The sequence below is a fragment of the Adiantum capillus-veneris genome, chromosome 13 (genome assembly GCF_014529385.1).
Source record: "Adiantum capillus-veneris isolate H3 chromosome 13, ASM1452938v2, whole genome shotgun sequence".
NCBI lineage: Eukaryota > Viridiplantae > Streptophyta > Polypodiopsida > Polypodiales > Pteridaceae > Adiantum > Adiantum capillus-veneris.
In genome coordinates this window covers 136,026,537-136,098,625 of record NC_140943.1, presented here as the reverse complement: position 1 = coordinate 136,098,625, position 72,089 = coordinate 136,026,537, and positions in this window count along the sequence as shown.

Genomic DNA, 72,089 nt, shown 5'->3' with positions numbered 1-72,089 from the left:
CAAGTAAAACAAGCTGCATATTTTTCAAAAAAAATTCGGTTAATTTTTGGTAATTATTTCGTTATTTTTTTGGTATTTTTAGTATTTTTGTGTTAATTTAGTGCTTAAAATTGATCAATTTTTATCAAAAAATTGATAAAATTGTAAAAATCTAATGTGAAAAATCAATCCAAAATATATTTTTTGAAATGATGAACTCTCGCTAAGTTTCTGGTTCTTTTTAGCATTTTTCGGGTATTTTTAGGTAGTTTTACCTTCTCGGGCAAATTTTTTTAACTTTGTTGCGTTTGTGTATATTTTCAGCTGCCCCGCTTCCGTGACCACCGGGCTCCGCTCAACCTCGTATGCATCCACATTTGCACTTATCTTTTTCCACACTCGTTGCCCCGTGCACACACTCTCTAACCAGTCTCCACTCCTTAACCTCGTGTGACCCAACCCCTGCACACACACAAAACAAAAGCAAAACAAACAAAAGAAGAAAAGACAAGAAGGTCAACACACAAAGAAACAAAAACACAAACTTACACACACACACACACACACACACACTTTTTCTCTCTCGCGCGCACACACAAGAGACAAAAAAAAAACTTTTAAAAAAATCAAAATCTAAAAAACTTCTTTTTTTTTTTGCTTTTCTCTGTTTTGTTTCTCTTTATTGCACATGCATCAAACATCCGCACATGCCCCATTCACACGCATTTAAGCACGGATAGACGCATTTAGAGCCTCGAGAGTCAGATTTCATCTGAAATTGTCCGATTTTGTCGATTTGAGCCGTTTTTAGCATATTCGAGTCAGATCACACACGTAGACCTTGTTTGAAACGGATTTTGATTTTTTTTTTCCGAGAAAAAGATCCTTCTATTAGTTAATGAAAACTGCCCATAGGGCTACATCCACCTCTGCGAGAGAGGGCTACAACAAGCATAATGGGGAGACTCTCCCAATGAAAAAACAGCATATATACAATGAGGCTAAATCAAGAGATGGGAGGAGGGAAGAGCCACACAGGTGGACAGTAGTGCCATCTGAGCACCCCCCGGACTATGGTGTAGAAAGGCCCAGGGCGCCAGAGTCGAAAAAAAGCCTCGCGGCGCTCCCGCATGCGGTCGGAGCTGCCCTGTAGTCCCTCAAGCTGTCCTCTGAGAGTATGGATCAGCTCTAGCCAAAAGTCACGAACAGTCTCTGCTGGTGGCACAGGACGAGCCTCAAAGATGCAGAAACAGCGGGCCCGCCAGATGAACCAGAGAGCTAGGCCGCTGATGAGCTCCCAACACTCCTCTCTCTCACTGCACCACTCCTGTGGAGTAATCTCTGTAGCAGCCTGGAGTGTAGGTCGCCCCCCCTGTATCACTATCATCTTGTTGGTGGAAGATAGCTCAAACTGAAGTGCTGGGCCCGTGAGGGTGGACCAAGCCGCTGCCCCCCAAGTGTACTGTCGAGCCATGGAGAGGGCAGGCATCAGCCAAAGAACACGTAGCCACACCTACTCGGCCGAGGGACAGTCCCAAAGACAGTGATGCTTACTCTCCACCAACTGGTCACAGGCTGCACATGCGGCCGAGAGACCACTATGCACAAGCCAACTCCCTACTGTTGTGGCTCTGTGTGCAACCAGCCACTGGAACAGGGTGACTCGCCTCGGCTGTCTGGAGTCCCACAGCCTCTGCCAAAAAGTTTCCAAGAACTCGACTGTGAGGCCCTCCTCCTGCCAATGACGTGCTGCAGCGGGGCGGGACTCTCTCTGTGCTGCCAATATATGACGTCCAAGCCGAACAGTGTACTGAAAGAAGGGGCTCCTGGGTGGTCGGCAGAAGAGAAGGGGTCCCTCCATAGCCACTCACCAGGATCCCACTGTACTCGTGCCAGTGGACAACACTCCCAAGTCCATAGCCTCCAGTGTCCAGTCTCAAGAGCTGCTGGGTCAGGGTCTATGACGCAAGTCCTCCCACAGATGCCCACAACTCGGATCCTCTGGAAATAGCACTCTGCTACCTGTGGGGCCTCTACTGCAACTCGTTGTAATCGTCCCCCACCCTGAAGCTCGAAGAATAGGGTTGGGACAGTCTCTGAGCAGGCCTTGACTGAAATGAGAACCTCCAGTCGTGTGAAGGCTCCCATCCACCGGGGTGCTACAGGCTCGAGAGGCGTGAGCCACTCAGCTGGAACTGACTCTGAGATGTCCTGACACATGCTCTGCACCCCTCTCATGCCCTATAGCTGGACAGCCTGCACCTCCTCTGACAAACCTGTGAACTCTAGCCAGTCACCTAGAGAACGCGCTGGACCTGCCGCCATGGGACCCCAAGAAACATGAGGCCGACTCCCAACCAAGTGGCCTCTCTGAGTGCTAACCATGGGGTTCCAGACGAGGGACTGCCGTAGGCGCTCCTCCATGCACATCGGCTGTCTCTGCTCTAGGCCACGCCGTAAGAGCTCCCAAGATCGAAGCAAACTCACAGCGAATCTGTCCTCCAGTCTCCTGCTCAAACCAACTCGGCGCAGCTCTGAAAAGATGCATCTGGTCGAAGGTTTCCAAGGGCCTCCTAACTGAGGCACCCTGGCAGGAAGCCTCTGCAACAAGAATTCCTTCCAAGGCTCCTTGCTTGGAAGAAGTCCTCTGACGACAAACTTCCCAAGAAGGGCTCTGCTCTGCTGTGCAGGATCAATGATCCCAAGCCCTCCCTGAGAACAAGGAAGTGTGATGACCGACCAAGCCACCTTGGCTCGGGCAATCACGACCTGACCAAAGGAAGTTCCTGATCAGCCTCTCTACCTGGCTGATACAAGAACTCGAGAAGATCGAGCAAGAAGTGATGTACCACATAGTCGCCAACAACACCTGGTTGGCAACTACTACTCTACCAGCCAACGAAAGTCGTGCTGAGCTCCAATGTAACAGCTTTCTCCTGATGGAAAGGAGAAGAGGAGCAATCTGTTGCTCGGGGGACAAGTCCAGAACAACCTGACAACCCAAGTACCGAACTGCAGTCCCTGGAGGAATCCACCTGAAACCCTCTCCTGGCATCCAATCTGGCACAGGAGCACTGCCAACCGAGAAATCCACTGTCTTTCTCCAGTTGATCAATGCGCCCGATGCACAACAGAAGGTCTCCAAAGTCTGCTCACATCTGTGTAGATTGGCCTCCTAGCCCTCTAAATACAAGGCTGAGTCGTCGGCAAACTCAGCGTCCAGAAGCTCATCTCCCCGTATAGGGAGTGCTAAGCCTGTCAAACCAACCTGCTGTGACACCAAAAATCTGCTCATTGCCTCCGCATAGAACAGAAAGAGAAAAGGGGCAAGAGGACAACCCTGTCTGACCGAACGTTTGAGCATGAAGCGCTCACCTCTACCTCCTGCCAACAGCACCTGACTGTGAGCCTGACTGTACAAAGCTGACACCCCTCTGATCCAAGCATCTGAGAAGCCCATCCTGCGTAGCGTTCCCTCTAGAAAGTCCCAGTCAACTCTGTCGTATGCCTTCTCAAAATCAAGAAGAAGAATCACAAGGTCCTCCCCACGGAGCCGTGCAAGGGCAGAAGCCTCCCAAAAAGTGAAGATGTTGTCAAGGATACTGCGTTCCTTGACAAAACCTGTCTGAGTCCCATGTATAAGGCTCTCCAAAAGTGGCTGAATCCTCAAACTCAGAGCCTTGGCAAGAATTTTGTAGGCTGAGTTGAGAATGGTGATGGGGCGCCACTGTCGAATCTCATCCAAGGAGCCACCCTCCTTTGGAATGAGGTAAATCAGGCCCTCACTCATGCTATCCGGCATCACTCTTGTGTGCAAAATGTACTGAAAGGCACTACAAAGATCTGGTCGAAGCAAGTCCCAGTACTCCAAGAAGAAGCTGGGAGTCAGCCCATCCTCACCTGGACAGCTACCACGAGGGAGGGCCCTAAGAGTCGTGTGCAGCTCCTCAAGTTGAAGAGGTATCTCTAGCCTCCGGCGCATCCCCTCAGTCACAAGACAAGGCATCTGTGCCCAAACCTGCTCCCTGCATGCATCCTGTCTCTCTGACTCGGGCTCAGCCGACAGTAACTCACGATAAAAGTCAGTAGAAACTGCACGCATATCCTCTGGCTCACAAACAACTGACCCATCGGGTCTCCTCAACTGATTGACCTTGGCACGCGAGTGTCGAGGTCCCACTGTCTCAAAAAAAGCACCTGTCACTCTGTCACCCACCTGAGTCCACTGAAATGCCTGTCGGTGAAAGGCAAACTCATGGAGCCTCTCCTCTGTGCAAGCAAGCTCCTGTCGAGCGTGCTGTAACTGCTCCTCCAACCATGGACTGTCTGGATGTTGCTCCTGCATCCTCTATAGTGAAGCAATGCCTCGTCTGAGACGCTGATCCTCCTCTCTCGTTGCAGCCCGTCGAGCCAGAGACTCCTGGAGAAACAAGTGGCTAAGCTGAGCTAGGCCTAAGTCCACTCTGTTTGCACGTGGAGCCTGGCTATCCATGCCCTCTCTGTAAGTGCTGAGTCCAACAAGACCCGCTCTTGGATGCGAAGCATCGTGCTCCCACTCCTCTGCCTGTCTGCCACTGTGAGGATCACTGGTGCATGGTCCGAGAAGGATGTCCCTGCCAGGATGCCCACTGATCCCCCCAAGTCACTGAAGTGGTCACTAGTGTAGAAGCGATCTATGCGCGATAGATTCACTCCTCCCACTCTACGGTCCGATCTACAGAAGGCAAGACTCTCTGGAGGCCTCACAAAGCCAGAATGCTGCCATGTGTCCGAGACCCTCAAAGTCATACACAACCTCTCCCAAGCTACTAACTCGACTCCATGCACAGTAGCATGGCTGCCTCCGATCCTGTCAGAAGGGTCCTCCAACATGTTGAAGTCCCCTCCTACACACCACTGGTCAACCTGTGGCAAAGACTCAACAATCTATGACCAAAACTCTGCACGAGCACTCGCCACATTGGGCGCATAGATGTTCAGGAAACCCACAAGGCCACCCTGAACCTGCATAGTAATCCACTGAGCCGTGCCTGGCGGTTGAGTGATGTCGGAAGGAGTACTTTGTAGCTTACAAGCAAGAATGCTCATACTTTACAGAAAAAAAGAGTATAATGCTTTGATCATTTTGTAATGTTACTTGGGTGGCTAGCCAAGACATTGAACTCAGTGGAGGGTGATGACGGCTCGGTGCAAGGGGGGTCGACGTTGGTGGCAACCTTTTGGTTCATGCTTGACAATATGGTCATGGGAGGTTCTTTTGGTTTGTGGATTGTTGCAGGAAGGTGGGCCTTGGGCACTGTGGTCGGCAGTGGAAGGGCTTTTGCTATGGTGGTGGCAACCAAGGTCAGCTCTGGTTTTTCTATATTCGACATTATGTAGGTATTTGATGAATATTATGCTATGTATCCCACGTTTGAGGGCTCCCTGTAAAAGCCCTTGGGATGGTGCTCTTGGCTTTTTATGCTATGCTATGTATCTTGGATTTGAGGGCTCCCTATAAAAGCCCTTGGGATGGTGCTCTATGACTTGTTGTGTCTTACATGGTTGGTGGTTGTCCTCCATGGCTCGATTTGACCATGGAGTTGTATTTTTTTGGGTTGAATTATATAATCACACCCCCTGTTGGGGTGTGTTTTGCCCAAGACAAAAAAATCTTATTTGGATTTCCACAAAAAGAGATTTACAAGTTCTTTAACGATAAGGGTATGGAAAAGGAGGTACTCCTCAACCCTAGAACCAAACCAAAGCACCCGATTCTACTCTATTGAGAAAAACTAGTCTTGCTTGGTTGGCCTTGTTGTGTTATAGTAAAATACTATTCGAGAAATTTTTCCAGCAAATAGTATATAAAAAGTTTTTTTTTTTTCAAAGTAAGATTGTAATTGTTACTTTACAATCAAATACTCTATCTTTTTTTGGTGTGTAAAGCAATAGTGCAATTTATATATGGAGATAGAGCTTTCACCTTATTTGTAGTGGTTTGACTTGAACAATTAAGCACTTCAAAAAAATTTCCTTTCTGAAAAAAAGTAGAACAATAGTTAAACTTTTCATACCATGAAAATTTTAAAATTACCAAACAAGTAATTAGTGCACGGTCTATGTGAGTGCCATACAAAAGTACGGTGGATGGTCGGCACTATGTCTCTCCAAAATTTATAAGAAACGAAAGCCAAGCGTTTCTCTATAGTCCATTTCTTGTTACATAGTCATGGTATTCAAGAACAAGATAACGAACCTAGATTTCTCTTTGGTAATTTGATATGCAAGTCTGTGTCACAGCCATGTGATTTTGTCTATTTTATATTGTATTCAAGTCCTTGTCACAACAATATTAGGCAATTCGTGTATTCAACATGTTCTAAGTGCCTACATTTCGAATAGAAAGCTCGTTAAGAACTTTAGTAAAACATTAAACCAACTTTCGTCTCTCTAGTTAATGTTGTTTCAAAGAGCTAAGATTTATATAATCTCAAGCCCTCCTGCTTCATCATCATTGTTACTACCATCATATCCATTTATATCTATGCTTGCAATTATTGTGCTCTCTGCGAATCATTTGTCCACTGCCCTGTGGCAATAATCCCTTCTATATCATTTTATCTTGATTTTCATAGTCTCTTTGTCTTTCATACTTCCCTCATGTTGATCATATCTATCTTGACCTTCATCATCAAGTAGATCATGTTGAGGCTTTTGATAAACGTTTCCTACTTCTTGCTCTTCTAGGTGAGGTACATGATGACCTCTACTAATGCTTTCTCAAAAGAGTCGATGTTGGCTTCCAGGCTCTATGCAGGATGAGCTTTTCAATGTAAGTTGCTTATGGTTATCGTTGTTGCTTTATTCTTGTAGGTTGTGTGATAAAATAAAATTGTGCATGTGAGGCTATTAGCATAATTGGGAGAACGATAATCTAGAAGAGATTATGGATGTAGGTAGTGCCCAATTTAATCACGTGGTCCACGATTGGAATTAGGTGGCCTTCACATGGCCATCTTTGTATCAAACATTGATGCCCTATTCTAGGCTACCTTCTTTCACAAATCATGGTCCCTTGCCCATGGAAGTACTGCCACCATTAACACAAATATACTTGTGCTTCCCCAATGTCATCGATAGACTACAACAACAAGGAACAATTGTCCTATCTATGCATAAGAGTGCGAGGGAGAGGACTCTCTAAGAGTATAGAGAAACAAAAGTGGCATACTTTGTTGTGAAAGATACTCCTCTCTCCATTTTTGTTTTCTCCACAAGCTATCCAAAGAGACGTCCTCACTTTGAATCTGCTAAAAACAGCCTAGAGCTTCCAAGACCTACTCGTGTTCCGGATATCTTGCAATCAGTGTGTTCCAAGAGTCGACATTTTGTACAAGAAGCTCCTCAAGCACTCTTTCTGATTTTTGAAGTAAACCCACAATTGGCATACATATTGACCAAGGCAATGCCAAGCAAAAATTCTGTTTTTGGTAGCCCTTGACTAACAATATTATCATGAAATTTTTGCCCATATTAGCATCTTGCATAATGCCACATGCCTTCAAGACAAAATCATAAGTGATTGCTCCTGAGAGATGCCCTCGCTTTGCATCTACTAAAAATAGCCCAGGGCTTCCTATGCCTACCACATTTGGCATACATGTCGACCTAGGTAGTCCCAAGTTTCTTTTTTTTTACAGTCCTTGACTAGCAATATCATTGTGAGTTCTTTTACCCATCTTAGGATCTTCCAAATCGCCACATGCCTTCAAGATGCAAGCATAATGATTGCATCTGGAGAGATACGCTCACTTTGAATTAGCTGAAAACAATCAGGACCTTCCTGACCTCGCATTCTTTGTGCTTTTTTATGTACACCATATTTGGCATACATGTCAACCAAGGCAATGCCAAGCACAACTTCTTTTTTAAGCAACCCCTGAGCAACAATATCATTACAAACTGTGTTGCCCATATGAGCATCTTGTGTAATGTTACATGCCTTAAAGACAAAAGCATCGGTGATTGCATCTGGAGAGGTTCCCTTGCTTTGCATCTACTAAAAACATGCAAGGGCTTCTTGGCCCTACCACATTTGGCATACATGTCGACCAAGGTAGTGCCAAGCATACCGTTTTTTTGTGACAGCCCTTGAGTAACAATATCATCATGCCTTCATTTTCCCATCTCAACATTTTCCAAATTTCCACATGTCTTCAAGATGCAAGCATAGGTGATTGCATTTGGAGAGATGTGGTTGCTTCACATCAGCTAAAAATAGTATAGAGCTTCCTGGCCCATCCCCTAATCAACATACCTTGCAATCTATGCATTCAGACTTAACATTCTAGACAAGTAGCTCCTTATGCTTTCTAAAGTACACCACATCTTCCTGGCCCTACCCATGTTCCACATATCCTGCAATCAATTTGCTCCAAGAGTCAACATTTTGTGGAAGAAGCTCCTCAAGCACTTTTTGTGCTTTTTGAAGTAAATCAAATTTGGCACGTATGTCGACCAAGGAAATGTCAAGCACAATTTTTTTTTTCAAGAGCCCCTAAATGACATTATCATCGTGAATTTGTTGCCCATATCAGTGTCTTGCATAGTGCCACATGCCTTCAAGACGAATGCTAGGAGATTGCATCTAGAGCAATGCCGTCACTTTGCATCTACTGGAAATAGCATAGGGTGTCCTAGCCCTACCACCTTTGGCATACATGTTGACCAAGTTATTGCCAAGCATTAGGTTTTTTTTTATAGCCCTTGACTAACAATATCATTGCAAGTTTTTTTTGCCTATCTCGACATCTTCCAGATTGCCACATGCCTTGCGATACAAGCATAGATGATTGCATCTAGAGAGAAGCACTCGCTTTGCATCAGCTTAAAACAATTCAAAGCTTCTTGGATTCGCTCTTGTTCATCATATCTTGCAATTAGTACATTCTAAGACTTAACATTCCAAATAGGCGGCCCCTCAAGAACTTATTGTGCTTTTCTAAGTACACCACATCTTCCTAATCTTGACGCTATTCTGCATATCCTGCAATCAATGTGTTCCAAGAGTCAACATTTCATACAAGAAGCCCCTCAAGCACTTTTTGTGCTTTTTGAAGTACACCATATTCGACATACATTTTGACCTAGGTAACGCCAAGCAGAAATTCTTTTTCCACTAGGCCTTGACTAACAATATCATCATGAATTTTTTTGCCCATATCAACGTCTTGCATATTAGGGTTTAGGTCAACTAGCTGGAAACCCATCTCACAGATTGTACTAACAATATCCATTCTTTAATCATATACAACAATAAGGGGTAGTGAGGGATTTGAATCCTCACACTGAGCTCCATCATCGATTTATGTTTTCTCTTCTTCTTCTTTGCACTTTGCATGCAATGTGCACTCTACAAGTGGTGTTATTCCTCTCCCAATGTTCCTCTCTTCCTAAAAGAGTTTCACATTGGCAATGGGTCAAAGCTTAGAGCTTCCATGTCTATGGAGGCATTGTGAGCTCAACACATAGAGCTCATGTATCAAGGTGGCAAGAGGACGAACTCCACAAGCCACAAGAGGAGACAGATTGAGCTTTCTATGTACTCAAAGAGAGAGAGATAAGCAGGTTGCTCAGTTTAGGGTAAATTGATAGTAGTGTTACCATATACATGTGGTAGTGATGTGTGTGAACACACTTAGGATCGCCGGGGAATTTTTTTCCCTCTTTAGAAGGTTTTTCCTCCCGTGCATTGTATATACGCCCATCATTCTAGGGCTATCTATCTTTCTGTTGCACACTAAGTAATATACTCTCTATTGTGTGCCTTGAGCTTCCTTCATCTTCTCCAAGTTGTGTGTGTTTTCTTGCAACCCTAATTCCAACAATTGGTATCAGAGCAGGTTGCATCTTCCCAGGCTTAGCCGCCAGCTCTTTCTCCAATTTCTATGAGCTTTGGTGAGCGTTCGTAGGTCGACATTTTTTGGGGAAGATCAAAGAGCTTCGTCTGCTCAATTTTTTTATGCGGACTCATTTTGGCCTCCGAGCTATTTTGTCATTTTATGTAGAATTTCTATCAGTGCTGTTTTCTGCATAACATGTCCTTACAATCTTCTATGGTTTATGCTATATAGCATGTGTTATTCCCACTTTGTTTCTCCTTTTTTTGGACAGTTTCCACATCAAGTGCATCATTTACCATGGCTGACAACAACACACATGTGTTCAAGATGTTTGTTGCTCAGGACAGATTGGATGGGAACAGTTACCCTATGTGGGCTTATATGATGCAACATGTTCTTGTGTCAAAGGGTATCTAGAATATTGTGCAGGGCATTGATGTATGTCCTGGTTCTAAGGATGTAGGCGATGTTGAGGATGTACATCCTGGTTTCGGAGGATGTAGGCAATGTTGAGAATGTTGCGGGTCTTACTGCAAGGATTGCTGCTGTTAGAGTTGTTTTACCTATACCTGAGCAAGCTTGTTGGGATGTAAAAGATGTGCAGGCTCATGCATTGATTGCATTGTCTAGTGAAGCCCACTATTACTCCCCACATTTGTTCAGTGGAATGTGCCAAACAGGCTTGGGATATTTTGGCTGGTCTTTATGCGACTCACAATGAGGCTAAAATTGCATTGTTGCGCAAAGAGCTGGAATCAAAGATTATGCATGAGGAAGATGATATAAACACTTTCCTTGCTGGTGTCAAGGATATCAATGAGCAACTTATTTGTGCAAGTGAAGTCATTTCAGATAGTTCCCTTGTGCAGACTGTTCTTGATGTCTTGCCAGATTCTTACCAAACTTTTGCTAGTACTTTGAGACTTATGACCCAAGGAAATCCTGAAGTTGTCAAGTTTGATGCATTATGCACATTGTTGTTGCAAGAGTTACTTTCCAAAAAAACGAGGACTAAACAGCGTGCAATTGAACAGGCTTTTATTGCTACTCAAAGAAAAGGTAGTAACATCAATACAACCACTTCTTATGGTTCTTCTGCGAGTGGAAAATCACCTGTTCCTAATGCTTCTACTGGCAGCAAATCATTTGGAAATTCTAGTGAAGGGAAAAAAGAATATGCATTGCCATTATTGTAAAGCTAATGATCACTTGATCAAGCAGTGTCCTAAGTTGAATGCCAAAGAGGCGAAGAAGAAAGAGGGTGGTTCAATGCAAATGTTGGTTCCACTACAAATGCAGCTATTGTTGAGTCTTCTTTGAAAGGAGACTGTGATGCTGATGTTGATACAGAATGGGCTTTTAGTGCAGAGTGTACCTATAATCCATCTATCCATGATGCATGCATGTCAGTTGCTGCAGATTCACATGTATGGTATTTTGACAGTGGTGCTACAAAGCACATTACCTCACATCATGATTTGTTCACCTCTCTAGAGTCTATCCCTCATGAGAATTCAGTTACTTGTGCCAACAATGCCTCTTATCTGGTTCAAAAAGTTGGAAATATTGTTCTTACTGCTGCAAATGGTAGTTCTTTCACACTTGTTGATGCACTTTATGTACCTAAGATCAAGAAGAATCTTTTGTTTGCCTCTGCACTTGCTAGACTTGTTCTTGTAGTCAAATTTGTGAATGAAAAATGTATTGTACATGATCTCAGTTTTGGTGATGAAATTGTTGCATCTGGCATTTTATGTCGTGGGCTGTATAAGCTCACTTTGTATGACAAGTGTGGGCAGAATTTTGCAAATGCAGTTGTGGATTCAAAGGCTATTTCAGATGCAAAATTTTGGCATGCATGTTTTGGGCGTCTGAATTTTACCATTTGCAAAAATTTGATATGGTTGCTTCTTTGCCGCCTCTTGAAGCACAAACATGTTTGTGAAGGTTGTCTCTTGGGTAAGATGCAGCATTCAAAGTTTCCAAAGGATGGTTCAGTTAGAGCCACATGCAGGTCGTAGCTTGTGCATAATGATGTTTATGGGCCCATGCAAACTCCGTCCTTGAGCAATTACCTTTACTTTGTGACTTTCATTGATGATTACTCCAAGCATGCATGGGTATTTTCTCTTAAAGCAAAGTCCGAAGTTTTTATGTGGTTCAAATAATTTCTGGCTATGGTTGAAAATGTCTCAAAATGTACTACGGGCACCCTCCGTTCCGATCGAGGGGGGGAGTATATGTCTCATGAATTTAATGCATTTTGGCTAGTCATGGGATAAAACACCAATGTACAGTGCTTTATACACCTCAGCAAAATGGTGTTGCTGAGAGGAAAAACAAGTCACTTATGGAAAAGGCACGATGTATGGTCCCCTCTACTTGGTGTCAACTTCCCCTTCCCTTCTCTCTCACATCTCTCTCTCTCTCTCTCTCTCTCTCTCTCTCTCTCTCTCTCTCTCTCTCTCTCTCTCTCTCTCTCCCCTTTACCTCCATCTCTCTGTATAGTCGTCCGCGCTTTGCCACATTTGTTTTGGCTTAAGGCAATCATGTGTGCCACTTATATACTAAACAGATGTTCTACAAAAGCTTTGCAATCTTACTCCCTATGAAGCATGGCATTATAGAAAGCCTTCTATTGAGCACATCCATGTTTTTGGTTGTTTGGCATATGCTTTGGTGCCACAAACAGAGCGCAAAAAATTGGATGATAAGGCTATCAAATGTATTTTTGTTGGTTATAGTGCTAAAAGCAAAGGTTGCGGAAATACCCATGCAAAAAATGCATGTTGGTTATAGTCCTAGCAAAAAGGCCATTGGTACAGAGTCGGTTTACAAGTTGAAATGCAAGCCGGATGGTGAGATTGATCGCTATAAGGCTTGACTTGTTGTAAAGGGTTATGCACAACAAAAAGGCATAGATTATTAAGATACTTTTTCTCTCACTTGTTGTATGACTACTATGCATGTTCTATGTGCATTGGCAACTCATTTTGGTTGAGATGTACATCAATCAAACATTGTTACTGCTTTCTTTAATGGTGACATATTTGAGGAAGTTTATGTAATGCAGCCTCACGGTTTTGTCAAGAAAGGATAAGGTGTGCAAATGTAACAAATCTTTGTATGGGTTGAAGCAATCTCCTTGTGCTGGTATGAGAAGGCTGACACTCATTTGGTCAAACGAGACTTTCGTAACAGTCCAACTAGAAATCACATTGTATGTAAAGCATGAGGGTGATGTACTTCTCATTGTGGTTCTTTATGTAGATGATTTGATGATCATTGGACCAAATGAGAGACATATTTCTGAATTTAAGGCTGATTTGAATGCTACTTTCAAGATGAAATATTTGGGGATGTTGCATCATTACTTGGGTATACACTTTTAGCAGTGTTTTAGTGGTATTGCCTTGTGTCAAAAAAGCTACATAGAGACATTTCTATGTAATTTTGGACTTGAGGAGTGCAAACCTATTGCCATTCCCATGGAAACAGGTTTGAAATTGAGTATTCATGATGGTGGTGATCCTGCAAATGTCACTCTTTACCAAACTTCTATTTCGGATGCCTCACTCTTTACCAAACTGCTATTGGATGCCTCATTTATGTATGCAACTCGAGGCACTCTCACAGGTTAGCAAATTTATGCATAGCCTAGGGTCTAAGCATTGGTAGGCTGTCAAGAGGATTTTTCGCTACTTATGTGGCACTTTACATCTTGGCTTGTTTTATCCCAATAGGGGATCATTTTTGCCGGACTTACATGTTTTTTCGGACTCAAATTGGGTTGGTTGTTTTGACACATGAGTGTCCACAAGTGGTTTTTATTTCATGCTTGGCAGCTCATGCATATCATGGCTGAGCAAGAAGCAACCTATTTTGGCCACTTCCAATTGTGAGGCTAAGTACAGGGCAGTCTTCACAGCTACGGTTGAGTGTGTATGGCTCATACGTCTTTGGCTGATTTGGGTGTTGGACAGGATACTACAAACACTATCTACACTGACAGTCAAAGCGCATTCGCACCTGCAAGGAACCAATTTTTCATGCTCGCACAAAGCACATTGAGGTGCATTACCACTATGTCACGGAGCGGCTCTCAGCACGAGAGATCTGCTTGGCTTATGTGCCTACACAAGACAACCTTGCAGATCTTTTCACAAAGGCTGTCTCATGAGAAGTTCGAAGCTTTCTACAAAGCTTTGGGCTTACTCCCCTTTGTGGGCTGATCATGTCCTCGGGGCATGGCACTTCCCTTTACTCTATGTGCCAACTCTTGTTCACCGCATCACTCTAGGGGGGCTTTGTTACAATATACATGTGGTAGTGACGTGTGTGACCACACTTAGGACTGGCGGGGCATTTTTTCCCTCTTTAGCAATTTTTTTCCCCGTGCATTGTATATACGTCCATAATTCTAGGGCTATCTATCTTTCCATTGCACACTAAGTAATACACTCTCTATTGTGTGCCTTGAGCTTCCTTCGTCATAAAGGAATCGACATTTTGGAGCCAAGCTCTTTTAGAAAAAAGGGAGAAAATATTATTTTTGTTCATCATATTATTTCGCGCTTTCAAGGCATAAATACCATAAGTCGTACTAACTCTGTACCGACAAATTTAAGAACTTTCATTGAAGACTCTATCTAGTATCTATGTTCCCGCCCAAATATGACTTTGAGTAGCTCTACTTCCCTCTCAAAAATTCTTCCCTTTTTCATATTTGTGCTAACCTTTCTGTGTATTCTAGTGCATACCATGACTACTTCTTGAAGGCCTAGCACTACCATTGACTCTGTTAGCAATTTTCAACAGTTATACTACAGGATATCAAGCATGGATACCATCTCGAATAGCTATCAGAAGTTGGGTTCTACTGCAAACTAGGAGGAGGAAGAGGAGGCAACGCAATGATTTTGTGGAGGCTTTCAAGGGACAAGTTAAAGAGTTTAAAGTGTGTGCACAAAGCAAGCGGGTGAAAGAGGTCCTCATACAACATGCTTTCCAGCATGCAGACTTAAGGTTGCAAACATCTCCTCCAAGTTTTCCACGGCATCGACCCAACTGTAAGTTATTTTGAGCATCTCACTAAGTGCATGATTATATTTGAAGGTTAAGTGGTGGAGATCATCTTTGGTATGTTTCAGATATTTATCCATCGAAAAGGACAGATTGGCAACCAGTTGAGAGCATAGTTGGGATTTTTTATGCTTTCCATGCATTTATTGGTGAGCAAATGTACCGAGGAAGACAACACAAGGAATTTGTAGATAATGGAATATTCTTTTATGATATGTCATATTTGGAACCGAGAACTTCCTTTGGTTGGGGTCGTGTAGCTCCTTTGTCACTTCCATCCTTTGACAGCAAGGATTGGTCTTTGCCAGTGATCCGAGCCGATGACAAATTTTTGTTTACTATATTTTGTTGGTTTTCCTTGCTTCTAGAGGTTTACAATAAAAGAAAGAGTGAGAACAACCTCTTGGAAAAATTCAAAAAATGATTTGATGGGAATTTTTCCTTAACTAGTTCACCGGAGGTGAAAGGGAGAACCTAGTGGTAAAGGGAAGGGAAAATATGTAAATGTGAAAAGAAAAGATATGATGTGGTTGTGGAGCCATGCACCCATGATTCAAGGGTCATGAGTGGCTCATATCATCATGGCTTTGGAGCCATATGATGATTCAAACAAATGGGACCCAGGTGGAAGACTTGGTAAAGGAAGGAAACAGACACATGATTTTGCTGGATTTTTAAAAAATACTTCCACTCCGATCCAAGAAAAGTTGTCTTCATTAAAGTTGTAGCTGATGAGCTGGAGATTTTGACCATATTTTTTTTTATAATTTTTGCATCTACGGTCTAGGAGATATGGCCAAAATGGCGGACGCCAGTTTTTTCAACTATGGTGGAGACCACCCCCTCTACCTTTACACACACACCCTTCCTTTTCCACATTGAGTCCTTCTCTAAAAATAAGCCATTAGTCTTCTCACCCTCCCCTCCTTCCTCCTCTCTCTCAAGATCAAAAAACCATCACAAATTCCTCTTCTAATCACCTCTCAATTCATGCTTAATCTTGTTGTAATTCATAAGTTCTCATTCAACCCCTTTCTATTATTACTAGATATGCATTGATTTTATGTAGATTCTTTACATTTTAAAATAAGGAAGCTCTTGGACTCAAGCTATGGAGGAAGGAGTGAAGACAACACAAGTGATGATGGAGCCAATTAGTTGCAAATTGGTCAACAAATCACTTGGAAGGAGCTTCTTCATTGGTGGAATGTCCCTAATCAAGCTTCATTTGTACAAATTGCACTTGGATCTTAACCTCACTCCTAATCACTCTCTTTCCTATATAAAGAGGCCCCCCTCTTTGTAATTTCAAGTCTCCCTCAGCCCCGTTGAGTCTTTGTATCACTCATCATGAGCCCATAAAGCTCATTCATTCACTCTATTCTTGCACATTCTAGAGTGCAAATTATTTTATGCTAGTAACCTCCCCTCCTCTTACTTATGTTAATTAAGAGAGATCTTTTATGTGTGTGTGAGAGTGCTTGATGTGATTTTGGCTAATTCTTGAGTTGTTGTTCAGTAATCTACATGCTATTTGTGTTGGGAGTGCTTGAAGTTATCCATTCCTTGTACACACACTAAGGTTAATGCTTCATTCCTAGTGATAGCTCTCTCTCTTTCTCTCTCTCTCTCTCTCTCTCTCTCTCTCTCTCTCTCTCTCTTTGTGTAGCGGTCCTAGTCCACGCTTCCAAGACTAGGTGGTGCCCTCATCTCATTTCCCTTGTGGCGCAATGGAGTTTGTTTTGGTGTAGAAGCCGCCATTCCAAATTTCCTTCGTCATAAATTGGTGCCCCCACGGAGGAGTTCTCAAGCAGCGCTCTGCCAATCTTATGAAGGAAGGTCCATCAAATTCTCCAAGACTTCCACTATGGTCTTCCCAAGAAGCTCGAGAAAAGAAGCGTCTTTATCAACAAACGGCACGTATGCGGGTAAAGAGAGTTAACTACATACACCCTTCTTTGCTTCAAGGAAAATCTTGTAGTCATCAAGTCCCTAGGTCAAAGCATTGTGTTGAGTGCTTCGTGGCTAGTGTGAAGACACTCCCTTTGAAGCCTCGACTTCAGGTGGTGAAAGCACTCTCAAACTCGGGTATTAACAAGTTTTTGGAGGGGGAGCTACACATCAATGGTGTGCGGTATTGGCAAGAGGCTACATATGGTGATGCACTCCAACTACTACTAGCAAGAAGGCTCAAGGTGGTTGAGAGGGTAGCCATTGAACCCTATGAACTCTACAAAGCTGAAGATGGTCACACCAAAGCTAGGCTAATCACTGGTGAGCAAATTCTTCGCATCTCTCAAATGGTGGGATCCAAGAGAGCTGAACTTCAATGAAGTGCTTCATGGAAGTTTGTATTTAATGCACCAATGAATAATCCCATTTTCTACAACTTTCAATCAATTCAGAATATTAGGGTGAATGTGCGCATTGATAGAAAGATTTTTTTTTCCAACAAAGATTGGTCTTCTATTTTGGAGCTGAGAGGTTGAGAGAGATATTGTTGTCCCCTGGCCCTATAATATTTCCTATTTTGGAGTATAATGTATCTTTTGATGTTCACATCTTCATCTTTCTTTAAGCATACTCCATGAATCATAGGGATTTATATGGACCTTTCCAACCTCTTGCTAGACAAACTGTGCATATAATAGCTAGCACAAAGCTTAGGTTCCAAAACATCATAAGCAACTTACTAGGCCCTCGTCGTCTAGCTGAGATTAATGCATCTATCAATCCATTTATTCTACCCTTAATAAGATATGATTTGGGCCTAGACGTTTTCATCTTTGTGCTGTATTGAGAGGAAGGCAACCCATTTTATGATGGCTTTCCCTAATTTTTTTGGGCGTAGTGGGGAAAATACTGGGGATTTTTTGGATAACTTGGAGATGGCTTTCCTTGTCTCTGGGAGGGATGACGAAGCATTGAAATTAAGAGCTTTTCCTTTGGTGCTCAAAGAAGAAGCTAGGGTATGGTTTCAGGCTCTAGATCCAACCCAAAGAGCTGATTGGGAGGGATTGAAGGCAGCTTTCCTACGAAGATTTCAACGAGCCAATTCGGCAAAAGAACTATGGAAACGGCTTCTGGCCCTTTATCAAGTTGACCCTCATGGTTATGCAACCTATGAGGAAGGTTTTCTGAAACTTTGGGGGCAATGGTCAGACTCACTAAACCCTGGTGAGCGAGCTCCCAATTGCCTCCAAAAGGATTGATTTATCTCAGGTTTGTACCCCTTGCTAAGGGAGAAGATGGTGGGAATCGGCCACCAATGCGACGTCAAGCAAGGGAAATGTTGTGTTACAATTGTGGGGAAAATGGCCACGGCATGTATAATTGCCCTCATCCCAGAAGATATGACTACCCTGTCAGAGGTCCTCGACAACAAGTAAGTCCTCCCCGTGCTAGAGCTCAAGCACAAGAGCAACCGTAACCTCAAATTTTGCAGCCACCTCGTGCTCAAGCTCAAGCCCCTGCTACTCAACCAAATGTGAGCATCATAAGGATGGAGGAGGTCGTCAATGGCAGAAGCAACCAGGAAGAAATAGCTAAAGGGAAGATGAAGATAGATGAAGAGGCTACAATGCCTATCAAGCGTGTGCGTGTCCAAGATGAAGTAAGTAAAGAAAAAAGCAAGGATGAAAGCAATGAAGAAAGTACATCTCGGGCAACTAAAGATGAAGCCAAGAAGAGAAAGACCCGTACTAGGTCTCAAATTGACATCTCTGATTTCCCTAAAGGATCTCGGACACAACCTTATGACTTGACAGCTGATGTGAGTTCTCAAGGACCAAAGATTACTTGGCCACAACTACTTCATATCTCCCCAAAGCTACGACGACAATGGTTAAAAATGGTGAGCACGAGGGCAAAGCGAAGTAAGCTTGTAAGTGTAATCAAAGCATATGGTCTCGAGGATATAGTGCCTTTGGTGGAAGCTCAAATCAAGGGACAACGGATTCCAAAAACTTACATTGACAGTGGAGCAGAGGTTTGTGTCATGACAAAAAAGCTAATGCATCAATTGGCTTTAGAGGTAATGGAATCATCAAACTTTATGGCAAAAATGACCAATAATGTCTCTGTCACTTGTGTGGGTGTAGTGAAATCTTTGAGAGTTTCTGTTTTTGGAATCACTACAGAGGTTGATGCTTATGTGATGCCAGTAAAGGGAGAAGGATAGCCCCTTATTTTAGGACGACCTTGGCTCATGGGTATAGGAGCTAGGCAAGATTGGGCAACAGGAGACTTGGAGTTGAGGCCTCGCGTGGGTGGCCATAGTCGGAAGGTGGTTTATAACTTGAAGAATGGGCGACAAGAGAACCTTGAACTAGAGACGTCAACTGATGAGTGGAGCTCGAGTGGATGCTCCTCATCCATGGACGAGGAAGAGAGTTCAAGTGAAGAGAGTGATAGCACTCTCGAAGTCATGGGCGTCACCATAAAGGAAACTACCTCATCAGAAGACAACCCAAGGATCCAAATGGAGAATGTGTGGGATGCCAGCCTAGAGAAGATGTTATCCAAGGATATAAAGGAAGAAGAAAAGGAGGGTTATGTAAATGTTCTCAAGAAGCATGCATCATTGTTTATTTCTGATTACACTCACATTACAGGTGTCACTGCAGTGAAGCATCATATCCATCTAAAAGAAGGGAGCAAGCCAGTAGTACAAAAACTAAGAAGATTAGGAGTTGTGCAACAAAATGCACTGTTGTCCAAGGTGAAGAGACTCTTAGAAGTAGGATTCATATACCCAGTAGAAGATTCAGAATGGGTCTCCCCAGTAGTGGTGAGGCCAAGGAAGAATGGTAAATGGCGAGTGTGCGTGATTACAAGCCACTAAATGCTGCAACAAAGAGGGACCACTTCCCTCTCCCATTTCAAGATGAGATTCTAAATGAAGTAGCAGGCCATGAGCGATACAAAGTGTGTGATGGCTACTCCGGCTACTTTCAAATACGCATTGCAGAGGAGGACCAGAAAAAGACTACTTTCATCACACCATGGGGCTGTTTTGCATTTCGAGTCATGCCTTTTGGTCTCACCAACGCTCCAGCCACCTTTCAACGATTCATGAACATGGTCTTCCAACCTTACTTTGGTAAGTCCATAAGGGTTTTCATAGATGACTTTTGTATTTACAGCTCCAAAAGTATGCATCTCGGCAAGATTGATGAAGGATTTACCCGTTTAGCTAAGCTGGGTGGACAACTAAACAAGGACAAATGTCACATTGGGGAAAGCAAGGTTACACTATTGGGGCATGTAGTGTCCATTGATGGAATCGAGGTAGATCCTGAAAAGATAGAAAAATTGCTAAATCTACCTTCCCCAACTTCCATCAAACAATTAATCTCTTTCTTGCAAAAGCTAAGATATTTGAGTAGATTCATACACTTACTCTCCCAAGTGATATTTCCTCTACAACAGTTGACTCGTCAAGAGACGCTTGTTTGGAGTGAAGAAAGTGATGGGCATTTTAGAGAGATAAAAAAAATGTTAGGGTCACTCCGTGTAATCCTCCAACCTTGTTGGGAAGAAACATTCTTTGTAAACCCTAGTGTGGGAGAAGAGGCCATTGGTGCTACCCTCCTACAAAAAGATCCAAAAACATCCTTTATGAGGCCTGTGTATTTTGCTAGCCGCCTCATGGAAAACACAGAGAAGGCCTACACCCTGATGGAACAGCTAGTGTTAGCTCTCATGTTTGCGGTAACCAAATTTCGGCCATACTTGCTGCCGAAGAGGTTTGTAATTATCACTGTGGAGGATAGGTTTCCCTATGCACTACAACATATGGAAATCTCTGACAAAATAGCAAAGTGGGTGGTGCAACTTCAAGAGTTTGATTATACAATACAGGTTGAAAGAACAACTCGAGCATGCTTAGCCAACATTTTAACAAACAAGTGCTATGAAAAAGTTTTCCATTTGAAGAGAAAGGAACTACCACCACCTCCAGCTCTAGAGGCTCTGGTCAATGCTTATAGCCTCTACTTTGATGGAGCATACAAGAGAACCAAGGATAAGGCAGCTGCAGGCATCGTGGTCTTATCTCCATTGGGAGAGAGGATCCATGGTGAAGGGATCACTCTAGAAGATGTCCACTCCAACAATGAAGCAGAATATCAAGCTCTAATTCATGGCCTTTGTTGGTGCCTGGATAACTCAATTGAGAGATTAAATGCTTTTGGTGACTCCATGATTTTGGTAAGGCAAATGCAAGGTACATGGGCTTGCAAAAATGCCACTCTCTCTACTAAAATGACAGAAGCCAAAGCTCTTATGAGGAGATTTAGGGAGGCACAAGTACATCATGTGCCAAGAGACCAGAACAAGGATGCAAACCACCTAGCATCATCGAAGTTAAATGAGTCAATAGTGGGAGCAGTGGCCATCAAACTTTCACTTCAGCAAGGCAAGGAGGACTTAGAAGATATTATGCACATTCTGGAGCAAGGAGAGGCTCCTAAACACTTGAATGCAGGGGAAAGGCGATGGTTAGCTAGGAAGGCTACCAGGTATCGCATAGTAAATGATAACTTGTATTGTCTTGGTAAGGATGGTGTGCTTAGGAGAGTGCCTTTGAAGAGTGAAATTGAAGAGATTTTAAAAGCTTGTCACGATGATATGTGCGGAGGACACTTTGCACACGACATCACTAGTAGAAAGGTTCTACAAGCTGGGTTTACTTGGCCAAGTCTTCATCGTGATGTCAAATACTGGTGTCAAACATGTGATGAATGTTAGAAAGCAGGACCACGACGGCTCATAGCTGAACCTCAGAACCCAATAAAGGTATATGGGCCCTTTGAGAAGTGGGGAATTGATGCCATAGGGCATCTACCACGCACTCAGTCAGGTAAAGAGTACATCATTATGGGAGTAGACTACATGACTAGATGGGCTGAGGCTATGCCGACCAATAGAATTACTGCTAAGGATGTGAGTCAGTTCATCTTTGACCACATCTGTTGCCGGTTTGGCACCCCTCTTGAAATACTATTTGATAGAGGACCAGGGTTTAGAGCAGACTTGGTAGGAGAACTCATGCAGAAGCTAAATATTCAGCATCAACACTCTACTCCTTACTACCCTCAGTGCAATGGCTTGGTGGAAAAGGTAAATGGAATCATTTGCAAAATTATCACCAAACAGGTACATGCCAGGCGCCAAGATTGGGACAAACACCTGAATGGAGCTCTATGGGCCTATAGAACCTCCTTCAAAACCGCATTAGGGTACACACCCTTTCATTTGGTTTATGGAAAGGAGGCGCTTTTGCCCATTGAAGTGAAGTTAACAAGTCTTCGAATATTGGGTAGCCAGGTAGGCTCTCAAAAGGAGAAATTACATCAAAGGATCATGAATCTAGAGAGGCTGCAATTGGATCGTGAAGAAGCCATCAACCACTATTCTCAAGAAGCAGAGAAGCGCAGAGAAAAGTTCAACAAAAAGCTAGCATCTAAAGACATCAAAAAGGGATCTCTGGTGCTTCGATATGACAATCGCTTCGACACTCGTAAGGATGGAAAGTTTCTTTTTCGATGGGAAGGCCCATTCTTGGTCACCAAAAAGTTCAAAAATGGCTCTTACAGACTTCAAGACATTGATGGTAAAGTGCACAAGACCAGGACAAATGGATGGCATCTAAAGCCTTATCACATCAGGATAAGGTCAGCCCAAGATCAAAGAAAGTAGGCTAGTTTCCATGTCTTCCTGTTTCATTTCACAAGTTACAATAGTCAAAAGGTCCTGCATGCTACAAACAAATTGTTAGAGAGAGAGTCAAAGGCAGCCCACAATGCTTTCAAGGTGCACCATGTACCTTGATCATAGAAATGATAGGCCATGGTCACCCAATCGTTAACACGTCTGATGTGATTAAACTGGATCCACGCACGTTGAAGATCGCCATTCCTATCTTGTCTCATTCGGTTCACCAGGTCCACACCGGATGCTAGACCAATTGTGGACATTTTGAAGACATAACATTTCTCCCCCTCCGTACCTTGACAAGGAAACGTGCTTCCATGGAAAAAGTCATATGTGTAGTCTCTCTTCATATTTAGGAGTGCATCAATGCAAAAAGATTCTTTGTCAACCCCTCTTCATAAACTAGATACTGACCTTCAAAACCTAACAAGGTTCATAGTGTTCAAAGCAAAAATAATTTAGCATAGAGTTTTGCATTGAAATAAGAATCTAGGAAATGCACATACCAATTATCTTGCACCAATGGCCCGAACTCCTCAGCGATTGCAAATAGCTGTTGCTTGACTAAAATTCCTCTGTGGGTGTTGTTGTGAAGAAGTGTTGTACTTATAATTTCTTTTGCCAAACACATTTGAACCTTCTTGGCTCTTGCATGTGGGTCAATAGTCAAAATCCTTTGCACCATCACATGTTGTCCGTTAGTGTTTTGGATATGCCACTATGCACATCGTGTCTATGAGTGCCACGATGAATCATGACTCTGGTGGCGGTTTCATCAGATGGCATGACATAGTATACTACACAATCACATGTTGCATTATAGAAAGCAATTGCCTTGCAAAAGTGGTATGTAAGGCTCTTATCTCCAATCTTACAATATTGTCCGGGTGCAGTTGTCTTTTGTATGTACCCATTGAAATGACTTGTATTGGGAATATGATAATTAGCCAAGCGGGCACATTGTTCATTCATGCACTTCAGAGATCCTATGCAATGACTAAGATGAACTACACTAGGGATAACTATATTGGACGTTTGTGGCTTCGACCACAAATGAGGATCATACTTATGCCCCATTGCATCCATATGGTGCAGCCTCCCCATGGTAGGTGGAAATTCTAAAACAAGATCACCATTGTAAGCCCTTGGAATCTTTGTAACTTGTTCCACTTGTTGTATTTGCATTAAAAGCTTTGTCAGTGTGCCCTTCTTTTCGGCTTGCAAAAGTATCTTGTCTTGTACTCCTTTTAAATCTATTTGGAAGCAAAACTCGAGGCGGGATGCAAAGATCTACTAACTCCTTTTGAGCGAGGTACACCTCTGACAGACTATCCACAATGGCAATGGGAATCGTGCTAGGTGAGTTTGCATAGTGTGCTCGATGGGACACGTTGACTTTGTATTTACGTGAAAGCTGTTCAACCAGTACATAGATGAATTCACCCAAATTGTTGAGCGTCCTTTCAAGGACAAATTCATCTCAATATCACCAACTTCGATCACTGCATCTAAAGTTGTAAATTGCATTGGAGAAATTATCTCTAATAGAAATGATTCGGATATATAAATTTACCATTGTAATAAGGATAAGATAGTTTTTTATCAAGGAAAAATAAAGAACAAGCCATAATAATAAGCTAAACAAATAATTAAGCATTTGATCCCATTATATAAACTATCAAATTGTTTATATACTCACATCTAATAATATAGCCGTTATAAATTTAAATTTAATGATATTTCAATAAATTAACCAATTTTATTTTTAAAAAAAATATTAAAATTATATAATTTAAAAATATTAAATTTAAAGTTTATATATAATATAATTTTTGTGTGCGATTGTGTGTGCCCGTGAATATGTGTGTGAGGTGTGTGTGTGTGGGAGAGGGGGAGCGACATGCGTGGGCCACACGTTGCCACAAATGTGGCGTGTGGCCGCTTCCTAATGCGCCAAGGGCCGATGGCATCCTGTGATTGTGTGGTAGGGCGGCGGTGTTGTGCGGGCGCCCGGGTGTGTGGGCTATCAGTGTGTGGGGCGGGGCGGTGTGTGGGCGGTCGGGGGGTGTGCCCGGGTGTAGAGCGGGGGGGTGTGTGGGCGGGAGGGGGGGCAACATGCGGCGGCCACGCGGTGACGTGTGTCCCCAAGGGCCACGCGTCGCCCGGTGCAAGACCACGTGGCCTCGAGCGACCATGCAGATCGCCTCATGGACACGTGGTTTGCAACGTGTACCGTCACCAACCAAAGATACACGTGGCATGCCACGTTGGCCATGTGGTCTGCCACGTCGGCGACACAGTGGCTAGGTGGCATGCCGCGTGTACTGTCTTTGGGCGACATTACATGTGGCATCTTTTTGGTCCCACGTGGCATGCCACCTAGCCCCAGCACTATCGACATGGCAGACGATGTGGCCAACGTGGCATGCCACGTGTACCGTAGCCTATCGATGATACACGTGGCAAACCACGTGACCACGAGGTGGCATACGTGGCCACTCCATGGCCACGTGGTCCACCAATGGGTGACGCCGTGGCCCTTGGGCCATGCGTCGCCGAGCGACCCTTGGCGCATGGGGAGCATGTCCCCATGCGCCAAGCACCATGGGGCCACACAGGGACACACACTACCGTGTGGTAGCGTGTGGCCCTCACCTGCCCCACATACACACACGCCAACGTGGGGTGTGTGTGTGTGTGTGTGTGTGTGTGTTGTGTCACACACACACACTCACGCACAAGCGGGTGAGTGTGTGTGTGGACACGCATCCACCATACACACATACACTCACCCACCACACACACACACACCATGCGTCCACCACACACACACACACACACATGTGCACCCACCTCCCACACACACACACACATACACACACACACACACACACATATCTTGAATATTAAAAAATAAATAATTTTTAATTTGAAAACTTTATAAAGAGAAGAGGATCCCTGGCATCGCTCGCTGCTGCTGCCGCATGTTACCCCTAAACTGTGTCCCCCCCCCCCCCCCCCCCCCCCGCCCTAGCGTTGCCAGCTCCCTCTACTGCATGTGCCCTACCCCTTGCCTTCCCCTTAGAATGCCCGCTAGCCTCGCCATCTGCACCCCCGCCCACAACCCTCGCTGTCCACCCCGTTTCCTACCCACCTTGCACTACCCTCACCCTTTGCCGCTTCTAGCTTGCCCCACGCTGTCTCCCCCCCCCCCCCCCCCCCCCCCCCCCCCGGGCTCCGTTCGTTCTCTACCATAGTCTTCCAGAATTTTTTCCTTCGATTGGATCTGGAAGTGCTAAGTTCTTAATAGTGCTAGTCAGGGCTTCTTGCAGAGAAATTTCTTATCCGCTTCTTCTCCGCCACAACAGCAGACACAGATGGAGGGACTCTGATGAAGTCCCCTTGCCTGACCTCGCTGAGCCCACCATTCGACTTATTCTCACTCCGATAAAGCAAGAGAGCCTTGTGGTAGAGGTGAATTCATGTAGGCAACTTCCATCATCTGCAAGATTCTCGGCACCAAACCCAGCAGAGGAGAGTTGTGTGACCTTCTCCAGGCCTGCGTTCTTGCAGAGGTGGGCAAGATCTTGGACGTTCAGTTACTTGGACCCACCCTCTGAGCCTAGGGCTCAAGCGGAGGAGGGTTGGCAGCAGGTTCGTGGCCAACGTCGGCAACGGCCACCACGCCAGCCTAGCACTCAGAGTGGTCCTCAAGCTCCTACCCAGCAACAGTAGGTTCCCATAGGGAACCGTTTTGACCCTCTACAGCAGAACGAGGTCCCTCCTCCAACCTCCACCTTAGCCTCACCTTCGACAACCCCTGAGTTCCCCCGCTCTCCCCCTCCTTCTTCTCCCACTACCTCTACATCTGGCCCTCCAACCTTTGTCGTTCCCCCTTGCCCTCCCTCTCCCCCTTCACCCCCTACTCCCCCACCTCCTCCCGCTCCAGTCCCGCAACCGTCCCAGGAGGAAGGGCCTCCTTCATCTGCTAGGAGATCTCTTGGCAGTACCTTTGCCACAAATCTCTTAGCGAGAGAGGGATAGCCTTTCTTGCGACCCCCTCTTATGGTGGAGACGTCTCCCTTTGCAGCATTTTCTTGAGGTCTGACGAGCTTCGACATTTTCCACGGCTGGGATTTCTTTTTCTACGACTTTACACGCTTTCTCGGTGACCCCTCACCAGACCTTAAGGTTGCCTGCTTCAGAGTTCATATACTTTTCCTTGCAGCTAGGGGGATAGAGGCCTTGGACTTAGTGGTTGGCTTCTCTTTTCCTCTATGTGGCAAGGACTAGGCTTAGTGGACTATAGATGCAGTTTTGGAGTGGCTTCAGACACAGGCCCTAGAGTTTACTCACCACAGGGGAGACCTAGGGGTTACAGACTTGCTTCAGACTCTTTGGCCATTGGCCAAGTTTGTGTGACACCTCCAGATGCAGCAGGATGTAGACACATTGTGGTTCAATTTTTTGTTGACACACAAAGCCTGCCATGCTATGTACACATACATGAGGACTCCTGGACAGAGGAGGTAGCTTTACACATGGCTCAGTCTACTTGGGCCTGGGCTAGGCAGAGTCTCTGCAGTCACTCCTATCTCGAGGACATTCGAATGCGGATTACTCCCCATCCAAGCCTGCATCAAAGATAGCATGGTTAGCTGTTGCGACAACATCAGTTCTCTCTGGCTCCCCATGAGGATCGTCTCATGGAATGTACACGGAATAGGTGGGCCCCAGTTTCAGCGTCAGACGGGCCGACTGCGTCAAGAGCTTCAGTGATGCCTTGTGGGAGGAGAGATTGACCTTCTTATGCTATAGGAGAACCATTTGTGTGAGAGCCGCATTAGACGTTGTGGTTAGCTTTTGCGTGGATGATCTAAGACTTTTTGGGTAGCTGCATTTGGACATGGAGGCATTTAGGGCGGGGGTATGTATTACTATTGCAGATTCTTTGCAGTAGGCCATTGTGGACACATGGATCATTGTTCTAGGTAGGTCTTAGTGGATCATCATGCAGATTTAGGGTTGTCTCGTGGGCTTCTTGAACATCTATGCACCCAATGTGGCTAGTGCACGTGCGGAGTTTTGGTCTCATATTGTTGAGTCTATGCCGCCGGCAGAGTAATGGTCTGTAGGGGGTGACTTCAACATGTTGGAGGAACCCTCTGACAGGATTGGGGGTAGGCTGGCAGCTTGGGAGAGGTTTTGTTTGACTCTGCGGGTTTCAAATGTGTTGCAGCATTCTAGTTTTGTGAGGCCCCCAGACAGTCTAGCTTTCTCTCATTTGGACCGCAAAGTGGGGGACGTGAATCTATCTCGGATAGATCTCTTCTACACTAGTGACCACTTTTGTGACTTGGGTGGGACAGTTGGAATTTGGTAGGGACTTCCTTTTCAGACCATGCTCCAATGATCCTTACATTGACTGATAGGCAGAGGAGTGGGAGCATGATGCTTCACATCCTAGAGAGGGTCTTGCTAGACTCGGTGCTTAGAGAGTGAGTGGAGGCTCTTTGGACAGAGAGCGTAGACATGCAGGGTTCTCCTACTGACAGCGTGGCCTCAAGACTTGTTGAGCTTAGTTGACCTCTTTCTTCAGCAGTCGCGTCGGCTCACCTGGTTGCAGCGAGAGAGGAGGAGTAGCATCTCTGACAGAGCGTTGCTTCCTTACAGAGGATGCAGGAGCAGCATCTAGACAGTCCTTGGTTGGAGGAGCAATTACAGCATGCTTTCCAGGAGCTTGTCAGCATAGAGGAGAGGTGCCATGAGTTTGCTTTCCATCGACAGGCATCTCAGTGGACCCAGGTGGGTGAGAGAGTAACATGCACCTTCTTTGAGGCAGTGGGACCTTGACATACACATGCCAAGGTTAGTCAGTTGATGAGGCCCAACGGGTCAATTGCTTTAGAACCAGAGGACATATGTGCAGTTGCCACTGACTTCTACAGTGATTTACTATCTACAGAGCCTTAGTCAGAGTGACAAGATGCATGCAGAGAGTAGGTGTGGACATAGATGCCTTGTCTTGTGTGACTGAGGAGATGTGTTGTGACTAAGGAGATGCACTAAAGGCTTGAGCTGCCTCTTCAGCTAGAGGAGCTGCAAACGGCTCTAAGAGCACTCCCCCGTGGTAGCTGTCCAGGTGAGATCAGCTTGAGTCCCAGTTTTTTCTTAGAGTACTGGGACTTTCTCGAGTCAGATATTTGCAGTGCTTTTCAGTACATCCTTCACAAAGGAGAGATGCCTGACAACCAGGGCCTGATCTACCTCATTCCCAATGAGGGTAGCTCCTTGGATGAGATTCGGTAGTGGCGCCCCATCACCATCCTCAACTCAGCCTACAAAATTCTTTCCAAGGCTTTGAGCTTGAGGATTCAGCCACTTCTAGAGAGCATTATACATGGGACTCAAACAGGTATTGTCAAGGAGCACAGGATCCTTAACAACATCTTTACTTTTTGGGAGGCTTCTACCCTCGTGCGGCTCCATGGTGAGGATCTGGTGATTCTTCTTCTCGGATTTGAGAAGGCCTACGATAGAGTTGACTGGGACTTTTTGGAGGGCACTCTACGCAAGATAGGATTCTTAGATGCTTGGATCAGAGGGGTGTTATCTTTGTTCAGACGGACACACAGTCAGGTACTTCTGTCAGGAGGTAGAGGTGATCGTTTCATGCTCACACGTTTGGTCAGACAGGGCTGCCCTCTTGCCCCCTTCCTTCTTCTGTTCTATGTTGAGGTGAAGAGAAGGTTTTTTATTTCACAGCAGGTTGGTTTACATTGGTGCAGCCAAAGTTGGTCGAAGCTAGGGGGTGGTCTATGTCAGGCAGAGGCAACAAGCAAGTGCAGTGCAGAAGGCTAGGGCAGGTGCCAAGGACCTAGGCAGCCAGAGGATAGCGAAAAGGTATGTCTGAAGTGCTTTTTTAGGCCAAGGAGGCTCAAGGATGGTCCACATGGGATGGAAAATCAAGGTGTCCAAAATGCCAAATCAATGTCCTAAAATGTAGTGTTCAGCGTGCTCTAGAAGCTAGTCTAGACGGCTCGTCAAACGGAGCCCCGGTGCTCAAGATACTGACGTTTGAAGCTAGAGTGTGTAGCAGATCCCCGACGGATAGGGCAGCTGGGGACAAGTGGCCCAGGCTGATTTTGGTATAAACAGATGTAGTGCTCGAGTTATGGAGCATGTCTGTCTTCTCAGATTGCGAATCGGAGCTCGGAATAGCAAGTTATGGACAGTTGAATTTTTTTCGAGGGCCGGGTCTGAGCCCATTTGACCCCATTGGAGGCTGTGCCATCTAGCATCTCTTGGGCCTCGCCAAAGTTCTTGGTGATAGTGTGCATCATGTGGAGGCAGCATGAAGTGACGGCACGTGGATCGGAGCTCGGAGCGGGGAGTTATTGCAAGTCAAAGTCGGCATTTAAAAATGAAAGCAGGGTGCTAGATGATTTTCTGGTTTTTTGCATGCACTATTCAAAGGCACACTAAGGCCAAAGTGGGACGAGGTCCAGGTGGTTCGGAGCCGGCAAGGGGTTCTTCCGCTGCTCATTGAGCATGTGAGCAAGGATGTGCTGCAGATTGAAACAGACCTAAAGTTGGGTTTTCATGGGGGTATTTTCCAAATGACTTGAAGGCTCAAGGAGCTGGTGAATGCCACATGGTGCTGGGCTATGTCCCACATGCGAAGAAGAGGGTCCGTGAGCATGGGTATATATCCAGGAGAGAGGGCCTTCAATAGAACACAAAAGGGGAGAGAGAGGGGAGCTCTCCCTCCCGTTGGCTATGGCGGGCCCTTGCGGGCACTGTGTGTTGACGATGTCGGGCGCACACGTTAGCGCTGACGGTTTTGGGTGCTGTGAGCACTACAGACGGTGGTGCGAACTCGTTGGTGAGCAGCGATTGGGCGATTGATGACATGGCGGTCCCAAGGGGGCCCGTTCCCGCAGCCCTTATAGGCCCCATCTTTTGAAGTCAAGGGGGGAGGGCATTAGCGACATCGCTAATGCCTCCCCGGCATGAGATAGAGAGCAGTCCCATGTGAAATGAAGAGAGAGAGAGAGAGAGAGAGAGAGAGAGAGAGATTGAATTATCGTCCATGGAGGTCATATATGACCTATAGGACCAGAACAAAACAGTACAAAGGATTTCGTCTCATACATATCAGTTAAGGACTGAGAGTCCATCGAGTGGGGAGAAAAAAGATAAGGTGGGATGAACAAAAGTCTAAGATGAGGTAGGTGAGGAGGAGGGGGCCGGTTTGGGAGTTCGAAACTCTTGGATGATGGCTTTGCCTCCTCGGTAAACTGCCCATTTCCCTGCTGTGCGCGCTTCTCGCATCTTTTGGAGTTCGGTCTTCTTTTGTTTGAGTTGGGTGGGTGTGAGATCTTCGGCAAACCAAATTTTTGTGTCCTTGAGAAGCTTCGATTGCTCAAGGAGCTTGACTCGATCCGCTTTGGTCTTGAAGGTAAGAATTGCATGGTTGGTGCGATGCTCGTGAGCGAGAGTGGTGATTGTTGCTGGATCCCATTGTATCATGGGGGTTGTTGTTCGGATGCGATCGAAAGACTTGTGGAACTTGGAGAGAGAGAGAGAGAGAGAGAGAGAGAGAGAGAGAGAGAGAGAGAGAGAGAGAGAGAGAGAGAGAGAGAGAGAGAGAGAGAGAGAGAGAGTGTGTAGCCAGCTGGGCCCGAGCCAAAAGTTGAGTGCAAGGGGGTAAGTTCCAAGAGAAGAGGCCGTCCAAGCAAAGAGCAAACCAAGGCAAAAAAGCAAAGGCAAGGTGGAGGCCTGATAAAAAAAAAGGCAGTAAACATGAGAGACAAGGTTGGAGGGAGTTGGACAATAAAAAGGTCAAAGCCAGGCCAAGGAGGCAGTATATGCTAAGCTCCCCCAAAGGGATAAAAAATAATGAGTAGAAAATGATTAAAAATATTAAAAAACCTAGGGGCAATAGCGACATTGCTAATGCCCCCCCCCCCCAAGTACAAAAGAGAGAAGAAAAGAGCAAATAGAGCAAGGCAGTTCCCCTTTCCCAAAAATGCCAATTCAAGGTGCCAGGTGGACCAATTAAAGTGTAAATTCCCAAATTAAAGTCCCCCCTATAAAAGTCAAAATTGGATCAAATTAAGGGCTTTTTTCCTCGCCTTTTGGGTGCCGTTTGAAGCCTGCAAAGTGGAGTCCTCTAGCAAGCTAGCCCCTTTGTAACTTTTTCTTAAAAATGGCCATGGTGATGGCAGTGCAATTCCGTGTACATGTTTTTTGAACTGCAATCAAGCCACCGTTGCCTCCTCTTGCTGTTGTTTCCCCTTCCCCTCTGCTCTTTCTCCTACTTTCATGTTTCCCCTCGGTGACGGCTGTGTGGATGTGTGTGCCCCCCCGGACCGACGGCGATTTGTGTGAGAGAGTGAGATGGAGCGGCTGTGTGTGTGTGTGTGTAAGGGTGGAGACTGGCCATTGCTCAGTTTGTGTTTGATAATATCTGTTGCCGTTTTGGTGTTCCATGGGTGTTAGTTTCTAATAGGGGTCAGGGGTTTAGAAGCAAGCTCATGAGAGCATTAGTGGAGAAGTTGAAGATTCAGCATCCTTTTTCCTCTCACCCCCAATGCAATGGTCTAGTCGAAAGTGCTAATGGGCAAATCTTCAAGATGTTAACAAAGTACGTGTTAAGCAGGAAGCTCAGTGGGAAGCAAATCTAGAGAAGTGTCTGTGGGCGTATAGAACGTCCTATAAAGTGGCTACAAACTTCACTCCATTCGAGTTAGTCTATGGTAAGGAGGCTGTGTTGCCAGTACATGCACAACTAGGTGCTTTAAAGGGTATGTGGCGTGTCAATGCCACTCAACAAGGGGTTCTATAGGATGGGATAGCCAGTTTGGAAGCTTTGCAGATGGACAGAGAGGCAGTGACAAACTACTATGTGAAGCAGAGAGAGAAGCAGGTTGCCAAGTTCAATCAGAGCCTACCGGACAAGAAGATAGAGGAAGGAGACCTGATCATGAAGTACGAAAGCTACCTGGATTTCACATTCTAGAAGAAGTTCAAGAAGAAGTGGACAGGTCCGTATAAAGTGAGAAAAACCTTTCCGAATGGGACCTACTAGCTGGTAAGAGCAAATGGCAAGCTTCTTAGGAACAGGGTAAATGGTGTGCGGCTCAAGCTATATTTCGAGCGGGATTTAGTGCCTGAGGTGCAGCAAATTGTAGTCAAGGGGGGTGGGTAACCCACCTAAAGCATGCGGTGTGCAAAAGGAAGGAGATGAATCTTTTGTACATAGCCTGTACAAACAGTTATGGTTTTGCGAGTTCTTTTAATCGTTAGTTTGGTGTGCCAGTTTTAAAGTTCTGTACATATGCTTTTGGTCAAACATAAATGTTCGTCAAGGGGGCTGGGCAATGATGGTGCAACCAAAGTTGGTCGAAGCTAGGAGTGGTCTATGCCAAGCAGAGGCAGCAAGCAAGTGCAATGCAGAAGGCTAGGGTAGGTGCCAAGGACCTAGGCAGCCAGAGGATAGCGAAAAGGTATGTCTGAAGTGGTTTTTTAGGCCAAGGAGGCTCAAGGATAGTCCACATGGGATGGAAAATCAAGGTGTCCAGAATGCCAACTCAGTGTCCTAAAATGTACTGTTCAATGTGCTCTAGAAGCAAGTCTAGATGGCTCGTCAAACAAAGCCCCGATGCTCAAGATACTGAAGTTTAAAGCTCGAATGTGTAGCAGATTCCCGACGGATAGGGCAGCTGGGGGCAGGTGGCCCGGGCTGATGTTGGTATATACAAATGTAGTTCTTGAGTTATGGAGCATGCCTCTCTTGTCGAATTACGAATCGGAGCTCGGAATAGCAAGTTATGGCCAGTTGATTTTTTTTTAGCGCCGGGACTGAGCCCACTTGACCGCATTGGAGGATGTGCCGTCTGGCATCTTTTGGGTCTCACCAAAGCTCTCGGTGATAGTGTGCATCATGTGGAGGTAGCACGATGTGACGGCACATGAATCGGAGCTCGGAGCGGGGAGTTATGCAAGTCAAAGTCGGCAGTTAAAAATGAAAGCGGGGTGCCAGATGATTCTGTGGTTTTTTGCATGCACTGTTCGAAGGCACATTAAGGCCAAAGTGGGACGAGGTCGAGGTGGTTCGGAGCCGGCAAGGGGTTCTTCCCCCAGGGCTTGATAGGCTGCTCATTGAGCATGTGAGCAAGGATGTGCTGCAGATTGAAAGAGGCCTAAAGTTGGGTTTTTATGGGGGTATTTTTCAAGTGACTTGAAGGCTCAAGGAGCTGGTGAATGCCACATGGTGCTGGGCTATGTCCCACATGCGAAGAAGAGGGTCCGTGAGCATGGGTATATATCCAGGAGAGAGGGCCTTCAATAGAACACAAAAGGGGAGAGAGAGGGGATCTCTCCCTCCCGTTGGCTATGGCGAGCCCTTGCGGGCGCTATGTGTTGACGATGCCGGGCGTGTGCGTTAGCGCTGACGGTTTTGGGCACTGTGAGCGTTGCAGACGATGGCGCGAACTCGTTGGTGAGCAGCGATTGGGCGATTGATGACGTGGCGGTCCCAATGGGGCCCCTTCCCGCGGCCCTTAGAGGCCCCATCTTTTGAAGTCAAGGGGGGAGGGCATTAGCGACATCGCTAATGCCTCCCCGGCATGAGATAGAGAGCAGTCCCATGTGAAATGAAGAGAGAGAGAGAGAGTGTGTAGCCAGCCGGGCCCAAGCCAAAAGTTGAGTGCAAGGGGGTAAGTTCCAAGAGAAGAGGCCATCCAAGCAAAGAGCAAACCAAGGCAAAAAAGCAAAGGCAAGGTGGAGGCCTGACAAAAAAAAAAAAGGCAGTAAACATGACAGACAAGGTTGGAGGGAGTCGGACAATAAAAAGGTCAAAGTTATGCCAAGGAGGCAGTATATGCTAAGCTCCCCCAAAGGGGTCAAAAATAATGAGTAGAAAATAATTAAAAATATAAAAAAACCTAGGGGCAATAGTGACATCGCTAATGCCCCCCCCCCCCCCCCCCCCCCCCCCCCCCAAGTACAAAAGAGAGAAGAAAAGAGCAAATAGAGCAAGGTGGTTCCCCTTTCCCAAAAATGCCAATTCAAGGTGCCAAGTGGACCAATTAGAGTGTAAATTCCCAAATTAAAGGCCTCCCTATAAAAGTCAAAATTGGATCAAATTAAGGGCTTTTTTCCTGGCCTTTCGGGTGTCGTTTGAAGCTTGCAAAGTGGAATCCTCTAGCAAGCTAGCCCCTATGTAACTTTTTCTTTAAAATGGCCATGGTGATGGCAGTGCAAGACTCTGTACATGTTTTTTGAAGTGCAATCAAGCCACCGTTGCCTCCTCTTGCTGTTGTTTCCCCTTCCCTTTCTCCTGCTTTCATGTTTCCCCTCGTTGCCGACTATGTGGATGTGTGTGCCCCCCCCCCGACCCCCGATTGACGGTGATTTGTGTGAGAGAGTGAGATGCAGTGGCTGTATGTGTGTGTAAGGGTGGAGACAGGCCGTGGTAGCAGGTGTGCGTTGTGTGGAGTTTGTGAGCAGTGGAAATTGAGCAGGCGGTGGTCTGCTAGTCTAAAGTGTTTTTTTGAAGGTGTTTTTTGAGAGGATAGTGGTGTTGTGGATACCCTGAGCTATAGAGAGGCCCTTGTGTTTGTGTCGGGCTTGTTCCCCCATTCCCCCTCTTCAACATGGCTTAGTGCTCCCTATTTGGGGAGATGAGCTACTGGACACTGAGTTTCCAGATGACTCCGCCTTGTACTTGGATGGCCATAAGGCCAACCTTCACAAGTGTGAGCAGGCTCTTGAGACTTTCTGTTGTGCATCTGGCGCACTGATCAACTGGAGAAAGACAATGGCTTTCTCAGTTGGTAGTGCTCCTACGCCTGACTAGATGCCAGGTGAGGATTTTAGGTGGATTCGCCCAAGGACTGCAGTTTGGTACTTGGGCTGTCACGTTGGTTTGGACTTGTCTCCCGAGCAGCAGATTGCTCCCCTCCTCTTGTCCATCAGGAGGAAGTTGCTACATTGGAGCTCTGCACGACTTTCTCTGGCAGGCAGAGTTGTAGTGGCCAACCAGGTGTTGTTGGCTACTATGTGGTACATCACTTCTTCTTGGATCTTCACAAGTTCTTGTATTAGCTAGGTTGAGAGGTTGATCAGGAACTTCCTTTGGTCAGGGCGTGACACTCAGATAGCCCGGGCCAAAGTGGCATGGTAGGTCATCACTCTTCCTTGTTCTCAAGGAGGGTTGGGGATCATAGACCCAGCACAGCAGAGCAGATCCCTTCTTGGGAAGTTTATCGTCGGAGGATTCTTCAAGGTGAGGAGCCTCGGAAGGAGTTCTTGCTTTAGCAGCTTAGTGCTAGGGTGCCTCAGGCTGGAGGCCTCTGGCAACCCTCGACTAGATGGATTTTCATAGAGATGCGCAGAGTTGGCTTGAGCAGGAGACTGTAGGACCGCTTTGCTGTGACTCTGCTCCGATCTTGGGAGCAGTGTCAGCCTACTTGCACAAAGGAGCATCTGAGACAACCCCTTGTTTGGAATCCCATGGTTAGCACTCAGAGAGGCCACTTGGTTGGTAGTTGGCCTCATGTTTCTTGGGGTCCCATGACAGAGGGTCCAGCATGCTCTTTAGGTGACTGGTTACAAATTTTTGTCTTGTCCAAGGAGCTTCAGGGCATTCAGCTCTATAGGGCATAAGAGGGGTGCAGAGCATGGGTCAGGACATCTCAAAGGCAGTATCAACTGAGTGGCTCACACCTCTTGAGTCAGTAGCGCCCAGATGGATGGGAGCCTTATCGCGGCTGGAGGTTCTCATCTCAGTTTGGGCTTGTTCAAAGACTGTACCCTCCCTGTTTTTTGAGCTACAGGGTGAGGGACGTTTACACAAAGTTGCAATAGAGGCTCCACAGGTCACAGAGTGTTGTTTTTAGAGGATCCGAGTGGTGGGCATATGTGGGAGGACTTGTATCACAGATCCCAACCCAACAGCTCTTGAGACTGGTCATTGGAGACTATGGGCTTGGGAGAGCTATCCACTTGCATGAATACAGTGGGATCCTGGAGAGTGGCTATGTGGAGGGACCCTTTCTCCTCAATGGACCATCCAAGTGTCCCTTTCTTTTAGTACATTGTTCGCAGCACAATGAGAGGCTCATCCTACCGCAGCACCTCATTGGCAGGAGGAGGGTCTCACAATTGAGTTCTTGGTAGCTTTTTGGGAGAGGTTGTGGGACTCCAGACAGCCAAGGTGAGTCACTTTGTTCTAGTGGCTGGTAGCACACCAAGCTACAGTAGTTGGGAGTTGGCTTCTACATAGTGGTCTCTTGACCGCATGTGCAGCTTGTGACCACCTTGTGGAGAGTCAGCATCACTGTCTTTGGGACTTTCCTTTAGCACAATAGGTGTGGCTTTGTGTTCTTCAACTGATGCAAGCTCTTTCCATCTCTCAACACAGTACACATGGGGAGCAGCTGCTTGGTCTACCCTCACGGGCCAGGCACTTCAGTTTGAGCTATCCTCCACTAGCAGGATGATAGTGATACAGGGGGGTTGACCTACACTCCAGCGTGCTACAAAACTTACTCCACAGGAGTGTTGCAGTGAGAGAGAGGAGTGTTGGGAGCTCATCACTGGCCTGACACTCTGGTTCATCTAGCGGGCATGTTGCTTCCACATCTTCGAGGCACGCCCTATACCACCAGCAGAGACAGTTTGGGATCTTTGGCTAGAGCTAATCCATACTCTCAGAGGACAGTTCGAGCGACTCCAGGGCAGCTCCAACCGCATATGGGAGAGTAGAGAGGCTTTCCTTTGACTTTGGCGTCCTAGGCCTTTCTTCACTATGGTCTAGGGTGTGCTCAGATGGCACTACTGTCCACTTGTGTGGCTCTTTCCTCCTCCCATCTCTTGATTTAGCCTCATTGTACATATGTTGTTTTTTCATTGGGAGAGTCTCCCCATCATGCTTGTTGTAGCCCTCTCTTGCAGAGGTGGTTGTAGCCCTATGGGCAGTTTTCATTAACTAATAGAAGGATTTTTTTCTCGGAAAAAAAAAACTTTATAAAGAGCTTTAGAAGCTCTTTTTCATATCATTCGCAACTCTTAGCTCTTCATATTTCTCCTCATCTCTACTTTCCTATCTTACACTAATTTCTCTGTCAAGCTTTCCTTTGATCCCAATTTCTTTATCTCACCTTCTTTCTCTCAAGCTCTTAACTTCAATTTCTCATATGCCATACCTTCATCTATTTTCTCTAATTCTTTAGGTAAACTATGAGAATAAGAAATCAATCCAGAAACAATGGTGCCGTGGTTGAAGTTTATGTTACTACATTGTTGTAATAGGTATGGGTGGAGCAACACAATCAAGTGGAGAATTTAGTCATCGTGTGGAAACTGCTACCACAACACAAGACATAGGAAATGAAGCATTTGGAAATGTGGTCAACAAGCATATTTCTTTGGGTTAGGTAGATTCTTATAGAGCTCCCTATGATGGAAAACTTCCACGCTTACCTCTATGTTGACTTCTTTCGAACCCCGCCATCCGCATGCATGATGACCATGTGGTGGATTTGCAACTCTCCATTGCAAATAAAATCTACCAACCAACCATGGCAAGATTTATTATAAGTGAGCAGATTCCTAGGGATGATCATAAGCAATTCTCTTGTCATGGTCACACTTCGAGATATCTTGCAATGTCATATGATTTGGACGAGGAGCTTCATCTAATCCCAAGCTTAGTCACATGGTCGAGAGGTACTTTGTGGTTTGGGATGGAAATCACAGATTGGAGGCATGGATGCGGTGGATGAACGAGAATGACATCCCAATTGAGAAGGCACCAAGGGTGGAGTGCGTGCTTGTTGATTTTCAACCCCATGAAACTACGGAGTTTTCTTTTGGTTTTGGGAATGATAAACAGGTAAATCCAACTGCTTTTTACAAATGTAAATGCATCTTATACAATGTGTAATACATCCAAGTGTTAAACAGGGCCACAAGGGTCTCATTCCCTCACACCACTGCTCATGATATATTCATGATGAGAAAGCTAGGGTTGGCGGACCCAACTTCGCTCCTGCAAAAATTTCTGGAAAGAGCGCATCTGGCAGTAGAGAGAGCTTTGAACTTTAGGGGTCCAAACAAATCAAAGTGGCTAAAATTGCCAATGGTTGTCCTTGCTCAACTCATTTGCAAGGTATGCTTGAAAGCAATCCTAAATGAGAATATGTTTTGATTATGAATTCTTATTATATATGTTTTGATTGTGTCCTTGGCAAATGATAGGAAGAGCTCGATGCTATGTACAATAGTAAAACTGAAGGGCTGCCATCAAAAGGGAGTTTTGACTACGACTTGGCACCTGATGCATACGAGCAAAGTATCGTTTTTGTGCTATCTCAAATAGAGCAATATTTCACGCGCAAAGGGATTGTGATAGCAACCATTGCAAATCCAGAAAATGGCAAAGACTTTTTTCAAAAATGTATATCATTTAGAGGCTGGGGCGAGGAGACCACCAAAATGACACCCTCTAGAGTGGTAGAGGTTGCACGTGCACGCATTAGTCCAAAAGAGTAAGTAAATGTCATTTAAGTCTTTTGATATCTTTCTCTTTTGATTATGTATCAATGAAAAAGAAGACTCCCTTTTCCTTTGCTAGGAAGTTTTACTTAATTGACTTGCTCCAAGGTGGTGATGCAACCATGAAAGAGAATGGCATAGGGTTGACGGAGAAGGCATGGATCTAGTGGCTTTGATATCACGTCTATTGGTGGCAATTGGAAAGGTGGATCAAGTGAATATGTCCTCAAATCAATTTGTTGGTGATCTAACTTGTGTCATATTATTTGTTGTAGGAGAGTGCTTGAAATGGCTAAGAAAATGGAGGGTGAGAATCAACACGTTGCCATCCAACACGAGAAGGCTGAAGAGAGGCATGGTTGCACACTCGCACACACATTGCAAAAATACGGACAGAACCACTTTGACAAAGCCTTCAAGAAGTGAAGTGCACGGATCAAGTCCACACAAGATCCCAAAGAGCAACCCCACTTTGCTTGCACGGCACGATGCATGTTGTACAGGTTGGACATCTTTGATTGACACATTACGTATGTTGTAGGTTACACTAATCTTGTCACAGTGGCTCAAAACATTATTTTTTGTCTTGTAGATGGTGGAGAGATGCTCTAGTCTTTCCCATTCCCGAGCACCCCAGTGATGCATGGTACAAGTCGGAGAGAAAGGAGACGGGCTTATATCCGGATGTGTGGATAGATGACTTGTGGCCAAAGAGAGCGTGGCTCAAGTGTCCTTGGTGGCTGGATTACCCAGAGAAGGAGTACCCACCCAAAGAGGAAGCACTTTACATAGGTATCATACTATGTAGATTTTGCCTTTTCCATGCAATATGACACGGGTACAATAACTTTCTTTTTTTAATCAATAGCGGAGCATACTTCTTCACAAAAGAAAGCCATTGTGATAGAGGATGCACTCTCTCCGAACACAACAAAGAAGCCGGCCTCAAAGAAACTAGACTCAAAGAAACCGGCCTCAAAGAAAGACACAAAGATTGGCTCCACATCGGCCCCGCAAGCACCCTTAGCTGATCGGCAACATGGGAAGAGAAGGAAGAGAGCTATTGCCCATAGTGATAGTGAGAGCGAGCATATGGTTGAGGAGTATTCTGTAGAAGTCAGTGATAATGCTCATAGCCTTGGTGCTATGAGCCACAGTGTACCAACACTTTCCTCAACTCCGAGACTAGTAGGGGGCACCCAAGAGACCCCTCCATGTTCACCATCACAGGGCAGGGCTGCAGAGTACCTATCAAACATGGCTAGAGTGGTTGGAAAAAACCCTCCAGGTACGTGAAAATGGTTAATGTTGTGTTGTTCTCTTTAGCATTTTGCTATATATATTTGATCTTATGTTGAGTATACACTTTCCTCAACTCCGAGACTAGTAGGGGGCACCCAAGAGACCCCTCCATGTTCAGCATCACAGGGCAGGTCTGCAGAGTACCTATCAAACATGGCTAGAGTGGCTGGAAAAAACCCTCCAGGTACGTGAAAATGGTTAATGTTGTGTTGTTCTCTTTAGCATTTCATACTATATATATTTGATCTTATGTTGAGTATACAGATATGCATGTAGAGCCACGCCACCTTGCAGTGCATGCTAGTGTCAAGTGCTGCTCAAAATCTATTCCAGATGTGTTGTGCAATGACAGGTAAGCCCCGCTTTTTTGCCTTCATAGTTATGTCCACAATTTTAGTGCTAACAACGATTGCGTGTAGTTCTATGCAGTCACTACGTAGATTCTTGGGCTCTCTAGAAGAAACATGGAAAATGAACCCCAACTTGAGTTTGGGTGGCGTACGTATGATGTACATGGCCTTTCCCTTACACACGAGGCCACATGCAGCTAGCACAGGTGGAGTTCCTTTATGGAACCAATGGGATAGCGAGCTTGTGGATGCTGAATTCCTTCTCGCAATCGAGTTTCTTTTGGTTGATGGCATGGTTGTGGAGACATGCCGTGCAGAACATCTGTCCATTGTCACTTTGAAGGTAGAGGGAGCTCATCTCTAGTGAGGGTATTGTACATATGACTGTCGAAGTCTAGTTGCACGACTATTCAGGACTATGTAGAGGGGGTATGTTGTTTTTTGTTTTGATATTGATCAGTATCTTTGTTGTTCACATTTCAAAATATCTACTTTTTAATGTTATTCATAGGTTGGTACTTTGTTGCTAGTCATTTTTTCACCCCCTAGAATCGGCGGGTGTCGGCTTCCGAGGTATGATCTAGCGGATGGAGAGATTGCAGCAAATGTACATGGCTTTTGGAGATGAAGACATGTTGTAAGAGAAGCTACTAGGTACAGATCCCACACATTGGATGCTTGACCGTATGGGTAGGCCTTATCGTAGACCTGTTGAGAGGAGTCCAGCGTTTGCCAGGTGCTAGAAACTTATTGGATGTTTTTACTTCATGTTCCTAAAAAATTAGAGGTATAACAAATCTAAGGATTTTTGTTGTTTTGGAGGTGGCTACTAGGTACCTTCACAAACTTGGGAGATGTTGTGTTGGACTATTTTGCAGGAGTGGGGACATTGGCAGCACAATGTTTACTGCTATGCAGTCATTGCATCAGTTGTGAGAAGCATTGGCCAGTTTTCAGTGCTTGTCTAGGGCCGGCTCAGCGCCTACCTTCCGATTTAGGCTCGACATTGATGTTTTGTAGGAGTGATGAAGTTCATGTAACTGAGCATCCAAAGCAAGTGACAGAGCATATTCATCCACTAGAGTCACCTTTGCTAACACCACTCAGCAGTTGGGGGGGGGGGGTGCAATAGCAGCTCCACATACTACTTTCACGGCCCCAGTGTTGGCATGGCATGCAACTGGACCATCCACCTGTGCATTCAGTGCCTCCACATCTGAGGCCCCGCCTGGAATTGATCCATTGCCTCTTTCACTACCTACAGGCCTTCCCACATATGGTTCGTACCCTCTGCCATTTGGAGGAGTTCCCCCACCATTTGGTGCACTACCCCCATTGGCATGACCTTTGTTTCCTCCGAGAGCATATGGCCCCCCACAGCCCTTCTTTCATCCACCTCACCCATGATGTATATCCCCCCCCCCCCCCCCCCCCCCCCCCCCGTGCATGTATTTACTTTTGATGGAATGCAAAACATAGATTTGGGGTTTCCTATATCAAATAGACCATAATTGTGTGTAAGGAACTTATCTTTGTCTTATCAATAGTGTATTTAATGCATCCATGGTGTTAAATCATGTATTTGTTTGAATGTAAGTTGGCCCTGAACGTTCAATCTTCAATGTTACAGCTTAGTTGAAAAGGGGGAGAGAGAGAGAGAGAGAGAGAGAGAGAGAGAGAGAGAGAGAGAGATAGAGGAACCAAAAGTTAGAGAGAGAGAGAGAGAGAGAGAGAGAGGTAGATAAAGGACCTTTTGGGAATCCGCCTGCCCAATTCTTAAAAAGCGCTCGCCAAAAGTTGCACCCGGCTAGACCAGATGCCTGATTCATGCCAAGAATGAAGCTAAATGGGGGCCTCATTAATTTTAGGATTAAGTGGCTAATCACATCGGGCATGCAACCCTTAGGTATTAAGGTGTGAAGCAAGATGACCCAATTTAAGAGGTCAAGAATCCTACTTCTTTAAAATAAGGAGACAACCAGTCCATTTATGATTTGAGCATCACAATGCCAATCCAATGAGAGGTAGAAAGTGCAAGGTATAGACTTATGGTAATCCCCAAACATTACATCCATAGATGAGATTACAAGGTCAAAAAATCATGGTGAACACGCCAAGCAATCATATTCATTAGCTCCCTTATGCATATCATGAGCTAGAATCACCCATTGAGGATGTGCAAAGTAGCTATCCAGATAATCACCCACCAAACAATAAAGCAATTAGCTACATCAGTAGTTCAAGTATAGGGGGGTGTGTGGAGTTAGATGTAGCCATCATAGTGAGATGAAGTGACCAAGTGTGTGTGTACATGTGTGTGTGTGCGCGCGTGCATGTGTGTGCACATCCACCCTTACCTAGGCACCATACTCAATGTTAAGATAGCAAGCCCATTGAGTATGGGGCCCCCTTCATCAAGTCAATGAGAGTAAAATAGTTAATTTTGAATCTTTAGAAGAGATGTACCACATCAAAGTGCCCCAGAAGAAAGTAGAGCCGGTCTTATCAATACAGTATGTGATAATGTCTTCAAAGAAGATTGTACTCCAGTGGGAGTTGTAAGGCTTAGTCAGCCAATAGAAATAAGTGTGGATGTCATTCACATGTTTTCCATGATTTTTGCGTGTTTCATAGAGAAGTGAACAGGAACCCAGTCTATAGTCAAGGAAAGACCACCTAACACCTGTCACCTAACAAGGAATTATAGAAAGTGGGTCAATCAAAGCATCATATAGACAAAGAAAAATATAAAGCCAGCATCCCGATCCATCCAGCTGCTTGGGGAGGGCCTTGTGTTTAGGGCATGTGTATTGTTGTATTAAACTTAATATATATACACAAAAGAAACTTAAGTTCAAAAGACAATTGGCTTTAGATAATTGGACAATGATTTGTACAAAAATGACTCAGTCTTAGACTCATTTTTGTACAACACAATAAGAATGCGGCATCATTCCAATGATTCTGTACAAAAGTAATAGAATTATCGATGTCATCCCAGTTGAATCATCAGGGATCTTTAGAGCCAGACTACTGCAAGCTAGACCTTTTTAAGCCAAGATAGAATTCTCACATGCATCCATATAGAAGTCAATAGATTTGTTAGACTTGGCCATGTATGGCAGGCTTCAAATAACCTATCACTTGTTATCCATGTCAAACTTTATAATTATTAGACTAGCTAATGTCCTAAATAGTACTTAAAAGTATGAGCAAAAATGAAGTAATTCCCACTTCTTTCAAAATTGCAGTGTCCAAGCCAAAATTGCATACTCTAAGTAGTACCCACATGATTTTGAAATGCTTCCTTTACAATACCCTTTTACTTTATTAGAAAAGTGCAAAGTTGTCTTAATCATCCTTAAGCTATCCTTTTGCCAAAATAAATACCAAGACATACATGCTTGTCGCACCTAATGTCCCTAATCCAAAAAAATGAAATATTATTGCAAAAGCTGCTAACCATGGTAGAAAGCAATGTCCCTAATACAAGCTTTGTCAAACCTGGTGCCCCTAGTCCAAAAAGAAGAAAATATTTTGTAGCTTCACTCTCACCACCTCACACTCACCTTGTTGCATCAACTTCACACTATGAAATGTGTGTAGAAATGGCCTCCTTTTATAAGCCAAAAGGGCTGCCCTCTCTTATGAGAGACAGCCATGTGTAGCCGCCCTTATGCGAATAAGTCCAAATCGGACCCTCCAATCCGCCCATGTGTGGCCGCCCTTGAGAAGACAAGTCCTCTTTTGAATCCGGCCACCGGCCACCGACCATTGACTTTCGGCCACCGGCCATCGGCCATTGACTACTGACCACCGGCCAACCGACCGGTTGTTTTCCGACCACTTTCCAGCCGCCGTCCGGCCATAATATTCCGGCAAAAAGGAATATTCCGGCGGAAAAAAAGTCTCGGGGGCCTTTAAAGTTGCCCCTGATTCTTGTCCGTGAAAATTTTGGTTTCCGGTGAGTGATTTTCCTTCACGCACGATGGCTTCTCCTCATAATGGGGGCCTTACAAATGTGCGCTTTTACCACAGAAAATTACAACGGTAAATCAAGCTCCATACTTAACACACACACACACTTCATCATGAATAAAAAGACCCCTCGTAGTTAATAAACCAGTAGCTTTTTTCAATTTATGATTTTTAAACCCCTCTTGTACATGTAATATTGTAACTCTTTGGTATACAAAAAATCCCTCCGGGTGAACTTACGTGCTACACTTACATATTTTTAGTTGGATCCCCCGGGGACCATCTGATCAGGTTCCTTGGTTTTCAATCAAGGAAGAGATGGTTGCCTGTCATTTTCTTGATTGTTCTGAGTAGTGTGTTTTTGTTGGCCTCCTTTGTCTTAATGGTCCTCTCCTTGGTGTGAAGACCAAGGAGACTAGTCTCCTCCAATTCCATTTCATTCAAGGTCTTCTTGATCTTCAACTATATTTGGGTAGGTGATAAGTAGTTTCCTTGCACCCTACAATTGATGTGCTTCATCTGAAGAAAATACCAAGGTTCCAAGAAGAGGAAAATTATCTGAGAGACTTTCATTCACAAGGACATGCATAAGCAATGAAGAAGACACCCAATCACCTCTATGAGAGAAATAAAGCTTGTCTAGTCTAGAGGCAGACTGCGAGGATTGGAGATTGTGGTAAGTGAACCCCGTGTCATCCTTCCAAGGGCCAGTCTTCTAGGAATCACCCAGAGCCCATTTATCCTCCAGGAAAACCTATTTCTTATGGTCACCACCACAAGAATGCTCAAAGGGCCCTGCGTATCTTGTCTCGAACAAACCATATTCCATCAAGAAAAAATCCTCCTCTATTTTTAATTATGAAAGGTCATTCCTTAATAGCCTTTTGCCTTTGGAATCATAAGGACTGTAAATTTTGACAATAGTGGCAAGTTGTTATGAACCTTAATAGACACCACAAGATCCCTCTCGATTGGGTGTTGAAACACAACGTTTGGCTGCAAATCCCTTTGAACTCTTGTCAGCACTCCGCTATAAAACCATTAGGAGTGATGTTGTAAAGGAACAATAGCTCACCAAGCATTTGTTTTCTTGGAACTGGGGCATCAAGGTGGTGGTTCTGCAGACACCAGTAGTTAATATCTTTTCTCCTCTTCATGCATTGAAAAATATTTTCTTGCTTCTCTTTCGTTCTTATGCCCGTCACATTCTAGGATAGCAATTGTAGTGTTGGGTTCATGGGGTAAGAGGGACTAATTCCTCAACATCCAGTGCCTGCTGTTTAGCAGATGGACCAAACAAGCACCCACCTAGTCGACCACCTCGTCATAAAGCCACCAATTTTGTACTCACATTATTTTTCCAAAAAAAAATCCCTGCAAATAAGAGGAGCTTTAATTGTCAACCGAGTGATCATTAAGCCCATCTTTTGTAGAATCAAAGTTGTAATGATTGATTCTAAGTTTGAGCCTTGCAAGTCGGCCATTGGCCAAAAGAAGCCCTCGGTATAAAGCCTAGTTTTGTAAGTTTAAACAATACTTATCATTATCAAAGGTTTTTGGAGGTTTTGAAGCTCACAACTAAGAGCAGGGCAGATCATTGCTGCCACATTTACATTCTTTTGTGGACTCAAATTGGGCTAGTTTTTTTGACATGCAAGTGTCCATGAGTGGGTTTTGTTTCATGCTCGGTAGTTCATGCATATCATGGTTGAGCAAAAAGAAACCTATTGTGTTCACTTCCAGTTGTGAGTTTGAGTATAGGGCAATCTTCACAGCTACGTTGAGTGTGTATGGCTCAAACACCCTATGGATGATTTGGGTGTTGGACATGACACTACCAACACTATCTACACTAATAGTGAGAGAGCATTGGCAATTGTGAGGAACCCAATTTTTCTTGCTAGCACAAATCACATTGAGGTGCATTACCACTATGTAAGGGAGAGGTTCTCATCAAAAGAGATCATCTTGTCTTATATGCCAACACATGACAACCTTGCAGATCTTTTCACAAAGGCATTGTCTTGTGAGAAGTTCAAAGCTTTGGGCTTATTCCCCTTTGTGGATTGATCATGTCCTCATAGGGTAGGACACTTCCCTATACTCTATGTGCCATCTCTCGTTCATCGCATCACTCCCAGGGGGGGTTGGTACCATATACATGTGGTAGTGATGTGTGTGAACACACTTAGGACCACCGATGCATTTTTTCCCTCACTAGGAGGTTTTTTCCCTCGTGCATTGTATATACGTCCATCACTCTAGGGCTATCTCATCTTTCCATTGCACACTTAGTAATACACTCTCTGTTGTGTGCCTTGAGCTTCCTCTGTCTTCCCAAGGTGTGTCTGTTTCCATGCAATCCTAATTCCAACAATTTGATGGTAAGAACTGAAAAGCTTATTTAAACCCAAAAATAAGTGCAGACTCACTCAAATAAAGAAACTGGACAAAAGGCACAAAAAACCTCTGAGATTGACCAAAAACTGGGACTTTTTTAACTTTTTGAGATCCAAATCCAAAAAGGAGTGAAAATTTGATCTCTATAGGGCTTAAGCATTCTGCTAACCAAATTTCATGTTCATATGTGATCAAATATGGATCGTGATCCATGTACCTTTTGACAATCTGAGGCTGAGATTTTAGTAGCAGATAGCTAGCAACATTTGGAGCAACTTTTGCAAAAAATACCATAACAAAAACTACAAAAGTTAACCAAATCATCAAAACCAGTAGCTAGTCAAAAACCACAGAGCAGACACAAAAACTTTCTTTTGATTGACAGAAAGTTTTTCAAATCCAAAAATAAGTTGTGGAGGGGACTATTAAGACTGCAAGTAATCATCAAGCCAAATTTGGGCTTCAGATCTAATGGAACATGGATCGCGATCCGTGTACCTTTTATAATTTTTTGGATAGAGACCATATAGACTTGTAGTAGAGCCCAAAACAAACAAAATATCCCAAAGCAAGATATCCAAAAAACTTCAAGAAGTGGGTCAAAAGGGGGCAAAAGTACTTCTCCAAAAACCACCATACAAACCTAGGGTTTATCTTTTAGGTGACCTAAATTGATCCAAATCACATTAAAAACATATAGCCGAGATCAATTGTGTAGGAGGCGGGAACCGACCCTAAGTTGGATTGGCAGGTGAAGGAAGCTTCTAGGAGAAGTAACCAGCGAGTACCACAATAACCGAAAGTGCATAGTCAGTCAGACACCAATCTGACAACCTATAAATAAGATGAAGGAGTACAAGCGGAAGTGCAAAGCGAGAGAGAGTGCGAGAAGGAGAGCACGACGATATGGTGAACTCGCTCTACTGTAATGTGTAGAGCATAGTGAGTTCTTATTAGGTTTTTACAAAAGAATGTGTGTACATACCTGGAGGCCCAAGACCTATTACTCATTTTATAGCTTTTGACTCTTTAGAATCTTTACTAGTCTATGTTCGGAGCTACTTGTGCTCTTGTAATCATTTTGGTGCTCTCTCTCTCTCTCTCTCTCTCTCTCTCTCTCTCTCTCTCTCTCTCTCTCTCTCTCTCTCTCTCTCTCTCTCTCTCTCTCTCTCTCTCTTCTGTATTGATAAAGCCAGCTTCTGGGATATCAATCGCTTTCCAGTGTATTCTGCATATTTGAAATAAAATCTCAATTCCAATTTCCTTTAATAGTATCTTGTCTTTCAGTTCCACTGTTTCATCTTTTGGTTATGGTGTTTCCTCTTTCAGTTCTAGTATTGTTTTCCAATAATCACTGAGTCTTTGAATATGATATCTTTAGTTCTAAGTACCAAACTGGAATAGCTATCTAAATGCACTTAGCTTCAAGATATCTGACACCAGACCACAGTAATCTAGGTTGCTAGTGCTCTCATTCATGTCTCTGGCACTGGCCCTGCTCTTTTGCATGAAACTAACCATTAACCCACTGTCAAACGTATTTCTTCTGCTGTCAATTTGTTGTGTTATGAATGCTTTCCATGCGACCACAGTGCCATGTATGTATGATACCTCCAGTCACATCCAATAGCCAGCTCTTCCTCTTCTAGAGATATGGGTTCTCCGATCTGTTGAGCTGCTCTCACTGTCTTGTCCAACCATGCCATTGTAGGGAATTCAGGTAGAGGAGCGAGACAGTCTGGCATGGGTAAGCCTCTAGTCGTTCAGCTTCGCCTGAAATCGTGTGGCTCCCTATTTCGTCTCCTTTCTCTTCTTCGTACCTTTCAAGCCATTTTTGCATCAATTCTGAATTTAGTATACACAATTTCATGATCTTTTCTCGCATGTCAGGACAAGGGTAGGACCAATCCGGGCCAAGGGCCAGGGCCAAGGGCTAGGACGGACATGCAGTCAAGGGGGTCCCTATATTTAGAAGGCCAAGGGCCTATATAGGGCATGGTTGGGTGGTGATGAGCAGTTCAGTTCCCTTGCCCTTATATTGGTATCAGAGCTCAGGGGAAGGAGCATCCATGGAGGAGGGGAAGAGGCAGGGCCTTCTCTCTCGTTCTCTCTCTCGATCTCTCTCTCTCTCTCGAAGATCTCTCTATCTCGAAGAAGAAGAAGAAGAAGTGAGCCAAGGAGGAACAAACGGTGCAAGATATGCAACGTGCATGTAAGGTACATGCATGCAAAGGAATTGGAGCTCGAAAATGGCATGGCCGCAGGAAACGACTCCTGTGCAAGAGCCGAGGAAGAAAGGCGCAGTGCGGGAAGCAACCCGTGTGTCGGGATGGGGAAGAATGACGACCTGCACCAAATCGTGCATGTATTTCGTCATCAGGTTCGCGCTGGGCTAGGGAGTCGAAGTCGTCACTGCACGGCATGCTTTTGTGCATCGCGCATCGACTGGTTCCCTTATCTCTTCTTCGCGGCTATGTTCGCCGCCATAGCCAGGTTCGACAGCTTTTTTATTTTTAGTTTTTTTTACTATGGTCATGGGCGCCCTCTAATAACCAAGGGGGCCACCCTAGCTTAGGGGGCCGCCCCACCATTTCTTGGCCCAAGGGGCCACCCAAGGGGGCCGCCTCAAGAAAGGCCTGCCCGTGTTGTGGAGGTCGACCGACATGGGGAAAGTATGGCACGCATGCATCTCGTACAAGCTTCGCCTCGCCATCGGCAAATAAACCATGCACGACACGAAACTAAGGTATGCGCTGGACAGGATCGACACGCACACTATGCACGACAAGGTCGTGTTTTCTAGAAACTTCTGTAAGCTTTTGGAGTTGCCGAAGCATCAATGGTGATGCAGTTCTTGCGTTCAAGAAGCTGTGACGATGATGCCCCTGATTCTTGTCCGTGAAATTTTTGGTTTCCTATGAGTGATTTTCCTTCACGCACGATGGCTTCTCCTCATAATGGGGGCCTTACAAATGTGCGCTTTTACCACAGAAAATTACAAGGGTAAATCAGGCTCCATACTTAACAGAATATTCCTTTTCGCCGGAATATTATGGTCGGACGGCGGCCGGAAAGTGGTCGGAAAATGACCGGTTGGTTGGCCGGTGGCCGATAGTCAATAGCCAGTGGCTGGTGGTCGGAAGTCAATGGCCGGTGACCGATGGCCGAATTCAAAAGCGGATTTGTCTACACATGGGCGAATTGGAGGGTCCGATTTGGACTTATCTACACAAGGGCGGCTACACATGGCTGCCTCTCATGAGAGAGGGCAGCCCTTTTGGCCTATAAAAGGAGGCCATTTCTACACACATTTCATAGTGTGAAGTTGACGCAACAAGGTGAGTGTGAGGTGGTGAGAGTGAAGCAAGGCGGGAGCTCCATTAAGGGTACAATCCCTTTGTAAACTACTTCTTGTTTTGAAGTACTAAAGCCATTGAGTGGCTGCTTTCCCGTGGACGTAGCCCACATTGGGTGAACCACGTATATCGTGTGTACTCTTACTCTCTCTCTCTCTCTCTCTCTCTCTCTCTCTCTCTCTCTCTCTCTCTCTCTACTCTATAATCTCGTGTATGTAAATCTGTCTCTCCCCATTAAGTAATCTACTCAATTATCTATTTAGCTACGTCTTATTTCATAACATGTGATTGAGGCCTTTAGACAAGAGGCTCTCACTGATTTGTTCTCAATAATAGAAAGATTCATAGTACAAACATGCCTTCCAACATTGCCAAATTCAATTGTAAACTCATTCCATAAGTAACAATCACATGACAAGGGTTTTCTTTTCCTAAGAAACTCATTAGATCATACCAGATGTCGTATGGAATCAGTAAATCTCCACCCAATCCTGACTTGGCTGAGTAGATCCAAATTACCAAATGTAGAGAGAAAGCATTTGTAAAATATAAAACGAGGTAAATTATTTTTTTTTTTTGGCAAAGATGCAATGAATAAAAACTCCATGCTCAGATGCATTTTGCCAACCTCATTACATGGTACCTGCATTCATAAATCCAATAAGTGTTTGATAGGATATCCTCTTCCTCTCCCTCTAATCATGCTTCTCGCTTTCCCTCTCCCTCCAAATGACTCAACAGAAGAAGAGGCTGGCGTCAAAAAGGACGTGTACGACAAAGTGGGGGATATAAGAGAGCTGGGTCTTTTAAGAGTAGGGGAATCCTCAACCTCCGTAATAGGTTTTAGCAAGCCTAGGAGAGTTTTAATAGCAAGATAGTTAGAAGCCTTGGTTTTTTTGCAGTCAGTTCTTTGAGAAGATAAAGCATAAGGGAATGGAACTGAATAAACGCCATTTGAGCCAACACAAATTCTTTGGCATGGCCTCCAAGCCAAGAGCAGAACAGGGAGAAGTAGTGAGTTGAAGGAGTGTCAAGGAACATGAGGTCCAAGTTGTTGAGGGCATACCATATAGCATGATCAACCCAAATAATGCTTGATTCACAAGAAGCCTTAGGGTCAAGAAAAAAAACAAGATCACAAAGATCACAATGGTGCAACACCACATAAGACTCAAGGAAGGAAGTAAGCATGTAGTGCAAAAGCTCAAAAGGCTACCGTCACGGTGTTTTGCCAATATCGAGATGCTATGCGTTCGTCACTTTTGGGACCCGAGGCATGTCTTTGGCGTCAATCTTTGATTTGGTGTTGCTTCCGCATGCTTTTGGTTGTATTTCTTCTTTTGTCGATTGTCTAGTGCTTGTTTTCTTCTTTGCTTTAGATGTTTGCGCATATGTGCTTATGCATGTGTGCGTGTATGTGTTTCATGTGTGTTAGTGTATAAGTAGGTGCATTTAGCATGTAAGTGTGTGTGTTTATAGTTTATGGGTGAGAGAGAAAGCACATTTGACATAAGGCCTGTAAATGTTCCAAATAGACTCAGTGTAGTACTCAGAGTTACTTTTGGAGAACTCCATCAAGCCCTTTGTACACACATACAAGCCATTATTTGAGCCACATTTCTTTGAATCAAGAAACCGCATAGTAAAAGGAGCTTTAATAAGGTCACCTTTATCAAGAGATTGGACACCTTTTAACACTTTGAGTCGTGCTTCTTCTATTGAAGCAACCAAAAGGTTGGCTAGAAAAACCTAGGTCTTGATAGAGATGGGAGATAAAAACCCTTTGTTAGGCAGGGTCCACAGGTGATGGTCCACACCAAGTGATTTGATTTCAACTTATTTAGAAGGCAAGAAGGGAAAAACCCGAGAAACTTTAGGTACCATTTCAATTAGCGAGGTTTCACTACAAGAATAAATCTCTTTTTGAAAGGCTTTGACAGCATCAAGGGCCAAGGGGTCCCTGCAAAATAGAGTGTTGGATACAATTTGTATCGGAATAGATGGAGCTGAAACAAACCCATGTGTAAGACCACATAATTTGCATAAGTAATTGGTCAATTCAGTACCTCTAGAAGAGAATTTAGCTAACTCTCCTTTATGAGCAAGTGTCAGATAAGGAATGCTCTCCATAAATTTGAAGAGATCTGCAATCCCTTCCTTAGAGTTATTGACAAGTTGTTGGGCGAGGGTATGGGCACACTTCTTGTTAGTGGTGGCTAACATAGGCTACACCAAATATGCATCAAGTGCGAGATATCTATGGTGTACATAATATTTCCAACACACTTTGTATAAGTCTTAGGCTCACTTGGAGTTCCAAAGTTGTATATGGTAGTTCGAGGGCTCAAGCTTAAACCCATACTAGAAGGGATTGTGGTGAAAGCCTTTAAAAGGAAGCCTTTATGCAAGGAGGCTTCATTCTTGAGTATCCACTCTTGAGGATCCACTTTTGAGAGCTCTCCCTCTCTTGAGTGTTAGCTCTATGGCCTAGCCTTGAGCTTAAAGTTATGTTTAATAGGCTAGTGCTAATCATTGTAATTAGAGTAAGCTCTTCTTGATTAATCTAATTCTTATTTTCTCATTAGTCTTATCTTCTCTACATTTCATTATGTCATGGAGTAGTATTACACTCTCATTATTCTAGATATGAGAGAGGTGTGTACTTCTTGCTATTAACCACTCCTAATCTTCTACAAACATTCGATTTGTGATATTTAATATCACTAATTAGGTTGATTAAGTTGGGTCTTAATCTTGTAATTAGTATGTGTGCCCTATTGTTTGCTTGTGTGTAGACAGGTTTTATGAAACTCTAGCACCATCCACTTCATGTGTGTAGCTATTGATGAAGTGCCGTGATTGACATGTGGTAATTAGTGCGTGCTTATCATTAGTGTGCTTGGGATTTCTAGTCTATGGTAAGTCGGACTTCGGTGGACTTGATGTGTTTAGGAGTTAATAGATTAGTGATTAGAGAATGATTAGAGTTAGTCTTGCCATGGCTAATCTCTACTTGCATTGGAGAGGTGATCTCTTGAATCCTCTATTTCTATTCATCCGATGCTCCTGCCTCCATGCCTAGCCAGGTTGTCGATCCGCGGATTTGATAATTTTGTGTGGGTTGCAATTAGGTCGTTGCTACAATGCCTCCCAGCATTTAGCGCTGTTGCCGGGGATCGACAACCTAAGCTAGTGATTTTAGGATGTGTAGAATAGAGTAGTTTCATTACTAATTTCTCGGTTTTTGAGTGTGTGTAACTCAATTTTTGGTTTGATTTGATGATGTTGTGCAAGAAATTGATGCTAATGTTGAGTTATGAATACCCCAAACCCTTAATTCCATCCCCAATTGCACTAATTTCATACTAACCCTTGCTAATTCGCTTCTACGCTTCTTTTCCATGCTAATTGTACTAATTTCATGCTAATTTTCACTAATTTTGACTAGCCTTGCTAACCTAACCGCTAACATTTGAAGTGTAAAGTATGTTAAATCCCCTTGTAAGAGGTGGAATCATCACTCTAATCAAGTTAATTGTGCTAATTTATGCTTAATTTGATGATTTGGGTGTTTGATTTTTTACCTACAAATGGTCAATTTTGGAGCCGATTTGATGGTGCACATACTTGTGTGTGCAATGATGCGTCTTCCCGTGGAGCAAAGGGTAACTTGGAATGTAATTCTAATGTAAGTGCACTACATTCTTGACTGATTAATGTGGTTCAATGTTGCTAATTATTTGCTAAAATTAGGTGTGTAACTTAATTGGCCTACACTTTGCACCTAATTTGATACACTTGAAATGAAATTGATGGTCAAATTGTGACTAATGAACCTTGTGTGTATCAAAATAATGCTTAATTCTCATCAAGAATTCACGTGTGTGCATAAAAATCATTGTGTGTGTGCATGTACCAAAGAGGGAAAAAACTGTCAAAAATTTCAAGTGTGTGTGCACCTAATCTTGAGTGTGTGCATGCTTATAAAGTGATAGAATTGATGGTATATGAGTATGCCATCGTGTAATTGATATGTATGCGAGGCTAATTCAGTCATTGGATAAGCCTAATTACCCAAAAAATTGGGAAAAAATTGAGTGCGTGTGCCTATCCAAGACTACTTGATTTTCTACGACTGATGGTCAATGGGAGCACCAAAACGATTTTTAATTGTAAAATGTTCATAAAAAGTGTGTGCAATCATTAGGTGTAAGCCTAAATGCATTGGCAATTGAGCCAAATTTTATCTTTTGTGCTTAATTTTTGAGTGTGTGCATTGCTTGGTTGGGTCAAAATAGTGTTAATTTTTTAGAAATTGAGCATGCATGCATTCAATTATACTTGATTGAGTTTGCAATTTGAGCATTGCAATGTGGAATTGATGTAATTTTTGCATAAAAATTTTGGCCTAAATTTGGGCGTGTGTGCCTACTCAATGGCATGTGCAATCCAGTGCTTGAATGCATAATTGGTATTCTTTACCAATTATGATGATTAATTTGGCCAAATAATTGATGTGTGTGTCACAATTGGCTTGAAAATTGAGATAAATCACTCAATTGATGCTAAATTGTGTAGATTTTAGTGTATCTCCATGCTAATGATGAATCAATTTGATGAACATGGAAAAAATGCACTAATGTGTGTGCCTATGCAATGGCATGATCTACCAAATGAGAAAATGAATGATTAGTCCACTACTAATCATGATGATCGAAAGACCTAAAAGTTTGGTGTGTATGATCAAATGACTTGGTATGACTCAATTGTATACAATCAAGGATGATTTTATTACCATTGATGTGAATGCCAATTGGATATTGTAAAAATTTGAATGATTTGTGCAATTTCTAATGTCATAATCACAAGGGTATAGCAATCCAAACCTAATTGACAAGCCTAATTAGGTTTGACGCTTTTGCGTGATGAAAATGAGCAAATTTTGTTGCAATGATTATGAAAGGGTAAATTTTGAGGGAAGAAACCGGTCTTCTATGCACAATTCCAAGCCATTTCAATGTGTGTGCTCCCTTATTAAAGGATTGTGCATTGATTTTTTTTAAAGAATGACCTTACATGTATGTGCACAAACCATTGATTTTGAAAAATTGATTACGATTGGTGCCCAATTGAGCACAAATCCATTCCATTTTGAAGAGAAAATTTTGGGTTAATTGCATAAACGAAGGTGATCATGTTGAGAGAATATGAACTTATAGTAAATGTTGAGAGAATATGAACTTATAGTAATTGCTTCATTCTTGAGGATCCACTTTTGAGAGCTCTCCCTCTCTTGAGTGTTAGCTCTATGGCCTAGCCTTGAGCTTAAAGTTTATGCTTAATAGGCTAGTGCTAATCATTTTAATCAGAGTAAGCTCTTCTTGATTAATCTAATTCTTATTTTCTCATTAGTCTTATCTTCTCTACATTTCATTATGTCATGGAGTAGTATTACACTCTCATTATTCTAGATTTGAGAGAGGTGTGTACTTCTTACTATTAACCACTCCTAATCATCTACAAGCATTCAGTTTGTGATATTTAACATCAATAATTAGGTTGATTAAGTTGGGTCTTAATCTTGTAATTAGTGTGTGTACCCTATTGTTTGCTTGTGTGTAGATAGATTTTATGAAACTCTAGCACCATCCACTTCATGTGTGTAGCTATTGATGAAGTGCCGTGATTGACATGTGGTAATTAGTGTGTGCTTATCATTAGTGTGCTTGGGATTTCTAGTCTATGGTAAGTCGGACTTCGGTGGACTTGATGTGTTTAGGAGTTAATAGATTAGTGATTAGAGAATGATTAGAGTTAGTCTTGCTATGGCTAATCTCTACTTGCATTGGAGAGGTGATCTCTTGAATCCTCTATTTCTATTCATCCGATGCTCATGCTTCCATGCCCTAGCCGGGTCGCCAATCCATGGATTTGATAATTTTGTGTGGGTTGCAATTAGGTCGTTGCTACAATGCCTCCCAACACTTATCAAACGACATGGTTTGAGCCAAGGAATTGGCTAGATCAATCAAAGCTCCTGCTATTGATTCTGATGCCAAAGGATTGTGAATGCATATGAGTACTTGAAGCGAGGCTTTAGAAAGAGGCTCACTAGGAAGCTCTAACCCTTGAGATAGTGCTAAGCTTTGCATTGTCAAAAAAACTTGTGTTAATGATCGACTTAAAAGACTAATAGTAAGAACTGGTAGCTTCTTCAACATTCAACCGACCAGGAGAAACCATGGGATATAATATAGTAAGTAGCTCTTTGAATAGTATCACTACCACCCTTGGTGTTAGGTGTGTGTGTGTGTTCAAATAACAATATAACATAAACACCAAAGGATTCTTTCAAATTATAAAAGACACTAGAAACTATGTCAGTGAAAAGTTGGTATAATTCCCATTCATGGTATAGAACGGACTTTATAACATCAGTACAAGAGCGTAAGAGTTTGAAGATGTATTAATCCACCATATTCACTCAAAGGAACTTTGAAAGCCATAGTTGAGAAGGTAACCCTCATGTGCATCCATGGCAACAACACAACAATCGGTTAGAATTGGCACCGTATGCAGGTGATGCATGGGTATCCCACATGTTATAGATGTCACCCAACATAACTGCTTTCAAAGAACATTAATAAGAAAGAGATGGTTTCTATTACAAGGTGGAAAACCAACAGGAGCCCTTTGTGCTTTACAAGCTCTCATGAGATAAGGACGGAGACGAGTTTTCTTAGGCAATTTAGCCTCGATGTGGGTCATATATTCTTGTTTCTTGACTTTACAAATGTTGGAGGAGCGACTCACACACCCATGAAGTGCATGCAAACACTACCTAGATCAACATAATGTCAATCGAGGACACAGATGACACGATAGGCACACGGAGGAAATCTCTTTAGCTTGTCAGGCTGAGACCATCCTACACATACAACACTCTGGAAGGCCAACTAAACCACAATCAAGGACCTCACTGCTCTCAACTACACCACCTAGCCACATACACACATACAGAAGGTAACTCACCTAATCATGCCAGATTCGTACGAAACTTAAGGAACACCATCCCCTCACTAGGATACACCTGTCCCTAAGCTTCTACACTCAAAACCCCCACTCTAAACCCATCTGCAAAAAACGCGTAGGATGACAGAGCAAAATTTTGAAAGTGCCCGAAACTGAAATTTATGAGTACCTATGCGTAGCTTATGTCTCCACGATTCTATAGACTACTAGCACGCAGAAACAGACATCGTTTGATACACTTACGGCCACAAATTGCTCATAGAGGCGTCGACGTGTGCGCTTCATCTCGCGTGGAATGCTTGGCGTTGTCGTGTAGCTCTCCTCGAGCCTACAGCAATGGTGCAGTCGGATCTCCAATGTGTTGAGCGAGCCGGGCGTAGCGAGAGGATAAAGCTCACTCTCACTCTCTTTCATAGTAGACGGCAGCGCTAAAGTTTTGATTCTGATTAAAAGTCTTTTTCTACAAAATGACCTAGGTACCTTATATACTAAGGCTACCTTAGGTTTAACCAAAAATGGGGTTGAAAGGGTCAAATGGCTTTGTATTTACAATCTGGAAGTGCCATTGCACCCCGGCTTCTGAAACTAGAATAACTACTCATTACAAATGACATTTATAGCCATAATCCGCAGCATTTCATAACTCGCAAAAGATAAGACTTTGGTACGAAACTTGAGTTATGTTGTGTTGTTGACCAAGCGGTCAACACTCCCCCCTTCCGCGTTCATGTCGTCCCGACATGACCTGATTTTCGATGGCGATGTGGTCTTTGTTGTCGTTTTGGCTTCATCTGTTGCACTGCTTGTAATTTTGTCGAACCACAACAAGAACTATGATCCATTAGAGCGGACATCTATCATCATAACACCTCTGATTACTATTATGTCTGCTCTTCTTCATTTGGGACTTCTTTGTTCCTGTGCAATCATGTTGTTAGTGTGTCTGCAGCTTTGTCATTGTAGGCCATTCTTCGACTCGCCATTAAGGAGAAGTATGCTATGATCTGAAATTGGTGCTCCAATTCATTTGTCAATTGATTTGAGTAGCATTTCCTTATTATTGATGTAGAAGGAATATGTACAAGAGGATGGTGATAGGTATCTTTAGATTAGGGTCTAAAACCTGGATGACCAAAGGGAAAAAACCCAGTGGGAAAAAAAATGCCTTTGATATATGCTCTTATTAGAGTTGAGCACTTGAACGTGAAGTACATGTTCATGAAAGGTGAGTGCTTGGGTGAAACACGGAAAGAGTGCCTGATGCAAGTGCCAATTATGGGACACTCTATATGCATATGAGAAATTTGTCACCAAAAGCATGCAATGTGAAAGAAGGAGATGATGGGTGTTTCGAGGAATAAATGTAGCACATGTGACATCAAAAGATGTCTCAATAGCTTCCACCTTTCCAAGAAGGGTTTTCGATGTAGAAGTTTCTCCACTCGTATCTCACTGTGATCACTACGTGAGTGTCTTTTGGACCTTTCCTTCACTTCACCAGACTTAAGTACTTAGACTTCGACTCTTTTGCTCACCTATACCAACATGAGCGACACAACGCAAATATGCTCAACTCTTCCAGCTTGAGCAGTACCTAGAATACCTAAGACGCTGTGAGCGAGATGAAAACACACACAGCGCCTCTATAACGACCCGACACACACTCTTGGGAAGATACACACACACACTATGGGGCACCACTCGACTTACACAACACACCTGGCCGAGACAGGGAACACACCCCTGGAGTGAGAGGAGAGAGACTATCCACTTGCCCAATCCACACACACACACACACACACACACCCAAAAAACTAAGCTCAAAAGAGGAGAATTTCTGATGTTTAGATACAATTGAGCTTGGGCCAACACCAATGGGGCAAATAGCTCACACAATATGGGTAAAATAAGCCAGGTACAATCACAAACTAGAGCAGAAACTTCGCTCATAGGAGAAACTTACACAGAAAAACAGCAGGAAAAGAGTGAGGAATTTGGCAAAATGGACAGCGCCATCGCGTCCGGAACGGCCCAAAACCCCAGTCTACAATGTCAAAGTGCTCAAATCCGACCTCGGATGAGCAGTTTACGGCCAAAACAGGCTCCAAAATGAGCAAAAACACAGCTGCGGTTGTTCCTCCTCTCTTCTCCACGTTTTTTCTGATCTTCTCTCTGTTTTTTCAGTTCCCACACTTAGCTTTATTAGTTGGGCACCCTTGGCCTTTTAGATGACCTCAAACGGACCCCGAACAGGCCAAAAACTGACCTCGCAGTGCATAGTTGTCACCTTTTTGCATCATTCGCACACCTGGCACTCAACTTTTTTCCAATAATGCATCTCGCCACCACGTGAAGTAGCCCCAAAAAGTGGTCCTAATGATGACCTTTCTGCATAACTCTCACAAGAAAACACCCACGTTGTGTCCGTCCTCATCCGCGTGCAAATATTGACCTCGTTCGCCCTCCTGACGCCACTAGATGCCATCTGACGCACCTGCTGACCTCATGTCATCGGCCCGCGGATAGCTTCCTCGAGAAGTTTTACGCACTATAAACTCCTCATTATTGTAGAAAAAACATACTGGTACTGGTGATAGTGAAAATCGATGCACTATGTACATGTTGTCCTACCTGTACACATGTGGGCCCCACGTAACCACCTGGCTAAGGAAAATGGGCAATCCTTTATTTGATGCACCATGCATGTATATGTACATATGCGCAATCCCTTGCTCCAAAAAACTCCTGACATAATTTGCCCATCCCCTAGCCTGCTAGATCATTCATGATGAGCAGCAGCAAAGAGAGATATGAGACTCGCCGCATCACAGGTCTCCTCATCCCTCACCAACACTGCTTGATCCACAGACAGCTCATCTTGCTCCACCATCATCAATCTAGCATGATACAATTTAAGACGCAACCCATTTACCCTTGACTTATGTAGAACACCATCCAGGTTAGCCAGCTGATATGTGCCATTTGGAAAACACTCCACTACCTTGAAAGGGCCTTCCCACTTAATTTGAAACTTCTTTTGGAAGGTGTTGTCCAGCTTACTGTTGTAGCGCAAAACCAAGTCATGTTTCTTGATACCCTTACTTTTAACCTTTTCATTTATCTTTGCCAAAGCCTTATCCTGCATCTGCCCATAATGCTCCAATGCGCTCATCCTATCCAACTGGACCTCTTGTAACTGCAAGAGCATCTCTTTGAATGCATCACTAGGCGACCCAAGCAACTTCTCTAACATCTTGACCGCAGGCAACTCTACCTCCACAGGCAATAGTGCTTCCTTTCCATACACCAAATGAAATGGAGTAAACCCTGTACCTGTCTTCACCGAAGTACGGTAAGCCCATAATGCACTAGGCAATTCCAAATCCCAATTCTTTCCTTGGTGCTCTGTCACTTTAGAAAGAATTTGTATCAACTCACCATTGAATCTTTCATTTAAGCCATTACACTGCGGGTAATAAGGAGTGGTATGCTGGTGCCTAATCTTCATCTTTGTGCATAAGAAGTCTAGCAGTTTAGCTCTAAATCCTGGCCCCTTATCTGAAAGTAGCTCTAATGGCACCCCAAACTTGCAACATATTTCATCATACACAAATTTTGCCACATCCTTTGCAGTGATCTGTTTTACTGCTATAGCCTCTGCCCTTCTAGAGAGATAGTCCATTGCCGTCAAGATATAGCTTTTGCCCCTGCTTGTGATATGTAACGGGCCTATTGCATCAATCCCCCACTTTTCAAACACATCAAACGCCATAATGGTTTTTCGTAGCTCTGGCTTCAACACTCTCTTCCCAAATGCTTGACACCTATTGCAACACCTACACCAATGGTGAACATCCTTGTGCAAACTAGGCCATACATACCCCTCTTGCAAACTCTTATGCAAGGTGATCTTTAGAGAAAAATGGCCACCACATGCGCCTTCATGATTCTCTTCCAACACTCTGTAAAGCTCCTCCCGCCAAGGTACACGTCTCAACACGAGATCAGCCCCTTTCATGTATAAGACATCACCAATCAATTTGTACCTGTATGCTCTATGCACAAAGCCATACTTCTTAGACTTCTGAATCTCCTTTGGAATGATTCCTGTTAGCAAAAACTCCTCTTCTTGAGCCAAACTTTCCCGGCCATGATAAAGAGGTAAAGTGGTCCTCAACACAAATAGCTCCCCAATCATGCCTTGAGCTGCTTCATGTGCCTCTCCATTTAGAGCACGTTCAATGTGTCTGATGATCCATGCTTCGAACTTTTTTAACAGGCCTTTAATTCTGAAGCACATTTCCTTCAATGAGGTGTTCTTGCTCTTCCACACACCCAGCACTTGCTTCACCACTAACAAGGCATCACCTTTTATGATCAACCTTCGAACCCCATGCTTCAAACAAATGTGTAATCCGGCTTCCAATGTAGCATATTCAGCCTCATTGTTACTATGCGCATCCAATTTGAACCCTCTCTTGCATACTAGCTTCCCCTCTGGATCATAAAGTGTTATACCCCCTGAAGTTGCATCGTGGCTCTTTCTGTATGAACCATCAAAGAACAACACATGTGCATTGCTGATCTGTGGCACTTCTTCAACTACCTTTCTCACCACCTCTTCCTTAACAATAAGGGGATTCTCCTTGTAGGTCAACAAATCAGCTAGGGTAGCCCTTGTACTATCTTCCACTAGAAAAGAGAACTCAAACTCTTGCAGCTCAATTACCCATTTCTTCACCACATTTGACATGTTAGTACCATTAATTAACTGTGGCAAAAAGGCATAACTCGTCAAGAAAACAAAAGGCCGTGGTAGCAAGTAACGACAAAATCGTCGACAAGCAAATATTACACTGGCCATCACTAGCTCTACTTCCGAGAACTTTCTCTCCGCTACCAACATCACTCGGCTTGCACAATACACTGGCCTCATATAATGGCTGCCCTTCCCCTTTTGCAATAGCATGGCTCCAATGGCATCATCCCCTACTGATGGATTTACATAAAACACTTTCTCCCAATCAGGAGCCTGCATGGCTGACAACCCCCCTAACACCTCTTTCACCTCTTGAAACACTTCTTCACACTTGTCATCCCATTGTAATGGATCATGCTTTGCCACTTGCTGTAATGGATAAAGAAGCTGCGAAGACAATGGAATAAACCGTGCCATGTACTTCACTTTGTGTATAAAGGTTTCCAATTGCTTCGTACTCATAGGTGATGGAAGAAGAATAATAGACTTCACCTTATCTGGATCAGCCTCAATGCCATTTTCTGACACCATATGGCCCAATAACTTCACCCTTGGCTGTGCTAGATGACATTTCTTTGGATTTAGTTGTCCTCCACATTCATCATATCAAGCCAATACCATCTGCAGCTTCTCATGGTGATCAGCCCTACTGCTATAGACACAGAAGTCATCCATAAAAGCTTTAACACAACTACCAATGAATGGTTCCAACACCCAATTTGCTCTCTCTTGATAGAAGGAAGGTCCATTTGACAACCCAAATGGCAATACTGTGTAGCAATAGCAGCCCCATGGCGTAATAAAAGTTGTCTTTGTGCGGTCTTTAAGAGCAATCTTCAATTGAAAATAGCCTAAAAAACCATCACACACACTGTACCTCTCATAACCTGCCACTGAATCTAAGATCTGATCGATGAATGGAAGAGGATATGGGTTCTTCTTAGTGGCTGCATTTAAGGGTTTAAAATCCACACAAATTCTCCACTTCCCATCTTTCTTTGGACTGACTACAACTAGACTCACCCATTCTGTGGTCTCCACTGGAACTATGAACCCTGCCTTAAATAACTTGTCCACCTCTACCCGCAAGGCTTCCATTTTCTCTTGACCCATCCTTCTTAGCCTTTGCCGCACTGGCTTAGCACCTTCTTTCAGCTCTATATGCATCTCTTCACCCTTGAACCCTCTGATCTCTTCATATGAAGTAATGAACAAATCAGGAAAACTAGCCAGCATATGCAAATATATATCCTTCTCCATAGCTGAGAGGTCTTCACTAATCATTTGCGTCATTAATTCCTGCTTCTTTGACAACTCAACCTTGGTTTGCATCAACCCTTCAATCACTTCATAAGGCCCTTCACTTTCATCTTCAACCTCATTCGCAAATGCAACTAAACCAATCTCCTGGATTTCTTTGTCCATCAAAAGAAATGCAACATCAGCATCCTCATCACTGTTGGTAGTGCTATCACTGTCCTCATCTGTCACCAAGGAAGAGTCTTCATCACTAGACTCATCCTCATCTTCATAAAGCTCCTCTAATCGTTTCCTTGTGTCCATATTATAAAGCTTCTTGGTACCTGTCTTTCCATAGAGGCTAATCGTACCATGTCGCCAATCCTGAACAGCTCCCACTGCACGTAACCATGGTCTGCCCAGTATAATAGGATATGCTCCCAACCCTGCTGGCATCACATGAAAATCAACCACTGCCTTTGCATCATATGCCTCCACTTCTAAGCTCTTTACAACACCCAAGCATTTTACTTTTTGATGGTTTGCCAATCTGATCCGAAAACCTGACACCCCAGCCACTGTGAGACCCATCTTCTCAACGCATGAGTGTGTTATGAGGCATATTTGGGCTCCGCCATCCACATAACCTTGTCCCAAATTTTTCCTTTTATGCCACACATCTACTATTGGACAAATGTCTGGTAGCTCGTCCATTGCCAACACCTTCACTGAACCTCTCTCTGGCTCTTTCTCCATTGGGTTAACCATCCTCTTCCACTGTCGCTTTAGCTTAGGCACCATCTCTATAAGCTGCCCAAAAGTAACATCTGCCTTCCTGCTCGTCAGATCCTCCTTCAAGTCATAGCTTAATTGCCCATCCCCTAGTGGAAAATCTGAAACATGAAACTTTCGACGAGCTCTCCTTTTCCTCTTGGCCTTGACATCCTCGCCTTCATGGCTCTTTCCTTTCTTCTTACTAGGACCTGGGGCACTTCTTCCTTCCTTATCCTCTGTGGTCCTCTTCCCAATAGGCATCACTAATGTATCCTCTAGCTTTGATGCCTTCTTCAAGGTGACTACACTTAGCACTTTTGTCTTTCCCTTTTCCTCCTGGGTTAATCCACTGGTTCCTTCATCTCCCTTAATTTCGATGCCATAATCATTTGACCTAGTTAGCACCTGTCTTGGCAATGGATACATGTCTCCCCCCATCCTTGGTGGCTTATCACATTGCGGGCTGATGTGACCCAACTCTCCACAATTATAACATGTGGGCGTCTGCCTCCAAAACCTACCATTGCTTTGTCCAACACCGTTCCTAGGCCTTTCTTCACCTCTTGGCTGATTTGCAAACCTCCCTCGACCTTGATTATTTCCCACTTGACCTAGCATGTTTAGGCTGAGATTCTTCATCAAATCTACCACTTGCCTCATGTCTTGCCTTAGCCCATCATCTTGCACTGATGTAGTGACCACTGTTGGCATAACCTGAGTAGTAACAGGAACCATTGGTTCGTGATGAACCCCTGGCATGAGACCTCGTAACGAGTCCATAGGCTGAAATTCAGACCTCATGGGCAAAGACTCCACCCCTAACTGGCTCATTTCCCTCAGCTTCCACTCTTTGTTCCTTGCTACCTCTAGTGCATCCTCATATGTCCTAGGCTTCTTTAGCTCCACTCTCCAACGTATATTCTCCCAAAGACCAGCCAAGAACCTGTCCTTGTTCATCATGTCAGGCGGGGGTACCTATGGTGCTAAAGCCTTGCACATCCGCTCCCATGCCAATGAAAACTTTCGTATATACGCATCTACTGGCTCACCTTCCTTTTGCACTAAAGCCTGTACTTCTTGCCACACTTTGTCAGGGTCTTCTATCTTCACAAACTCCACTTCCAATCCATGCCTTAGATTATCCCAACTCAATCTTATAGGTGGATCAGCCATACGCAACTCCTCTTCAAATGCTTTGGACCAAGCTCGTGCATCACTCTTCAAACAAATTTGGAGAAGACGTAACATTTGCGTAGGGTCATGAATCTGGTTGCTAATGCAGGCAACCTCCATCTTTTCCAAAAATTCTTCCACATCTTCATCACTTCTTCCATGAAACTCCGGATAAGAGAAAGCCATGGCTACCCAAATTATGATGCTTTGAGAACCCCTTCGAACACACGTGCAAGAACCCAAAACTTTTCACTACCCAATCCCCAGAAACTTCAATGGAGCTCAGCTTTAGATAAGGACAAACACATGCACATCAAATGAGTTTTCATAGTTAATCATCGGAATGACAACAGGCAAAGGACATTCCAGGATCTCTCTCAATCTTCTTGGCCCAAACATAAAGACTATGCGCTGCTGGAAAAATATCTTCTAGGACACATGAACATTAATCTGAATTCTTTGAGTTAAATGAAAAGGAGTGAACTGAGGGCCATTTTGATCATCCATCAAAGCCAACCATGAAGCTCCCAAGAAGGCACACCTGACTCAACCTCTGATTTTGCCAAAATTTCAGCAGCATAACAGCATAAATGGCTCAAAATACCAAAAAACCAGCCATCATAACTTGGGAAAATTTTGACAGAGTTTCCCCAGAAGTAGAGCAGTAGGAACCCAAAATATAGACTGTCTATGTATGCATAAACTGTCAACAATAGAACCCGAGCATCAAGTAGGACTCACTAGTACATAGCCTATGGCGAGGTCACAAAAAGGGTGCTCCAGCTACCTGTATCACCGAAAGGATCTCTACATTTGAGAATCCCCTAGCTCAATAAAAATCTCACTCTATCGACCCTCACACGAAGGCTAATGCAAATCGCGTATAGTCAAGTCTCAGAAATGACTATCTTCCAGACCAAGTCTCAGAAATGGTTGGGACTGCCAAATACAACCAAGTATGGCTCCACAAATGCGTACAATGGCAGTTTCCACAAGTAACGTAAAATCCAGCAGACAATGCGCTCAAACAGGCGCCAAGTGATGCATACCCACAACAACTGCAAGTGACATCATTGCTAGTATATCACTGTACTCCAGCTACCTGTACCTGTGTGAATCACCTGTACCTGTACCTGTCCCTGTCCCTGTAACCTGTAACCTGTAACCTGTAATCCCAAAGCTCAAAGCTCGAAGCTCGAAGCACAAGGTACTCAAAGAAGATCCTCCGTGGGGGCGCCAAAAGAATGTGAGCGGGATGAAAACACACACAGCGCCTCTATAACGACCCGACACACACTCTTGGGAAGATACACACACACACTATGGGGCACCACTCGACTTACACAACACACCTGGCCGAGACAGGGAACACACCCCTGGAGTGAGAGGAGAGAGACTATCCACTTGCCCACTCCACACACACACACACACACCCAAAAAACTAAGCTCAAAAGAGGAGAATTTCTGATGTTTAGATACAATTGAGCTTGGGCCAACACCAATGGGGCAAATAGCTCACACAATATGGGTAAATTAAGCCAGATACAATCACAAACTAGAGCAGAAACTTCGCTCATAGGAGAAACTTACACAGAAAAACAGCAGGAAAAGAGTGAGGAATTTGGCAAAATGGACAGCGCCATCGCGTCCGGAACGGCCCAAAACCCCAATCCACAATGTCAAAGTGCTCAAATCCGACCTCGGATGAGCAGTTTACGGCCAAAACAGGCTCCAAAATGAGCAAAAACACAGCTGCGGCTGTTCCTCCTCTCTTCTCCACGTTTTTTCTGGTCTTCTCTCTGTTTTTTCAGTTCCCACACTTAGCTTTATTAGTTGGGCACCCTTGGCCTTTTAGATGACCTCAAACGGACCCCGAACAGGCCAAAAACTGACCTCGCAGTGCATAGTTGTCACCTTTTTGCATCATTCGCACACCTGGCACTCAACTTTTTTCCAATAATGCATCTCGCCACCACGTGAAGTGGCCCCAAAAAGTGGTCCTAATGATGACCTTTCTGCATAACTCTCACAAGAAAACACCCACATTGTGTCCGTCCTCATCCGCGTGCAAATATTGACCTCGTTCGCCCTCCTGACGCCACTAGATGCCATCTGACGCACCTGCTGACCTCATGTCGTTGGCCCGCGGATAGCTTCCTCGAGAAGTTTTACGCACTATAAACTCCTCATTATTGTAGAAAAAACATATTGGTACTGGTGATAGTGAAAATCGATGCACTATGTACATGTTGTCCTACCTGTACACATGTGGGCCCCACGTAACCACCTGGCTAAGGAAAATGGGCAATCCTTTATTTGATGCACCATGCATGTATATGTACATATGCGCAATCCCTTGCTCCAAAAAACTCCTGACAACGCTTAGACCACAGAGAATATTACTTGAAGCTTTGGGACTAACACCTCACTCATTTTGTGGCTTAGCTACTCAACTCTGACTTGTATGACTTGTTGGTTGCATGTTGACACTACTTTGTGATAAGTTCTTCGGCTGTTGTAGTGGATGCTAAGACATACTTCATGAAGTTTCATCGTTTCCCTGTACCTTCTTCTCTTTGTAGTGCTCGGGCCTCTCGTCAGTCTTTTCTTTATGTGGATTATGGGTTTTTTTATTTTTTCTTAATAATAAACAAAGAAAATCTTAAAACAACTCAACAAAAGAAAAATCATTCAAATAGAAATCTAAATGCTATGTACACTATACACATGTCCCTAGGGGCTCATATATGGATTTTGTCCCCAGACTCCTCTGTAACACTACTATGAGGGCATATACTCTAAATTTTGTCAAAAAATTATCACAATAAAATGCAAAAATTCAATGCATCTCACAAAACATTGCCCTCTAATAGTCATAATATTAGGTCCGCCCCCCTTCCTATTTGGAGTCATCCTTTACGACAAGGTATCGCAAAGGGTATGTGTTGTGCTTGGGCAATTAAAAGTTGTGCCTATGCAGGCCTTGTAATGTAGCCCTATTATGCATACACAGTCAATGCATGGAAAAGATTTATGTTGTGCAAGATGTGGGTATAAGCAATTTTCTTATTGGCATTTGTTGGCGAGGCTTCCTATTCTAAGCAATGTAATGGTCTTTGAAGCTCCTGTATCGTTGCTTGATTGAAGCGACTTGCTCTCTTCTAACTGTGCTGTAATCGTAGGAAGAATTGTAAGAATTCAAGCGGCGATGCACTGACAGCAGTTTTGTTGTTCTTCTTTGGGACCCGTTTCTTTGCGATTATTGGTTGTTTTGTTGCTGGCTCTCGTTTGGGAACCCATACTTGCCCGTGCTTCGTTTGTGTTTGAAGAGACTTCTTTGGGATCCACCTTTTTGTTGTGTGAGTCAACAGTGGTCTTTGCTTCAGCCCTTGTACGCTTGGTTGGGGACGGGAGTCAAGCTTTGAAAGTTGATACTGTGGGTGTTTTGGAATCCAAATGAATTCCTAACTTTTTCGTGCTTGAATCAACTTCGTTGGAGCCCAAACCTGAGTTGTGAAAGCTTGTGACTTTGTGATATTCTTACCCGTTCGTGCACGCTTTCCTTGTTTTTGTTTTGGTGTTGGATCTTGTGATTTGTCATTAGAGATCTTTGTCTTCTTGATCCATATCTGTTTTTGGCCGATCTGGCTTTTTGGTATCCAGATTTGTCGAGCTTTTTGGCTTTGACTTGTTGTCCTGTTCTTTTGACCTGTCATGGTTGTTGCTGAAGGGGTTGGTGACAGTGATAGCCTGAGTTGATGATAGGGGATGCCGTAAGATTCATCACTATCGCTACTATCCTCAGCAAGGTTGACTTCTTGTACTTTCCCTTGATTTTTTGGCTGGTAGTGGAAAGTTACTGTCTGTTTTCTCGTGGGTGGTAGTTTCTTGGAGGACTTTTCTAGCCCATTGATTAGAGCATTGTTAGCTCGTTGCTCTGGTCGTATTCCTCCTTGCTGAGTCTTTGCATCCTTTTTAGGAGCCATGTATGAGGATGCTAGTGGTGGTTGTGTTTTCACCGAGGACTTTGGAATCCACTTTTGATGCACTTTATTCGTGTAGCGATGACATTGATTCCCGGGTCGTTGATCTTCTTGAAGCTCGAAGTGTTCTACAGAGTCATAGAACTCGTCGTCTTCTTCATCTTTTGATTCTCCACATTTCTTTGTTTGCTCCTTATGTCAAGAGCTTGTTTATGTCTGGATCTCTTCGTTTTCCTAGATTACACTCACTGCAAAATAAGGAACGACATCATAGCCATTTTCATCACAAAACTTTGTTGTGGGAGCATCCTCCACGGCGCACACGTCCAGAGTAGCCAAGATGTGTTCCCATCCAAAAGGCTCTAACTCTTCTTCAGGAAATGGTTCTGGGATATAGTCCCTATCCTCTATAACCCACTCTAGGATACATTCCTCACGTTTCAAGCTGCCACATTGTGAAGCTCCACACATCCATAGTTCTTTAGGCTTACCTAACCAAGCTGGAAGTTCTGATCTTGCTACGGTGGCGGAATCAAACTCCTCAACCGGTGTTCTCGTCACATCCCTATAGCTATGGTCCCTCAAGTTTATCTTTGTTATGATTTCCATATGTCTCGGGTATATATGGTCATAACCCCAATCTTGGACCATTTTCAATTTTCGTATGAATGGTCTTCCCAGAATGATGTCATAGTTGTTCTTCTTGCCAAAGTCAACAACAGCAAAAGTGTGTTCATATTCAATGCCACAAGAAGTAACAAGTAATTTTTCTAGCAGTCCTAGGGGCTTTTCCTTGTGTCCGTCTGCAAGCTGCAGGGTCATTCGTGTGGATATCAAGGCAGGTTTTTCCCATTTTTTCCAAACCTCTTTGGTTGCAATGGCCACACCAGCTCCACTGTCAAGGATTGCCATGGTTTTTACATTATTGAATTCCACAGGAAGGGTGGTGTTTCCATATTCTCCCTCGTAATACTCGCCTACCTTGTTTAATGGCACTGGCCTAATATTTAGTTGAGGCATTTCAAGCTCTTTGATGCCTTCCTCGATTTGAGTCATTGGGGTTTTTACACCAAATTTCTCTAGACATTTACCCACATTAGCCCACATGTTTGGTCTTATTCTGAGAAACTCGACTAACATTATTGTACAGGTGACTGGGGTAGATAGAATATCTACTAGCCCCTTTGAATCGATGGCCTTATTGGGAGACAGTCTCTGTGATGGGACTGCAACCACATCTAACTTGGTCTCGTACTCTCCCATGTAGGACGGTAGTGTTCTTAGCGAATGGGGTTGACTATCCATAGCTTGTACAGATCCTTGGTCGCCCCAATACGATCGCACGTCTAGATTCATTTGAGATCCAGTCTCAAATTCCTCTATTGGTGGTAGAAATACTCCTCGTTCATCACCAGTCTTGTCTACTCGTCTTCTTGGGTCATCTGCTTCATTGGCCTCTCTGACTTGTTTCCACAATTAGTCAAGACCATCTATCTCTTTACAATCCTCAGGTATAGCTTGGTGAAATCCCTCAAAAGAGTTATCCATGGTATTCAGTACTATCCTTGGTTCTAATGCTGGGTCTTTGAGGTTTGGTCTGTGCTCATGACTAGAATCTGGCTCTTTTAGTTCCTGGTTTGGTGGGATTACTTGTGTAGGCATGACACAGATCACATCCTCAGGTTTTGCAACTGGTGGTTCTAGTAAAGCTTGGGTTGTTCGAATCATTTTCTGGCACATTTCAAACCTTTGCTTTTCTAGTTCCTCATAGGGATATGTCATCCACCTGTGTTCTTGGGTTTGGTTGTTTTTGAGCCTCACGTCATAGGCTTTCAAGAGGGCATCTAATGTCTCATTAACCTTCTCTGCCAACACAGATCCTCCTGAACTAGCACTTCTCGGTTTCTCATCTGCGGATGGTTCTTCTAGAGGTTTAACCATCTGTGTAAGAGAAGGTGCCTCCTTTTCCTCATGTTGTTTTATCTTCTCGTGAGCTTCGGTAAGCTTCTCAGCTAGGGATTTTTGCTCTCGTTCCCTACGTGCTTTCATCCTAGTCTTTCTAGCTTTCCAACTATTTCGTTTGCTCTTGGTTTTCAAACTAGGTGCGTCTGTCTTTGGTCCATCATCTGTCTTTGGACTCATGTCACTTTCCGTGTTCTTTGTCTCTGGATTCTCATCAGCTTTCTTTTGAGCTTGTGCTCTCGTAACCACTTGAACTGGTACGACATTTTCATTTTATGAGCTACTAGGTAGTTGAACAATCCCTAATACATTTGTCGTGATTTTCCTGATTTGGTTTGGTTTTTTTGGGAAATTGGGGATCAAGTGAGTGATGCCACAATCAAGACAATAGGCATTTACTTCAGTGATCTCTGTATGAGGACATTGTTTGACCAAGTGGTTGTCACGACTTTTGTGACAATCTGTCTCTGGTTGAGGAGATTCTTTTAGCATTTCCTCTTGGCTATAAGCAAGCTTTGACCTAGATAAGCCGCTATTTGAAATGAATCGCAACG